General features: G+C 33.5%; 3 protein-coding genes and 1 pseudogene across 6 annotated transcripts; 2 read left to right on the top strand and 2 right to left on the bottom strand.

The window, feature by feature from the left end:
* Positions 1-1573: 1573 nt before the first annotated feature.
* LOC128162126 (uncharacterized) lies at positions 1574-5938 on the top strand. Its single transcript, XM_052825324.1, has 4 exons — positions 1574-1882; positions 2492-2579; positions 5205-5429; positions 5724-5938. The coding sequence occupies exons 1-4, from the start codon at positions 1574-1576 to the stop codon at positions 5936-5938; spliced, it is 837 nt and encodes a 278-aa protein (XP_052681284.1).
* Positions 5939-17814: 11876 nt separating this feature from the next.
* Positions 17815-18987, bottom strand: LOC128163903 (uncharacterized). Its single transcript, XM_052827587.1, has 3 exons — positions 18664-18987; positions 18188-18340; positions 17815-18004 (listed from the first exon to the last, which is right to left on the bottom strand). The coding sequence occupies exons 1-3, from the start codon at positions 18875-18877 to the stop codon at positions 17907-17909; spliced, it is 465 nt and encodes a 154-aa protein (XP_052683547.1). The 5' UTR covers positions 18878-18987; the 3' UTR covers positions 17815-17906.
* A 7928-nt stretch (positions 18988-26915) lies between these two features.
* On the bottom strand, positions 26916-28079 carry LOC128162801 (uncharacterized; annotated as a pseudogene).
* A 4004-nt stretch (positions 28080-32083) lies between these two features.
* Positions 32084-41849, top strand: LOC128164056 (uncharacterized). 4 transcript variants are annotated; one of them, XR_008240894.1, is made up of 12 exons: positions 32084-32299; positions 32537-32633; positions 33527-33648; positions 35550-35760; positions 37536-37625; positions 37988-38080; positions 39091-39157; positions 39657-39749; positions 39984-40058; positions 40792-40848; positions 41379-41513; positions 41765-41849. XR_008240894.1 is itself a non-coding variant. In XM_052827773.1 (6 exons), the coding sequence occupies exons 1-5, from the start codon at positions 36713-36715 to the stop codon at positions 39682-39684; spliced, it is 345 nt and encodes a 114-aa protein (XP_052683733.1). In that variant the 5' UTR covers positions 36514-36712; the 3' UTR covers positions 39685-39749; positions 39984-40076. The 4 variants fall into 4 exon arrangements, 1 of the variants encoding a protein (XP_052683733.1); XR_008240893.1 differs by having other exon boundaries at positions 39984-40076; XR_008240895.1 differs by lacking the exon at positions 35550-35760 and having other exon boundaries at positions 39984-40076.
* The last annotated feature ends 19099 nt before the right edge of the window (positions 41850-60948 follow it).

Here is a 60948-nt window from a genome sequence, read left to right as displayed (position 1 = left end):
GCTATTGAAATTTTTTATTAAACTTGAACGATCAATGCTAAAGTTAAGCATGTTGCTGGTACTGCTATAGTTGCTCCCAGCACTTTTTAGATTAAGCAATTAATTTTCTTTTAAGTGATATAAACAACAATTTAATATTTTATTCGTATATCGTCGAACTTTTGCAATAAATGAAGTCATATGTAGCTGCTCTATTTTTAGCGTATCACGTGATAAACAGCTGATGCGGTGGCTGTGTTCCGGTGAAAAATGTAGGGGAGATCGGTAGTTACATAATGATGTATAAACTTTATCATCGCCATATTTGGATGAGTTTGTATACTTTGTCTGGAATAAAGTCCGTTTTTAGTGTATTTATTTCATACGGTAATCCATGGGCGTCCTTAACCTAGCTGCGAATTTGGTCGTAAGTTATTTTGTAAAGCGCAGCCCTGAATTATAAAGTGAACTATTCGGTTTAAATATCGATATGTATACGTTATTAGCTGTACATCAAAACTTTTGATGAAGCTATGTTTTACTATATAGAATAATAATTACTTCAGGTAATTGGACTAGTACTTAGAATTTTAAGAAAAGGTTTTTGATGTGGAGGGGGGGGGGGGTAAATAATCGTATCATAAACTACCATTTCTTGCAAATCAATAAAATCAATAAAGATGCAGAAAACTACCATGAACAAACTTGAATTTAAATCAGAAAGTTATGTTCTCTGCTTACTGAAATATTACGATCAAGAATTAAAATTTCTCCAAAGGTTATTAATTCTTACTTCATCAAAACAATGATGGAAAACATTTAAAAGAAATGTTGACTGATGTATTATCATAAAGCAGATACATTAACAGGATGATTGACCATCTTTAATTCTCCTTACAGATAGCTTAAGATAATTAAAGGTAGCTTAAAGACAATCTGTAAGCCACCTTTAAGCTATATGTGCTGCTTAAAGGGGGCTAAGGAAAGCGTAAAGATGGCTTAAAGGTGCATAAAGGCAGTTTAAGCCACCTTTAAGGATAACTTATTGGTCCATGTTAGCAACCATCAAGCCATTTAAAAAAAAATAATACAAAAAACTGTTTTTAATATAGTTCTTAATTTACCACAAAATGTATTAAAATTTATGACAATTCAATTAGCTGTTATCAATGGAAAAATACATGTATATTCAAATTAATTGCAAAGTAATTGTTTTAAAAAAAGCAGTACTGTGTTAGTTCCGGGGTTTTTCTGAGGATTAACAAACAATAGATTTTAATAAGATATACAGAAAGAAATACAAGCATTTCTAGACACACAAAGCAGCGATTTTATTCAGAAAAATTGATTATACATGAACATGTGCTATACATAAGTAAAAATTGTATATTCTGTCGTAACGTTCAACAATTCTAAGAAAGAAAAGGTATTAAAAAAACGGCTTATATAGAATTAACTGCGCAAAAGCCACGAAGAAAGAAATCAATATCAGTTACCAGTTATAAGATAATACGCTGTTGGCATTTACTAAATTTACTAAATTGTCAGCAAAGCAAAGAAAACAGTTTTTTAAACTGTTTTTATTCTTTAGAACATGCACAGAATGGTTGGCTCTCTGATTAGTAAATCTTTGAATGAAGTGACATTTACAACAGTACTGCTTTGTTTGGTATCATTATACGAAAGAACGACAGCTGCCGTTGTTCATGGTGAGATGTATCGTGGTCCCTTTGTACGGGTGGTAGGAATCATTGGACAACAGCAGTGTGTCCGGGAATGTAGACACAGACCCAAGCTATGTCGGGGAGTCAACTACCAAAAACAGGAACTGCTGTGTGATCTCATGTCGGCCATCAACGAAACGGAATCAAAATATGACTATGTTAGAATTGAACTCGATCAGGTACATGCAATCGATTCTCTCTCTCTCATTCTCTCTCTCATTCTCTCTCTCTCTCTCTCTCTGAATCTTCTTTTTAAAGTGTCTTTTACACATTAAATGAACCTGGGTTTTATACCTTATTTGCTCAATTAAGCGGAAAAAGGTTGCTTTTATCCCTTATATAAATATGTCTAAGATTTAGTTTAGGAAATGTGAATTAATGTAATTATACAATTTCTAGTTTATGTCATTACCACAATGCAGGTTTATATGCTTTGACTAGTAGATTCCGATAGTTAAAATGTTACAAATTATAAATGTTTCATATGCTGATTAAAGAACACACAATACAATGGCGGACTCAAGAAGGGGAACGCATGCTATAAGCGAATTTCTTTACACAAAACACGTTCAGTAAATGTACATTAACAAAAACCATTTAAGAATGGTTTAAGAATTTACTATAGGAATATATAGGAAACTGTCATTTTCATCAGAAGAATGAGCCAGAAGAGCCAGAGTTCGAGAGCGATCGCATATCTTTTCGATAGATTTAGCGTACCTGATTATCTGAACAAAGTCCCTCTCTTATCTTGTCCCCCAAAACTCATCCATCCTTATTTCTTGTAGACTGACCACGTTCCAGATGAATGCCTGTCATGCTCTACTGACGATCTGTGTGTGACGCTCTCCAGTAAGAAAGTCCACTGTATTCGAGGTAGTCTAACTATTTTTATACCATTACATTATATTTATATCACAATTATATAGCCGTTTTAAGGTATTCAATGTATAATGAAGGGATATTGACCAATTTTGAATCATTTAAAACTAGTTAAATAGGTATTGCTAGATAACCGGGTGGAATGAACCAACCAAATTCACACGACTGACAACATATAAGAAGCCGGTCATTTTGCACCTTAACATTTTTAAAAGAATTATATCCCCTTTATGAACAAAAAGAAAATTTTAAATTCGTCAAAATATCTGCGGTAAATGATTCATTTCACCAATTCATGAGGAAAATTCCTAGTCAGGAGGAGTAAATTTTTCTACATAGTGTTTTTTTTTTTTGGGGGGGGGGGGGTTCGCATTTAATGTGTGATTCTCATGTACTTAGTATTAGGGGTCTACATATTGTATATCAATTTGAACAAGAGACATCCCTAACGAAGGTTAATTGCATGTATTAGTCAAAGTACTGAAGTATTGAAAGCCGGGCTCTTTTGGTGTGTCTTTATGCATATTGTGTAGTAAAGACTGAAAATCTCTCTCTCACTCTTTCTCTCTCTCTCTCATGCTTTTGATGTCGGCAACTTATCAGAGAGCGACAAAATTTTGTAAGCGGCTATAAACAAAAAATATGTCTGTCTAGTAGAAGTTTTGAAATTTTGCAACAAGCATTTGATATATTCAATCCCCATTTCTTCATCGCGCAGCAAAGTAGTTCATGGAAATTCATGCGCATTCTATGTGTCCAAAATGCATAGTAATGTTTCATAAACACGTTATTAATAAGTAAACTAAGAAAGATAGACAATTCATTCGGAATTTTAAAAAAATAAACAAAATACCAACACTTCTGTTAAAACGTGGCTCTTTGTGTAACTATTTGGTATAGCGGAAGCTTTACATTGACGCTCTTTGGTTTTTTGTTTACTTTTGAAGTTGCGCTATTTATAGTAACATTGGCGATTTGTCTGCCTATAGCCAGGACTCTGCTTTCAGCAGAGCCCGGCTAAAAATCAATTAATTAATTTTTGCAACACCCATAAGCCTCCCAGAACAGTAACTCTCAATTTTACAAAAATATTGACAGGTACTGAGTTAACTCTATTTGACACAGATTGAAAGATATGACGTAAAACATATTTAACATTAGCGGTCAATTTTTTGATACTACATACATCTACATAACTGCTTTTAAAAAAACCTCAGTATATTGCCTTATAAGATATTATATTATTATTATTATTATATCTTATTAAAGTACAAGGTGGCTATCTTGAATTTGATGCTTAGCATAAAATATTTAGGCTATGAATATCTACCTTGTGGCTAGGCTAGCTTATCGTTTATCTACGTAGCCCTACGTAGCAGCTACATGTACGATCTTGAACGCAACCCAGGCTATTTTCGCAGCTAGAATATTTCGAATTTTTCTTAAAATAGCATGCAAAATGCATTTGAGTGGTCATAAATAAAGCCATGCTATATATTTTTAATTGAACACTTTTTATCTGAATAAAAAAGAATCATATTACATAAAAATATAATTATAAAATTACCAAGAGGAAATCTTCATATTGTTGAGATAGAAAAAAATGGAAGATAGGTAGCGTCTGACCAACTAAGATAAGGAAACTTGGACAAAGTATATACAAAAATGAACAAAACTATTGTTCAACATATTAAGCATTATATGATAATAATATGTAAGGTGTTAATTCCCGCGCTTGCGCGGGGTATCATATAGTTATAATAATAAAACATAAATTTATTAAACCCATTTCCCGTTTGAAGGAGATTGTTTACATACAAATCAACACCACGTGCTATCGATAATGATCGACCAAACCAGCTGCATATTCATCTTTTCTTATTGCAATAAAATAACTAGATATCTTTATCTTACATTTTTTTTTGGAGATCGAGTCCGATAACAATAAATTTATATATTAAATTTCATTTTGATCGGGCCCGGTCTCCAATTAAAATGTAAGCGATAAATTTGAATTTTTATACTGTTTTCTACCGCCATTTTTTGATTTAGCAAAATTATTCTTATGCAATAAGTTATATATAATATATCCAGGGAGGCAAAATTGGTTTTTTGTACACAATTCAGCTGACTAAATGGAACAAAAATCTCGTAATACTTTTAAAACTTTAAAGAACTCATTTCTTATGCGCATTTAGAAGGCGATGAAGAAGAAAAATCTGACGAATGCCAATCCAGGTGATCGCGAGTAGACTGACGAGTATTAGTTCAACGCCTTAAATACTAAATACATAAATATGTAGACCAGGTAGAGCTCTATAAAATTTAAATATTTCATGTTCCTCCGGATATGGGTGTTGACTGTAATGTTGGGTCAAAATGGTCATCTATGTGGATGCATATAATGTTTAAAAAACATCTTCTATACTTCCAAGAACTTATTATTACTAAACTCTTGAAAATGTAGAACAGGAAGCTCGATCACTACAAAATTGTATATTTCATGTCTTAGGGGGTATGGGTTTCGACTTTGGGGGTGGGGTGGATGCATAGTGTTCATTCATATAATGTTTAAAAATCATCTGCACTACTCCCACACATCTGTAATATCGTTCACAGCTCTACTAGGCCTTGCGTTGGGTAAACATACGAAACAGTCGTCAACACATAGGGCCTATGGGGCTGAATATGCAGTAGACGGCAACAGAGGTACACACATCTCCCAAGACAAGTGTACACACACAGGGGTTGGCCACACAAATCCCTGGTGGAGGGTGGATCTACTGACTGTTTATGCCATCAAATCTGTCAGAATACTTAACAGAGGAATAGACAATTTAGGAGGTAAGTGTATAAACTGGATACAATGTGGTTTTATTGGTTTTGCTGTAATGGTCTATCATTTCCACATAGGTAATCGTTATCATTTAGTTTCTTGTTTTCTTTGCAGGAAGAATTTAAGTACTTATCAAGTTTAATTTATTTAAAATGGGTTCGTTGTGAAGTCCTTCATATTCTAATATAACATGCAAAAGAGTAATATAATGAGAAAATGAATCATTAAAATTTGAAAAAATGCATTTCTTGAAATGTTATATCTGGTTTTTTTATTTTTATGATGTTTTTTCACGATTCTAGATTTTTCAAACCGACTTCGGGATGTTACCGTCACTGTAGGGCTGACTGAATCAGACGTCAGCACTCCCTGTGGTTTCTTTGCTGGCCCCGGTACTGCGTCACAGCTGGTCGTCATCGACTGTCCAACATCACCACAGGGGAGATTTGTAAAGGTCTCCAAGACAACTGAGGTCCTCACTCTATGTGAAGTTGACGTGTTTGGTGTATCCGTATAAATATCATCACTATTTTTAAAGCTATCACACCTGTAATTGTTTCAACCATATAATACTATATAGGGAACACAAAAATTCTTAAAATTCAGTTTGTATTTCTCTTGACAGGATATTTGGAGGAAATATTATTTGTTAACTATCTCATCAGCTGACACAAAAAGGGCACACGATACAGTTATTTTTCTCAAAATAGCTAGCCCCAAACCTCAAAACGACGCGTTTTCCGTTTTTACATGAATGTAAACAGACACCACACTCCAAAGATGGCTGCTTTCTTGCATTGAAAGAAGTAGTCGCAATGAGGTACAACATTTTTTTAAACTGAGAAAACGAAGATCTAAAAAACCTGTCAAGTAAAAAAATAATTCTAAAGTATATATAAACATACTATCGACTAAATTCGTTTCGATTGGTCGACTACCGGTGTGATACCTTAAGCTTAATGTTTTTTTCTGTATTTTCCGTATCCTGAAGAATCTAACATCTCACCTCTAAAACTGAAAATAAAGAAGATCGTTTTTTATTCTCACCTTTTATTATTTCAAACCGAAAAGATAAGAAATAGTATCCTCGATCTCGTAAAAATGAAGGGACAGACGGACGGCGAAAGAGAAGTGATCAGAAAAGTTCACTAGAGCTTTCAGCTAAGGTGAGCTATTAAACTTCTACGGTGATGATCTTCTAAACAGACAGTAAAGATGACACGTTTAATAAGTACACAAAAGGGTGTTCATTCCTGATCATGACTCTTCGAGTTAACGCTTTTTACTATGGATGACTCTGTTACAGGAGTTTATTAGAATGATGTGTTTCCGTCTGTCGTCGTGCACAATGCGTTAACAACTTTGTATTGAAAATAATGTAATATTGGAATTGTGGGTTCTATGTATAACAATGTAGTGGAGCTGTAATACTATTTAAAGTTATCTCTCTTGGTTCTTGGACGAAGTGCGCGGTTGCCATTGATAACCGTTGCAATTTTAGCTAAATAGTAATCCACTACATTTCCCTTGCATTTCGTTGATTACTATTTCTTTTTGTTATCTGTTTTGATTCATTAAAAATATCAAAGTCATTTTTACATTTGAATAATTAATTGCTGTTGTTCTGTATTAAGTATGAACAAGCATCTTGTGATAATCCGGGAAAATTAAAATGGAAAATAACAGACTACCGTTACATTTAAAACACTTTTTTTAAAAACAGCTTGATTTGAATTACTGCATTTTGCCAGTGCTATCATAAAGTCATTTATAAAACCATTATGATCTATACTTAGGTTTATAAGGCTAACAATTTTTTTTTGTAAGTTTTACACCGAAACGACAAGCAAAAAACCGACCCATGACATTGATTTCTATAACTAAATAAGTGTCTTTTGTGAAGCAAGAGAGGACTAAAATGATCATGATATAGCGTCCTTTCTAAAATGATTTGTAATAGGTTCAAACATTGCCGACATTCATTACCATGGCAATAAAAGTGTTTACATTTCGTGTAAATATATCCAAATGAATCAAGAGACTGATATTTTGACTTAACAATTTGTCTGACTTATAAAACATTCATTTCAAAATGCACTATTCCTGTATATCAATTAAAATAAATTACCATGAAGCACGATAAGGGTTGTAATAAAAGAATCCATGGACTGCATTTTACAAAAGGTCTTACGACAAAGTCGTAAATATTTATAGACTCGTAAAATGATCGTTAAAGAACAAAATTAACATTAAACCATGTGTGAACAAATATTTCAAGTCCCAAAATTTTCTTTTTCAGCCATTAGAATAAATCATTGATTAGTTGGTGATTAACTACCATTCATAAGTTTGGCCGTACGTTATTTTGTTTAACGCAGCCCTGATTCGTAAACGGAACTAGTAGGTTTTAATATTGACTTGTAAACGTTATTAGCTGTACATCAAAACTTTGAAAAAGCTTTGTTTTACTATATAGAATAATAATTAGTTCAGGTAATTGCACTGATACTTAGAATTATAAGTAAAAGCTTTTTTGATGTGGAAGAGGAGGGCAATTAATTGTCTCATAAAGTACCAATTCTTGTAAATCATTAAAATCAATAAAGATGCAGAATACTGTTGTGTATATCTTGTATATCCTGTGTTAGTTCCAGGGTTTTTCTGAGGTTTAACAATTAATAGATTTTATTAAGATATAAGCAAAGAAATACAAGCATGTCTAGACGCAAAACGCAGCGATTTTAACAAGCACATGATTAATCTCTGCCATTCAGTCAATTTAAAGGTGACTGAAAGGTAACTGAAATGTGACTGAATGGCATAGCTGTGCCATTCAGTCACCTTTCCAGGCCATTCAGTTGACTGAATGGCAGAGCTTAATCCTGTGAAGTGAATTTGATTAAACATGAACATGTACTATAGATAAGTAAATAATGTATATTTTGTCGCAAGTTTCAATGATTTTAAGACAGAAAAGGTATTTAAAACAGTTTTTGCTCTAAAAAAAGTAGAAAAAAATTCAAAACGCCTAAGACGAGAATTGAAACCAGGGCCTTTGTGTACGACATCTCCTCACTTCCACTGCGCCACAGCGACTCATATCTAAACGAGGGTTTTTATTTCCTATAGATCATTGGCTTTTGAATCACATTTTTTTCTTGAAAAGCTTTTGACTTCTATTCAGCTTGTAACAATCAATTAAATTTAATTAAATCACGGTACTTGGTCTTCAGTGAAAAAAATATATTTTACCTGATTGGAAACTGTAAGGCTTACTAGTACTTAGTTTGTAAATTTAAAGCAGGTAGAAATACGTTCATCTATTTCATAACTATGAAATGCAAGAATGAAGATGACACTTTTTTAAATGCATTGAAACTATTAAGGGTAATAGTTCTACGCTATTCCCTGGTTTTCGTGATCACGGCGCCGTTCCTTGAGAATGTTTTTTTGTTGTTGCAAATATTAAGCAGGCACGTTGGCACTGTAGGATTACATATTGAATAAAAAGGGGGTTCAAATATACTGAAAAATATAAAAGAAACAGAGGACCATGAATAAAGTATCACATCTTGTTGACAACGTTGATCATTCTTAAAGAGAATTTCCGTCGTGTGCTTCCTCATCTAATATTCCGAACCGTTTAACGACAATTACAATGTATTATAGAAAACTTCCTCATATATCTATATATATATATAGAATTAACTGCGCAAAAGCCACAAAGAAAGAAATCAATATCTGTTACCAGTTATAAGATAATACGCTGTTGGTATTTACTAAAGAATAAAATTCGTTTAATATCACATTTGGCCCCATAAATTTAATAAAAATGAAGTACACATTGAATCAAAACTATACATTGAAAATAAAAGCTGAACATATGCTTTTTAAAAAAGCAAGCAAAATTTATATTGAACATCTTTTGAACGAGGTGGTAGGGCAGATGATGCCAATAAGGCAAAGGGTTACCACACATATGTCACCTCTTTCCGCTTCCTCAAAGTGTTGTATTTTCTATTAAACTTTTTGCCTATATTGGCAACGTTTTTCAAGAAGAGAAATATCTTATTTTTGAGATTTCTGAACAAGTTGATATTGTTTTGGCCCAGCTGGAACAATTGAAAAGGTCTGATGGCAAACATATGAAAGAGATTATTACAAAATTTGATTTGGAGAACAGAATGTTTGGTACAACTATCAAATTGCAGAGTAGGGGTTTCAAATCTGTAGATTTTAGGAAAGATAAACCCTGCACCAATTGTTAGATGATACAATCTCTTATGTCAAATCAAGGTTTAGCAACATGTATGAGAAGCCCCACTCACTCCTAAATATTTTCAACTTTCATCACTGGCCTTTAGGTAGGGGGTATGAATTAGCTGAGCATGGGATGGAAGAATTGCAGGAGCTAGTTTCACACCCCCAATTTTAGAATATATTGTCTGAAGATGAGAAATTGGAAATAAATGAGCAATTTACTGCTATGAAAATGTACATTAGTCATTTGAGAACAAATGGTCTGTTAGATGTTTATTTTCTCTTTTTAAGAAAAAATGGTTACAGAGAGAGCTGGTGATGGCAAACAAATGTCAGCCTTAGTAAAACTTGTGCTGTGGCTCTTTACAGTTTCTCCTTCTACTAGTAGCTGTGAGAGGGGATTCTCAACATGCAATGTTATTAAAAATAAGTTGAGAACTGTGTTAACAACTGAATCTTTGCAAAATCAATTATACATAATGACAAATGGTCCAACTATTGACCAATTCCATGCTGGAAAGTGCATAGATTACTGGTTTGAAAACTCTGTTGGCACACCTCACTCCAGTGGACATAAGTTAAAAAACAGAGAAGATGAATCTGAGACATTTCTTATTTCAGGAAAATAATGCATGTATTATATAGACTAACACTGATGATTAAACTGTAAACAGTCAACGAGTCATAGCTGTGACTTACAGCACAGTCTATTTATTGAAATAGATACCAGTCTATTCAGTAGTGATTATTTGTAAAAGTTATTATACCAATGATCTATCAGTCTGGTATTGTGTTGAAATACTCATGTATGACTATATATGCCAGTGTATGGAGGAAAAATAAAACATATATTCATTGATATAGTCTTTATTCATTCAATGCAACAAATGGAAATTAATTATAACATAAATTTAATGATGTTTAACTTTAGGTAAATATATTTTTATCTATCATGAAAATATGGACTTGGAAATTTCTTCCTCGGACTTGCCTAAAATTTACTCTTTAAGTCCTGGACTTGACCATGATAAAAAAAAAATTGAACCCCTGATACCTGAGTGGTATGAATATATTCGGCCTAGGTGAGTCGTAACTGTTAAAAAAAGTTATTGTAATGAACCTAGGTGGTTTACCGAAAAATATGTGTAAAGCTATTGCATGAAAGATAACTTTTTAGTGAAAGGGGTAGCATATATATAAGGAATAGCTTTGAGACACGTTTGCAGATTCTCGAGGCGGCAAGCTGCATGTGCGGTGTATAATTTTGTTAGCTAGACCAGATGTACACTGATGCATGATAAACGAATTGAAGTTTGAACTTGTTTGTCCATCATTAAGTTCGTATTAAGATTTTACGGGACTATATTTGAACATATGTTAGTATAATATATCTATCAAAAAACCGAGATAACTGAGTTATTAAGTTATATTAGAGTTATTCTGCTTGATGCGTACATGCGTGATATTTTATTTTTGTACATTAGTTATAGATGGTGCAGCCTACTATCTGACGGAAGCGACTTTCATTGAAAAGGTTGAAGCTCTTATGTCATAAAGAAGGTCAGAGGAGGAAGGCCAGAGGGTTTAAACGAATTTGCGCGTATTTCTAAGGAAAAGAAGACGGACGTCTTGGAGTTGGATGAGATAGAAAATATAGTCAATTCATTGACAGGGGAAAACATGATCTCATATCAGATGATGATAAGGAAGTTAGACTTATTGTTGCAGTCAACAGAACGACTGTGAAAGAAGAAACATGTAACTCTTTCAAGACCCGCATAGAACGATACTCCAACTGGATCAGACTAGTTCGTAGTATAGCTATATTGAGGCATGTTCTGCTCACCAAGGACTCCTGTGAACATTCGCCCAGACGATGGCATTACTGACCACAGTCCTTGAATTCAGACACCCTGAAATCAGCTGAGATTCATATTTTGAAAGAGATACAAAGATCTGAATTCAGTGAAGAGGTGGAATGTCTCATCAAAGAGAAACCCATTTCTAAAGGTAGTAGCATCATTTCCTTGGCACCATTTCTGGACTCGGATGGTTTACTACGCGTTGGTGGTAGAATTTCTGCTGCACAGAAGTTAGTTGGCTTGGATGTACATCCTATAATCAAAAAGTTGGACATGGATGCTTAAAGATATAGATTATCAATAATCACTAAGCATGTAGAAATTTTTGAAAAAAGTATGCATGGTCATGCTAAAGAACTCAAGAGAATCCTAGATACATGTAATTTTATGATTATTTCATTTTCAATTAATAACTTTACTTTCAACGACCAGCTCTCTCTCTCTCTCTCCCTCCCCTAAAAAAATGAAGAAAAAAAATGAATTGTACTGTACTGGCGTGCGGCCAGTTCTCGCCCAGTACCATTTCTCGCCAGTACATTGTGACGTCATTTTATCAACACCTAAAATTATAGACGAAAAATGGCGTCACATTGTACTGGCGAGAAATGGTACTCGGTGAGAACTTGTTGCACGCCAGTTCAGTACAAATCAATTTTTTTTCTTCATTTTTTTAGAAGAGAGAGAGAGAGAGATATTATCTAGGATTTTCTAAAGTTCTTTAGCATTCTCTGTTAATTTAGTAGGACCGGAGAGAGAGGGAGAGAGAGAAAGATGATGATAAAAAGTACTGGGTTTGTTAATTTTATTACATATCAAATAAAGCAAATGTCCATGAAATAAGGTGTGTACATGCACGTCTCTATGTGAGGGAGGATAATGTCCTTATATAATTAAACTTACCACGGGATGAGATGTGGAACTCATAAAAATGTAGCACAACATTTCAATCTTTGATGTGAAGGGATACCAATCTCCCTTGGTTTGTGAATCTGTTGATCTAGCATGTCCACTGTTGGTTGTTTCATTGTTTTCATGATTGCTAGGCCTATACTCATCGGACGGTAATTCAGTCTCGTCCTCTGACAGTAGAAGTTCTGCGGAAGTTTCTTGGCATTTTTCTGAAGATACGGTATCCTCTGTTATCAGAGAATGCAGCTCATTTTGAAGAAAATCATATTTTTATGCCTCTCAGATTGTATGTGCCGGTGAAAAAATGCTTTTTTATTTGTTTGAAAATTGCTTACATTGCAATTCAAGTCTTCTGCGGGATCCGCGCTCGCCATCATTGTTTACATTGGTTTTACTGAGAATTGTAGGGATGTATGGTAGCAATTTTCATTGACGCACTATTGCGTTTACCCAGTTACGCTTGAAAAGGAGACCTAACAGATATTGTAAACGTTATTAAATATAAAACACAACAAGTGATATATTTTATCGGAGAGAGTTTTAAATAATGTGCAAGTCGAAGATACAAGACTACAACATCCCTTACGGACCACTTTTGAAGCAGACGTCATAAGGGAAAATCCGAAGATGATCGGCCCATTTGTGGTGAGTTATAAATATGTCTAAAACAAATATCAGCTGTGTTTGACAGGTGTAAATGTGTTTGAAATTGACATTTACAAATGGTTGGTTTAAAGTTATGTATTTTTAAGTCAATGTAAACTCTTTCAATGCAGTGTATATATTTTTTAAAGTTAAAGTTGTTTACCCCCGGCCCCTACACATATGTAACGTTATGTATTCGTGTCATACCTTTTTACCAGGTACAGGCATATGTGTAGTTTTTTCGTTATCATTTTTTGGTATTATCTTAAAAGGATTCACAAGAGACTATTCCTGAGACTGCATCACCTGCAGAAGGTTCCCAGGATCTTTTCCTTAATAATCCGGCCAGTATCAGGAATGACAGAACAGATGAAATAAGTAAGATAGATATATATATATATATATATATATATATATATATATATATATATATATATACACACACACACACATTTCATGTTTTTGGGCTTAAAATACAAAACAATACTAAAAATCACATAAGCGTTACTTATATGTTTGTTGTATAGCTGAAATCTTGGACCAATATAAGAATTTTTTATTATCTTTTTTGAAATATGCAGTGTTCAGGTCTTTATAAATATATATATATATATATATATATATATATATATATATATATATATATATATATATATATATATATATATATATATAAACTGCTAAAAATTGAAGCTAAAACATGCCATGTTACTCAATAAAAATGCCATTTTTGTTCATTATATGTACATATATAGCATTTTATATTTGCAGTTAGAAAATTCGACAAGCTCACAGGTGATGTAGCCCTTTTGCGAAGAGAATTGGCAGAGCTGAGGGGCAAGTCACCTGCGTCTGCCACCAGTAAAGCATTCAAGATTAACACGGCTTCATGCAAGGTTCAAAGTTAATTTGTTGTCAATATCAAAACCATAAAATACATTTGCTGATATGCCATTATACAAGTTTTTTATATAATTTTTATGTAATATACACATGGATGTGTGTTTACATGCAATTGATTGACTTTGTATTTAGAGGAGGTTCAACCTATCTTTAAGAAGTAGGTTCTCATGTCGCCCATGACTGGAAGTCAAAAGCGATAACTTCAAGGTAAAAATTCTAGAGGTTGATTGTTTTCTGGGGCTTCTCGCTTAATGTAATCTGTGATTGATTTATGTATGTATAAATGTAAATATTTCAGAATGAAGTTCACACTTGCCTGGCCATGGACGACATGAGAACCAATCCTGCATTATTTCCGGAAATGGTCTCCCATGCATTACACAAGTTGGCTTGGGGTAAAATGCTGACGATGGACCCTCCACTTTGGAGGGTCCATAGTGGAGGGGGTGGAGCTTGGTGTGTCAATCTTAATTTAGAGTCTGTTTGATCTGTCATTCCAATTTCATCATGCACCTAATAGCTAAAACATATGGGTTGTTTATTAGAAATTGAAAAAAAGGAGACGGAGGTCCTAACATTTAATGAATTTAGCAACTTCAAATGAACTTTATTTAACTTTAATTACTCTATGTTTGTGTAACAATTTTTCTGAGTCCAGTGAGACTGTGAACAGGAAGTTAACTCACCTCAACGTTGGGAGAGATTTATCTTTTTTCCCCGAGTAACATTAATTGTAAAAAAAAATGCTATGGATGTGGACAATTACTTACAGAAAAATTTAGAAAACCACCCAATGATCCTGTTCTCAAACAGTATGATTATCGGAAAAATCTAAGTCCGAATTCCAAGTCACCAAGAGTGTCAGCTTCGTTGCAAAATATGTATTAACAATGCGGATTGTTGTCGGTGACAATGTCCGGTGTTTGAAATGTCTCGCCATGTCATAGTGCATTTAGAAATTTCAGCACAATTATCTTCAGGACATAGGGACATTTAAAGGAAATGTAATATAAAATAAATTAATTATTTTTACAAGACTTACACTTTTGTAGAAAATTTGACATTATCATATTGAATATTTTCATAAGCTGTTATAAATTTTAAAAATTTTGTCCATTTCAGCAATAATGCAACGGTAATATTTTTACTATATATACATCTTGTGTAGAACTAATAACAATGTGTACTTTTAAAAAAACCCAGCACCTAAATGAAAGTGCCATCATTCGTCATCGTCAATTAGGGGAGAGAAGTTTTATGTGCTTGTGTTTAAAAACAATGTGCCCCATTTTGTTTCTGATAACATAATTGGAATGACAGATCAAACGGACTCCGAATTAAGACTGACTCACCAAGCTCCACCCCCTCCACTATGGACCCTCCAAAGTGGAGGGTCCATCGTCAGCATTTTACCCCAAGCCACACAAGTTCACAGAGCTCAGGAATAAGTTTAGGAGAAAGATGTGTAATCATTTGATACAAAATTAGTGTATGACTGCTATCTGTTGTCCAAATTTTTCCTGTTCACTTTATGTTTATTTCACTTGAGTTGTTAACTTAAAAGTCTGTATGTGTAAAAATTTGTTCAGGATTTACAGTAGGTGAATGTATGTATAATTCTCTAGCATTAAAATTTAAAAAAAAAAAAACAGCTCTCCATTATACTTGTATGTGACAAATAGTTATACCGCCTACCAAGTTCTTTTTTATGGGAAGGGAGAGGGAGTGTGTATATAGGAACTACTTTGTCCGTCTGTTTGTCTATGGGTCACTCTGTCAGTGCAATTGTGTCCCATCCATAGACCTTTCTTATGATGGAATATCAAAATCAGTCACTTTACACAAAACAAAAATTGTGTATGCAGCTTACCTTAGAGTAAAATGTAAGTCTAAACCAAGTTCATTTTGGGCAAGTTCAAGGTCACTAGAAGGGAAAGTGCATAAATTCCATGTGTATTTGTTTGAAGAGGGGGGTAGATACAAACATATCAGATATGCTCTATTCCCAATTCCTTCTTTTTATGATCAACAGGTTAAATTACAACAAAAAGGTTAATATTAATTAGTTAACTCTTGATATATGAAAAGAAGTGCTAAAATATGTGACCAGCCATGACATTTTGGGTCCAAATGAGGACATTTTCAAAAATGAGATTTTTGCTTATTCTTACCCCTTATATGTCCAAATTTAATATTATGAAATTGTACTCTCATATACAAGCTAGCTTTTGAGATATGACGTCACAAAGATTGCTGGAGTATCTAGGGATTTGTGCTTATTGTGCATTTCTGTATATAATTTCTGCATCTGTTTGATTACATGTAACACACATTAAGTTACATGTGAAACACATTTTAAAATGCATTCATTGTTGTTTTGCAGTCTTTATGTTAGTTATATCATGCATTTACCCATCTAAACCAGTTGTAACCAGGTACATTCAGTACAGTGTCAAGTATATTAATATTATTGTTGGCATTCTATGAAACAACTGGTCATAGTAAAATGAATATCACTGGAAAAAAAATTCAAGTTTTAAAAATGCCAGGTTTTCACTTGAACCTCTTTTAAAAAATATATCAAGAAATAAAACTTTGTAACAATTATATATCATGTTTTAATCAATCAATCAATTAAACAATCATTCGTTCAATCAATCAATCATTCATTCCTTCATTCATCCTTCCATTCAATTATCCAATCATCAATCAATATTGTAAAACATATGAAAAGAAGTTGAACAAATACAATATTTAAGTGAAATTGAAATATCCCCACAATTTACATGGATTTACCCATGTAATTTATGCTTAATTTTATGTTCTACATGTTGTTTTGTTGTGTCCAGTCAGTTTACATTTGCTGCATTTCCTGGTCAGTGATGGTGAGTCTATCTTGAAGAGGGGTTTTGGCACAGTTGGCTTTGGACAGCTTTTCTTGTTGACGCAATAGGGAGCAACCTCATTGAATAGGTACCACTGTCTGTGTGCATCAAGCCCTGATGGAGGAATCACTAATGGGAGAACAGTAGGGTCAACTGCTGCACCAGCTTTGAGGATGTGGACTTCCACTTCCTGACTTGTTGCGTACTCCCTTACAAACACATACCAGCATGATCTTTGTCCATTCTGAAACATTCAAAGCAATTCCTACAATTACCCACAAATTAGGTGATAGAAAAAACCCACATTGGATACAAATCATTTAATGATATATATTATGTTTAACTTTAGATCAATCAATTTATAAAATTACCTAAAATGATGGTACGATTTCAAACCGGGTATTGGTTTAAAGATCCTCTTGAAGAAGGTTGCCCAGTCATAAAAGAAGAGAGGAGCAACAGGATCATCAACCAACTGCGGGACATTGTGGCCATTCCTGGAGGATTTCCAAACACTGGCAGCAACATTTCAACATTCGAGTGTCTCCATTTGACTTTCCATAACCCAAAATGCCAATATGGGTTAAACTTGGTGTGGCCAGCTTCCATCATAGAAAATGCCACTGACTCATGGAGACATGTCATCACTCTCCACATACCATATCTATTGCAAAAAATATCATAAGCATGTAAATCATTCTAGGTATAGAGGACACTTAATGCATTAATATAAACAAAAACTAAAAATTTTCTTTCCAAGTTAAAGGTTTCTGATCTATTCATTTGAACCTTAAAATTACCATTGAATGGGGGGGGGGGGGGGCTTATAATCTGTTTTATTGACATTATCAAATACAGTTCATATATATTAAATGGAAACTTAAACCAAACTTATATTTGACACAAAACTTAGCTAGTGTAAGTTTTTTTTAATTTACATTTCTCAATGAGATATTTACCCGATGACTGTGTTATTCTTGTTTTGCCCACTGCAATTATCCATGTGAAGCTTCACATCTGTTTAACCAAGACCATGGTACATGAAATGGTGATGCAGCATACTGGTCACAGTGTTTTTTGAGTGCTGAGCTTCATCCACAAGATAAAATATCTGGGTGCCTAAAAGTATAAACATTACATTCAATTTATAAAAAATAAAAGTAATTATTTCACTATGTAATTTGCAATAATTCTAATAAAAAAAGTAGACCTCGGCAGATATCTTTTATCTCATAGTACATAATTATGTATTCTCATAGTGTGTATTTTTAAAGATAATTGATAAGAATCTTAGTCATGTACCTGATCCCTCCCAGCAGATGCCAAAGCATTGACATTTCCTAGGTGTTTTAAAAAACAATGGCTTAACTTGTTGTGCATAGTGAGGATAATGCACTTGTTGTGCATAGTCAAAGCTATAATGAAACTCAGACTGCAATGTGCAGGGTGGCTGGCCTAAGAAAAAGAAACACAATATTAAAACTTATTTTTTTGCAGAACTAAACTCATTGGGCAATGTTTCAATAACAAATATAAAAAATTGAGTTAATTTATTTGTAGAGTTTAAATGAACATATTACACTTCAACATTAATCATTGTAATTATATATAGCTTATATTTTAGTTAAATATATTTTTAATTTAAATTATCATTATACATACATAGTGATATTGACTAATTCTTAATAATTCATGTGTATATTTTACAAATATGATTTAGGGATTTCACACATACATTTCATTATGCATGATCCTACTTTAGAATGAATATGCAATACCTCTTATTTTTTGCTCTGGAGCGAGTTGGGCAAATGTTGATTTGGCCTCAGCACACTGATCCCTGTAATGGTCACTCTGTTCTTTGACATGTCCAACGTGCTCTTGATAATTTGATAAAATATCCTCTTTTTCCTCTTCGTTCAAATTTCCGCTGCATAAAACAGTTGACGAAAAGGACTGGCAAGTGTGACAGAGGTCTGTGGCAGGCTTCATGATCAAAATATGGGGGCACTGCTCAAGCCATACTGTTTTGAATTGAGATAAACATTATAATCTTTCTAAATGACATCTCATCAGCAAGTGTCAAATATTCATGGTGAACTTCTGCTTTGGTTTTGTCAGAGGGCAGTAAAATAGTTTTCTCATTTCTGAAATTTGGTAGCCTGCCAGGTAGGGAAGTCCATATTTGTTGGCATAACTAAGAAGAAAATGAATTCTAGTACTAAAACCATCTTGATCAAGGGATCTAGCAATGGAATCAATTGTTTTCCTACTTATCCCATGGGCAAAAGCAAATGTCTCTCTACACACCTTGATTCCATGAAAATGATAAACTTTTCTCACCCTTTCCCTTTCCTTTGTCTTGTGTTTCTTGGCAGATGTTTCTGAAGAATTATTCCTATGATGGAAGAGCTGCACCTTTATCAGCATATCAAGTTCTGATTTGTCTGTCTCTAAACACATATATCTGTAATCATTCAGCACATTTCTGTCAACAACGGAGCTACATGGCTTATCATAGAGTCTACTGCATCCACACGTGTTTCCATAGAAATCATGCACACACTGTGCCTCTCTTTTGTCATGATCAGAAATTTCAAAGTGATTATTATCGTTGTTATTCAGATCATTACACACATCTTCACTATCACAGTCACTTTTATCAGAAACACTAGTTACAGGTGAGCACTCGGCGCCGACATTTAATTCCACATTTCAGAAAAACAAATCATTCACATGCCACAGTTCGTCGTTAAAATCGTCGTCCTGGTCTATAATTGATTGGGGGATCGTACTGGCACTCGAAAACACGCTGCTTTGACTCATGATGACATTACAAACACATTTCACGATGGGCAAAATAACGAGCTGAAGATAGTTTACATTGACAGCGGAAGTTACGTTTATGAAAAGGGAGATAACATTGACAGCTACTTTCGCTTTCATTTCATTGTATTTAAGCAATATAATGCGGTCTAAAAAGGCATTAATTACATCTGGATATGCAATGGTTTTATTTCGCATGGCTAAAATTTAGAAACAGCATACTATTTATAATTTTAACAATTTGTTTCTTTTCCGGCGAAAAAATTAATTTTTTTTTTTGGGGGGGGGGGGGGGGGTAAACAATCGGCGGCTTGTTAAAAACGTGCGATGTTTATGACGTCAATTCGTTGTTTTGCAAATGCCGCATTTGGACCCAAAGTCTCATTACGCGTCACATGTTACTATGATAAATTTCATACCAAAAGGTACAACCTCTGCATAAAAAAATTAAAGGAAACTATATACGATCTCGTTACGAGTAACGAGTAGGTCTTCCGTTCAATTTTTAAACGATAGCATTGAAATATCAATGAAATTTTAGAATTCCCCTAAACCACTCCCTTTCAGAAAATGTATACGATTGTCTTTATCCTTTAAAATGCTTAACAAAGAGTTTTGCTTTTTCTCATACAGCACATTAAAAATGTAAGATTTAAGACCCCTAAAATCCCTAATTACGTCATCAATGGGTTTTGAAATGAGTTTTACAAACTAATATTGTTACGATCAACAACTTTGCTTCTATAATGCAGTACAAAATCTTGATCGTTTTTAAGGTATTTGTAACAGACTTTACGAGTCTCTTGGCCCCTAATTTAAGGGGCCAGCCCCTTTCCCTAGAGTTCATTCAAAAGGTCCAGCGAATACTAACATTTTTTGTTCTTACAACCACCTAAAATTGTTCTTCATTTTTGAGATACAAATAATTGAATATTTTAGGGGCCAGCCCTCTAGATCCTTAATGGGGACAGACATTGGTGTTTTGATTAATGGAATCGATTAGAATCATCAATGCAAACATTTTCTCTTCTACAATGCTTAACAAAATTTGTCTCCTTTTCTAGATATATTGCGTGCAAATTTAAGTACTTTGGCCCCTAAAAATCCCTAATTACGTAATAAATGGGCGTGGCAATGATTTTTTCCGAGAGATATTGTTACGATCAATAACTTTGCTTCTAAAATGCATTATAAAATCTTTTTTTTATTTTTAAGTTATCTGTAATAGAGTTTACGAGTGTCTTGGCCCCTAATTTAAGGGGCCAGCCCCTTTTTCTTGAATTCAATCGAAAGGTCTTACAAATTCTAACATTTTTTGTTCTTACATCTATTTAAAATTGTTTATCATTTTTGAGATACAAATGTTTGAATATTTTAGGGGCCAGCCCTCTAGATCCTTAACGGGGACAGAGATTAATATTTTGATTGATGGAATCGATGACAATCGTCAATGCAAGCATTTTCTTTTCTACTATGCTTAGCAAAATATGTCTCCTTCTCTATATATATTGCGTCAAATTTTAAGTACTTTGGCCCCTAAAAATCCCTAATTACGTAATAAATGGGCGTATCAATGATTTTTCTTGATAGATATTGTTATGGTCAACAACTTTGCTTCTATAATGCATTACAAAATCTTTATTATTTTTACGTTATCTGTAATAGAGTTTACGAGTGTCTTGGCCCCTAATTTAAGGGGCCAGCCCCTTTTTCTCAATCGAAAGGTCTCACAAATTTTAACATTTTTTGTTTGTACATCTATTTAAAATTGTTTATCATTTTTGAGATACAAATGTTTGAATAGTTATGGGGCCAGCCCTCTAGATCCCTAATGGAGACAGAGATTGGTATTTTGATTGATGGAATCGATGCGAATCATCAATGCAAACATTTTCTCTTCTACAATGCTTTACAAAATATGTCTCCTTTTCTAGATATATTGCATCAAAGTTTAATTACTTTGGCCCCTAGAAAATCCTTAATTACGTAATAAATGGGCGTGGCAATGATTTTTTCTGATAGATATTGTTACGATCAACAACTTTGCTTCTATAATGCATAACAACATTTTTATTGTTTTTAAGTTATTTGTAATAGAGTTTACGAGTGTCTTGGCCCCAAAATAAAGGGGCCAGCCCCTTTGTTTTTATTTCGTTGGAAAGAACTTATGATTATCTACTACTTTTGTTATATATGTCTTAACAAAATATCAACTCATAAAAAGATACAGATCAAAACGTATGAAAATTTTGAATAGAAATTCGTACCCAATTTTCGTGCCCAGGCGAGCTCAAAGAAATGGCGCCACTGGCGTAAAACAATATAATAGTGCACAACTTCAAACTATAGACTACCTATCCTGAAAATTTCATAGTCATGTCTCTGATAGTTTCTGAGATCAGCTCTGCACAAAATAGGTCGTAAAAATGTACAAAATGGCCGATAAATCAGTACCGGAAGTGACGACAGAAAAAAACTTAAAAATGTATGAAGTTTACATCAAGTCTCATCTTCTGTGAAAAAATGGTTGAAATCGGTTGAACAGTTTTCGAGAAATCTCGTGCACAAAATTTGGAAAAAAAAAATAATAAGAAACAGTACGAAAACTATAAGGTCTTCCGTTGGAAACGGAAGACCTTAATTATTGGTGGGCAGACCGACCAACAGCAGTAACACAGTATACCCTCCCTTGTCTGAAAGGGGGGGGGGGGCATAATAACGAGTTAATGCTTTATATTAACATTTCTGTTAATTCTTGCCTTATCTGCATATGCGATATATCAAAACTCCTTTTTAATCCTTAAGGTAGGTTCAAATTAATAGAACAGTTAGAACAGTCACTGTATACAATCCAGCATATCAAACCCATTTAATGTCCATAAAAGTTAGAACTTCAATACATGTTCATGATTTTGAACAAGTACATGTGGACATATGCATGGCATAGACTCTCAAAAAAAATGCAGCGCATTTGATTGGACATACCCTTTTCATACCCCCGCTCCGAAGGAGAGGGGGTATACTGTTTTACCCTTGTGTCTGTCTGTCTGTCCGTCCGTCTGTCCGTCCGTAACAAAAATTTCTGTCGCATTTATCTCATCAACTATTTATCGCAGATGCTTGAAAATTTTACACAGTATTAGTACAGGCATGCTATATCCTGAGATATATTTTTGTACCAATCAGACGTCAACTTCCTGTTAAATGACGACTTTGCTTAGTGCTTAACCAAAATTTTCACACAAGTTTTCATCAAAGATTTCTTAGCAACTATTTCTTGCAGATGCTTGAAATTTTAACACTATATTTGTATAGGCATGCCATATTGTGGGATATATTTTTGTACCAATCAGACGTCAACTTCCTGTTAAATGACGCCTTTTTTTATTTTTAGCAAAAATGTTCAAACAAATTTTTGTCAAAGAAATCTTAGCAACTGTTTACTGCAGATGCTTGAAAATTTCAAACATAATTTGTATAGGCATGCTATATCGTGGGATATATTTTTGTACCAATCGGACGTTAACTTCCTGTTAAATAAGTACTTTGTTTTTTTTTAACCAAAATGTTCAAACAAATTTTTGTCAAAGAATTCTCAGCAACTATTTATCGCAGATGCTTGAAATTTTAACACACTATTTGTTTTGGCATGCCCTATTGTGGGATATATTTTTGTATCAATCGGACGTCAACTTCCTGTTAAATAATGACTTTGTTTATATTAAGCCAAAATTTTCAAACAAATTTTCGGCAAAGATTTTTCAGCAGCTATTTATTGCAGATGCTTGAAATTTTTAAACAGTGTTTGTTAAGGCATGCCATATATTGGGATATATTTTTGTAGAAATCGGACGTCAACTTCCTGTTAAATGACGACTGTGTTTATTTTAACCCAAATTTTCAAAAACAAAATTGTCAATGAATTCCCCAATTAAACGAGACTTACGTTGGTAGAGGTGAAGTTTGATTGGAATTTTATAAGTCACATTAAGACTGGAGGGATCAGATGAGATGCGTATTTCGAGCCCGATTCGTCAGTCTTGAAATGAAGGGATTGTGCATTTTCTAATATATCCAATTCTGCACAAATCTATACTAATTGAATTCCATTTATCTTAATTCAAAACATCCCTTCCTCAAGGGTGGGTACTATTGTATTATAGTCTACGTGGCGGGCATCTGATCCCTCCAGTGTTAATGTGACTAATAAAATTCCAATCAAACTTCACCTTTACCAAGGTAAGTCTCGTTTAATTGGGGAATTTAATTACGTCACAACACTTCCGGAATCATATGAGACTTTAAAGCAAATAATGCACAAGCCCGCTTATGAACAAACAATTTTTTATTATTTTTCACAAAAATAATCAGCACAGTACATATCAAGTCAATACTGCAGAATGAAACTGCGATTCTACAATTTCTTATCGTAAAACTTTCCAAATGTTCCAATATTACTCCACCCTGCAACCTTCAAAATATCATCAATAGGTACGGAAACATATTTTGCTTTTGACACAGCAGCACTTCTAGTACTATGACTTGAAAACCTATTTATATCTATACATGTACCTGCTTTACTCATTAAAGTTTTAAGCCACCCTGAACGAGTGTCCCTGCAAACTCTGTTATGAGGTTTCACAGAACTAAAAAAAAAAGATATTTACAATCTTTTCTAATAATACTTGTCCTCTTCAGATATTCTTTTAATACAGTAATCACACATAATCTTCTATCTGGTGGATAAGCTTTCAATTCTAAATACTTTGTATGACACCCAGGTCTATCCTGCTTCAAAAGACCTTCATACTGTAACTTATATACATTGCTACTTTTCTCAATTCCATTTATACACAATAAATGTAAGGATTGACATCTAGCAGCAGTAGTTAATGCAATCAACATACATAATTTTAAAGACAAATCTTTTACAAGGTGATAATTTTCTCAATACATTCAATACACAAGAAACATCCCATATCTTAGAATAACGTGGTTTACTGTGCCTTAAATTAAACACGCGCTTTAAAAATCTTATCAACAATGGCTGCTTTCCTATTACAAAACCATCACAAGAAATTCCAAGCGCACTCAAAGAAGATCTTGCAGTTTTACATGTAAGTGCACTGTATCCGAAGCCCAAGTCATACAGTTCAGTCATAAACTGAAGGACTTGGTCTACAGGAACTTTAATTGCACTAATTTTCCTTTTATTTGTGAACGAAATCCATTTTCGAATATAGCTTGAGTATTGTTGTTTTGTACATGGTCTCCAGGAAGCCATGATGATGTCTGAAGCTTTTCGCGAAATCTTTCGCATTTCCAGATTTTCCCTAATAAGCGACATGCTATTATAGTCAGTTTCTTGTGTAGTGGATGTTTCTCCCTCGAATGCGGTAGGGATAGAATTCCCCGCGGAAGAATCAACGGAATCCTTATCAACAAGTCCATTAGCACCGGATACTAGCACTGAGTTGGCCACAGAGGAACCACCATCAAACACTCTGCCTGGTCCGTCCTCAACTTCTGTAATGTTCTGCTTATTAGACTGAAAGGAGGAAAAGCATAATAATAACCTGTCCATTTAAAAGAAAAAGCATTTATAATTTTGCATCTGGATCAGGTTTTCATGAGCAATATAGATATATCTGTTTATTCAGTCTAGATGCAAATAAATCCAATTCTGGGATTCCAAATACATTAGAAAATCTCTCAAAAATTTACCATTCCACTGAATCATTAAATTCTCTAGAAAATTTATCTGCTACATTGTTCTTACCAGGAACATGATCGGCAGAAATCCAAATATTTCTATTCATACACCAAAACCAAATCTTTCTTGACAACATATTCATTTTTTCTGACTTTATACCACCCATGTTATTTATATATGCTTTAGCACATGTATTGTCTGTCATTATCTTCACGTGTATATCAGAAAATTCCATACAAAATGATTTTAATGCTAAAAATATTGCAAGAAGTTCTAAATAATTGATATGATTCTCTATTTCATCAAGACTCCATCTTCCTCCTGCACTACATTGATCACAAACAGCTCCCCGCCCTTCGGTGGAAGCATCTGTTGGTATCAATATATCTGAATTTCCATGGTCTACGATTCTCTTCTGAGAGTGAACATTATCTATCTACCAAAACAATTCACTTTTAGATTTTTTTGAGATACTTAACATAGCATCAAAATTTCAATTACTTTCTTTAAATGCCTTAATCTTGTCTATTTCTAAACTTCTATAAAATAATGGACCATATTCTACAGCAGAAAAACTTGCCACAATTAAACAATTACTCTAGCCAACATTCTAATTGTACATTTTCCTTTTTTCCATACTTTTGAACTTTCTTCCAAAATTGTGTCCTACTTTGAGTTAAGGTTACATTCTTTTTTCCAGAATCCATAACATTCCCCAGGAATGTAATACAATTAGACGGCGTACATACATATTTCTCTTCATTTATCACCAATCCTAATCTTTCTATCAAACATCTTGAATCTGATATATATTTTTTTACACATTCTTCAAATGTGTCACTTATCAGAAGAGAATCATCAATGTAACCAACACTTAAATGACCCATAACCCTTAGGGTAGAATATACGGGTTTCATTAATTTTGTAAACAGTCGGGGAGCACAGGCAATACCCATTGGCAAGCAGGAAAATTCCAAAAAATTTCCAAGCCAAATAAATCTTAGATATTTTCTTTGGCTTTCTGCAATTGGTACAGAATAATATGCATGTTTAAGATCTAATAATGCCATAAAGCAATCTTTTGTCACTAATTTTATAGCACTTTCAAAAAAATCCATCTTAAAATGATGGTAAGGAATGTACTTATTTAATTCTTTTAAATTTAGAATTACTCTCAAGTCTCCATTCTTTTTAGGTATAGTAAAAATTAAAAATTGATCTTTTACAAATTGGCATTCCGAAATGATGCCAAGTTCACAAAATTAATTGATTTGCTGGTTAATTTTTTTTCTATTTCAGACTTTGCAAACACAGAATGAGGCACCACGCTCTGAGATGGTAAACCTAAGTCTTCATCAAATTCAATATGACAATTATTAAAAATATCTAAAATGATCTTATCCTCTGTAATTTTTCGCCATTCAAAGGAAAATCTTTTTAATCTTCCTGCACAAAAAACATCACTGTTTAATGTTGTACTTACCTCAGCCTCTATTTGTTGGAGCCCCCCCCCCCCCCTTGAGTTTTTGTACTGTCTTTGGCATTCGAGTTGTTTGACCAACGACCCAAACTGCTGTTACTTCTTTGGGTTCTTGTTCTCATTGCCCCTCTACCATAGGGACGTCCTCGAGCTCTGAAAGATGATCCCGCTCGGAAATTTCCTCTGTGAAACTTTCCATGTACTTTATTACTTATTCTGTTCACATCTTGAATCTCTTTTACTGATTTTGCCACATCACCGTATAAAAAATCTGAGAAAGGCAAAGAAGGTGAACTTAAATGGTAATACTCTCTACCTAAATCCGGTCTATGAAGTTCTTTTTTCTTTTCTTTTAACATTTATCAATTTCTCTGTATGCCCCATTAAGGCTAAACTATAACTGTAGCTAAAGCTAACAGGCTTTGCAAACCTTCAACAATGTCAGTATCCATTTCATTGAGTTTGCTTGCTAACTTTGTCAAGTTCACTGATGCTTTGATTACAGCTGATTGAATAACCTGAAATTTTGCATCACAATTACGTGTATCTGGATTTAGAATACTCCACATAGCCTGGTTAACTCTAGTTTTTATCAATGATTTGCAATTTTCAGGCCTTTTTATACTCTTCAAAAGTTCATTAAAATGATCATCGTTCAACCTTTCCCTGAGAAGTTCATCACAATCTTCTGTGACTTTATATTTAACCCCGATTTGTCTAAATCTAGAGGTTTCACCATCCTCTCTACGTTTTTTACTCGGGGGTTCACACGAATTCCTCTCAACTTCAACATCAGAAGACTGGTTTAATATAGGAGGCATTAACAACTCCTCTTCTTCTAACTCATTCATGTCACCATAATACAGTTCATTCACACGACTGTTCATCTTTTCAATTTTTCTGTCTTGACGGTCTTGGTTTTCTTTTATTGACTTTAATAATGTCATTACCTCCCTAATTCCAGGAGTCGAGGAACGCGTGCTTGCCACGTTACTTTCACCAGTAACTGATCGGTCCTCGCTGTTATGAACATTATTTACGGCAGCATTAGCTATACCGCCTTCTTCACTACCCACGGTAGTAGTTTTCTTTTCTGTCTTTCTTGAGGCACGTTTGGAAGGTTCACACTTCGTTTTTTCCTTCTCCGAGGCCGAACGGTGTTCAACACCCGCCATTTTCTAACTCAAGTTAGCCTAAACCAAAACTATAAAAAAAAATACGCTACCTCGTAACGTATTAAATATGAAAAAGAAATAATAAACACTACGTGATTATAAACACTTAAATGATAACCACCACGTAGTTATCTATTAAAACGTTTTATGTCTGACGAGCAAGAGTGGACCACATCCACTCTCGAAGACAAATGAAAAATACTGAAAAAGAATTGCAAAAGAAAATTTTGGTCTGGGTCAAAAGTTTCTCTGAAGAACATGTACCAGGTATATTTAGTTTAATATGTGTTTTCAATTTTTTTTAATTTAAAAGATTATACAACCCAACAGCAAAGCAGTTTTACTGTAATTTTTAATCGGTTGCCAAAAACAAAACAATTGCAAGGTGTGTAAACATTTTACGAAAAAACACATACAAAGGATCTGGGTTATCATTCTTTGACTTTTGATTTTCCAGGGATCAGAAACGTACCTCTTCACACTCCCGAAATCTCCCAGATTTCGAAGAGGAATGGCTGCACAATGGTCATGACTTTTCAGTAATTTTTGATTCGGGGTTAGTGTGTCATCTTAAAATTAGTCGCTTGTTAAAAAATCAACCTTTTCAGAAATTGAAGAGACATTTTTCAAAGGATAACTGCTTACCAAGACTGATGAAAAATACACATTCATTATTTTGTCATGTACAATCTTTCATTTTCTTTACTATAAAGAGTATTCATAAAACATTCTCTTTAAATAGAAATTCCCGTGTTGACCAAAGTCAAGCTATCGATGGGTCAAAAAAGAGACAATTAAGCGAGGCGGAAGACTCGCTTATTATTTTGAGGAGGTAATCCTTTCTTACATAATAGAAAATACCTCTATCTCCCTCTCTCTCTCTTCAACAAACTTTTTTTTTTACTTTTAAACTTGGTTTTTTTTTAACGTCTTTTATTGTTGTATTCTAAAATGAGTTTAACATCAAATACAGAGTTTTATAAGATGTATAATTATTAATTGAAATTAAACTTGCTGTTTTTAAAAATCTTTAGGAGACTGGCGAGACAATCTGAAGAGTTTTCCCAACAGAGGAGTCAAGAAGACCCCCAGATAATGAAATTAAGTAAAGTGGTCTTAAATAGTGAAATAAACAATATGATTTAATTATTACTCACTCCAACTAAAATTCTAAAAATATATATAAATCTCTGCTAAACCAAAAGTAATGGGCTATTAATATTTGTTGAAAGATTAAGTCTAAGTTTACATGTTTAGATACTTTATCTTTACTTCTATTCTTGCAGACAGTAAAACCCTAACAAGTACGAGGCGCTTGAAAAACATACAATATCAACATCTACCCTGGTGACACCAAAAACAGCCCAGCGTCACCGGGGATACAGCCCAGCGTCAACAGGGTATATCCCGCCTTTTCCTTCTGAGTTTCTTCCGACACCCGATTGTAATTTACTTCCCTTATCAACGACATCTGAAAGCGCGCAATACCTTTTGAAGGAGCCGAGTGCGCTTGTGGAGTTAGTCAATTCTGTGCGCGTCGATCTTCTACAGACGTCAATGCTTGTAAACTACATTTCTGACTACCTAAAAACTGGAAGTAAAGACAATTCCCATGCGTGGTATATTTTATACCTAAAACTATTCATTTTCCTGGGGGCACCCTTTAATACAGGGGTATTTTATAGGGTGTATTGGAATTGGTTGAATCAGTGCTGGTCAATTATATGTCATTTTTCTTTGCGAAAATAATTTTTTTTTGTATATTCAACTTATTTATAATGTGTCTAGATTTATAATACTTATAAGATCATGTACATTTTAATTATTGATATTGAATAAAAAAAAATTATCAAGCAGTTTTTAAAATGTTCTTACTTTTTGTATCGAAAATTTATCACAATAGTATCAATTTGGTCACAAGAAATACTTCAGATAACTTACTAGAACAAGGTGGTGTGTTCTTGTGAATGCCGAGATTGAACTGAGAAAATGTGAGAAAACTTGGACTTTATATAGTTTTGGACATATAACCTTATAGTTGCAAACAATGATAATTAGAAAAGTTTTTATATGTCTAAACTCTTTTTTGACAAGTACAATTAACCCCTTCTCCTTAAACAAAAGTGCAAGGTGACCCCAACATTTTTATAAAAGTGGGGATGACTTAAAAATGGCTTCGAACTATAGTTTGTATTTCCAGGTGGTCTGATGGGGTGGATGACCTAGATGGGTGACCCCAGACGGTTTTATGGGATTGGTGACCCAAGACGGTTTTGTGGGATGGGTGACCCCAGACGGTTTTTAGGGGATGAGCCGTGACGTCATTGACCCCATACAGACCCCAGACTCTATACCTTACTACTCATATGAATGTCTCTCTATTATTTTATATTGATGTTAAAACCTTTGTTGTACATTTTTTGCAATATTTTGAATAAAAGTCCACGACAAGAGAATTGCCATATGAATGTCTCTCTATTATTTTATCTTGGCTGTATTTTATACATTATCGGAAACAATTTAGAATTAATTTAGACCGGTTTGAAATTGGTTTTTCAGACTATGTATAAAGTTAGTGTTCGAAGAATGGGTTCAACGTTCCATTAGACGCCGAACTTAATGATGGTGTGACAGAAATAATCGCTTACAGCAGGAAGGTTTTGAAAAAGAAATCAAGTATTTAATAAAATGTTGATATTCACTTTGAATTGAAATTTGGAATTTTTTTCAAGAAGGGTGAAAGGAATTTAGATACCAAGCTGCCATTTCAAATATCATATCCAATCCTTAGCTCATATAGTCAGCAGAGTTTCTTGGTTGTAAAAATAGGGTTTCAGTAGGTTGCAATTGCGGAAACCCTTTATAAACCATATGTATCCAAACAATTTATGGATGTTAAAACTATACAAAAACTTCAAGTTTCAGTAAGTTTCCGTTGCGGCAACCATTTTTATTGGTGGACAGCCCATGTTTTTATACTGCAGAACTAAATGAAACTTGAATACACTACACCATGCCAAAAAGATGCAAAAGTAATAGACAAAAAACTATATCACTTCATTGGTCTATAAAATTAAAAAATTAGAGGAATGGCGTCTAATACATAAATATTAAAAATGCAGTGTGTGATGAGTTAAATGATGTGACAACACAGAAAAAGATCATGAGGGAGTTTTTAAACCATCAGATGGGTCTAAAGTAACCCAGATATTTTAATGAAGCTCTAAAGAAAGCCAATCAGAAAAAATTATAAGGTAATTTACAGGACAATTTTTAATCAAATTGTTATAAATTTATCCAGTTTGTCTTTGTCATTGTAACGTGTTTATTATGACTAAAATGTGAATATATATATATATATATATATATATATATATATATATATATATATATATATATATATATGGACGTGCAAATCGTTTGGTTTTGTTCCGTATCGATCTGAAACGTGGTTAGCTTTGAATTTGAACAATTGGACAAACATTGTCAAGGACATTTGTGTATTGTTGTCTGTCTGTCTGAGAGAGAGTGTGTTCGGTTTATTCCGTATCGAAATCTAACGCAATATATTTTGAAATATGAAGAAAAAAAACCAAGAAATGTACATATACATATATATATATATATATATATATATATATATATATATATATATATATATATATATACCTGACTTATGCATTTGGTAGACCGATTGTATTATTTTATCTTTATTAGGGAGACCGGTAGATTAGGGAGACATATTTTGGTCTCCGTATTATTTTGACCTTGTCTAAAATGTAATTGGCTTATATTTAAATGAATGAACGGTGTGTCTTTGCCTAAAATGCATCAATGTGTCTATTATTTGACATCCAATAGTTGCCTTTTGTCTACATTTTTTCGTAAAAAGGAATTCAATCTGCCTCCATCGTATAATTAGCAATGACTATTTTTCTGCATTTAGGAGACCAACGAAAACTTGCAATATTGCAAAAAATCTAACATATATAATTTATTTAGCCTTTAATTATTCTAAATGAACTTGTTTTCAAAATACTTTTTCACTTTTTATGTATAAAGCCTAACTAGAAAAAAAGTCGTTAATTTCTTGACCATGTTTGAACATTTGGCAAGTGCTCTCCGCCATTTGTTCCGAGTACTCTCGGAACGTCTCGGGTTAAAACAATGGACCTTTTAACGCCAGCGTGTTGCCTTTTAGGAATCAAAGCCATTTTATGGTAAGTACTTTTGATAATCCTACTACAATTGAACAAAGTAATGTTTTTATGAAGTTTTTTTTTAAATATTCAAATAAAATAGGGCGATAATGTGTGTAACTTGACTATTTTACACCAAATGTTGATTAATCTTTCGGAGGACATTCGAAACGAAGTTAACAATAAAAGCATGATTTTCATTTCCACTGTACGTTTGATGTAATATGTAATTCAAGGATTTATCAATACCTTCTCCAGAGCAAAAGTCGTCCCCATTCCCAATTGGAAATAAGTTCACTTCAGCAGCTGTCCAAATTATGATCCCAATTAGTATAGCAGTATTTTTCCCCAACTGGTAAATAGTTCGTATGTTTATTTCTTATCAAAAAATACTTCGTAAAATAACCAGAATGTCCATAAATGTTCAGTATTAACAAATGATTAAGCCCATTTAGCAAAACTGCAGTCATAAAAGTTTCCAAACACGCTGTAAACATCGCCAACTTTTAATCCGATTTTCCTCTGTTTTTCTAAAACATCGTTATTTTGTGGTATACAGTACAGTACTGTAAATGGTACATCGTTTTTTTTACACACACTAGACTGATATAAAAGTAAAAGGTAAATGTTATGAAATATTTCAAACAGAAAAATACATTCTCAATTTAAAAGGGGATGTTGATAAATTCTTAATAATGTAATACTTTTAAGACCAGTGTTGAAGGTGTTTATTTCAGGGAAAAAGACTTGTTCTAATAACTAAATATAGGAATATTATACATATATCTATATTGTGAAGTTAATTAGATTCTATTCAATTAAAGTCTAGCTCTTTGATTTTCCATTATGATAATAAATTCAGAAATCATGATGTATGCAACATATGATTTCTCCCAACTGCATGAAATTGTCGATACAATTTTCCCAATTTCAAAAAAATTGGCATTTTCAAAATAAAAAAAGGCTGAAAAATCCCTGTAATTATATAGCTAGTTTATTGAAAATGGACAGAAAAGTTAACCGAAGAATGTCGCTTTATGTAAAAAGATCGACATGAAGAATTTTCTATATTACAGTTATATGTACCAGTAATATTGTTTTAAATTAATTATGTACGTAATGTAGATATATGTACATGTACCCCTTGTTACCTAAATGAATTAAAAGCAAATTAAGATCAGTTGCTCTTTTTCACTTGTATAGTGGAAAGATAGCCGACTATTCTATGTACGAATTGACTTATTATAGGTAAGATAGTCAGGCCTCCATGTTTACAACCGGGATGCTCACCCCACATTTACAATTGTGACCCACATTTACAAATGTGACATCATAGTATCACTCTCGTTTGGCTTTTCGGATATTATCAGGTTTGTAAAATTTTTGGCTTTTGATGATTATTAATAATGTAAACAATGTGTCTGCAGATTCCCGTTGGGCTGAGTGTGATCTGTTGACCAGGCAAAACATGTATGTCTTGATTACACAGCGTTGTGCACAATGGTGGCAGGGGATAGTTTTTTTGGTCGAGGAAATGTGAGGCAGATAGTGCTTATATATGTGATTTAATTTTTCAGTGGATTTTTAAATTTGCTAAAATTGGTTTGCATGCAGGGGACACATGGTCCCGACTCTTGAGAATTTTTAAACATTTCAGAATAAAACAAGTACAACTTACATATAGCACTATAAAGAATAGCCAGGGACGGTCTCAAAATTTTCTGAAAAATTGCCCTTTTTTCACATTTTCACGGGTCCATAACCACGCTCCAGTCCCGAGCAACTGCCATAAACTACCATAGGATTGGTAGCTTAATGTATACCCATGCAAATAATCACCAATTGATGGGGGGTCAATCACCTTCTTTCCGAGTGACATTTCGTGTTCTGAACCCACCCTATTTTTCAAGCACAAAACCGAAAGTGAAAATTTTGGCCACAGTTTCGCATTTTCATTCCATATCTGATGAAAAGTGCTACCAGTATTAAAGTGTCATATATCAATGAAATTGGCATGAGCTCCTCTATCCACAAAATGAATGCAATAAATATTCTACCGATTAATACCCCTCAAATAACCAGCCAAACCCCAGGTTCTCCCTTTATTTCAAAATTTTGACCGGGTCTTTCCTTCGAAACTATCCCCTGCCACCTAATGTGCTCTCAAGAACATTCAATCCAGAAGCATGACCAATGTAGCAACACTTTTAAAACTACTTTTTGATACTTGTATTAATTTTAATGTTTATGCGCACCCGGGGCGCCCTTCCCCCTGTAATTGTTGATTTATTAGAATAACATGACATGTTTCATACATGATAGCATTAGAAATGGTCGATGGTTGTAAATATTTTGTTGTTTACCAATTTGATGTATGTTCTCACTAGAACATGCACATATGATATATGGTAGACTATTATCACATTCAACTCTCTCTCTCTCTCTCTCTCTCTCTCTCTCTCTCTCTCTCTCTCTCTCTACAGCAGCGATTCATCTTATGACCTTTAAAAATCATGCACCTGCACTCTTGCGAGTATACAAAATGTTGTAAAATGTTCGTACTATATATTGTTCGTGCATTGCACTGCGATGATTTGGATCGCATTCAGTCGCGTCTGAATAATGTGCATGTCCACAATTTTTAAGAAGACTTGATGCAAGCACTAAAACACATGCAACAAATGCGAGACCTCATGCAATATATGAGAGAGCTCGTGCGAAACTAAAACATACCGATCGCAAAGAGTTGTAAAGTGCTCGTACGCCAATTGTGAATGGGGCTTAATGTAGATGTTTATGAATCCAAAAGTTTTCTTTGCATATAAACAATGCTTTCACACAGGTGCTGGTGGTTTTAATGTAGGTTTTGGAGTTATTAGCACAACCAGTCATGTCAGTGGAGATTTTCTCCTGCAGGAGAAACATTAAAAGAACAGGATGGGGAGGAGAGACTGAAGACAAGCACAGAAAACAAAATATTTATCTATAAATATAATGGAAAAGAACTTTGGTAATACGATTTATACATATTTACATGAAGCTGGAGGTATGTAGCTCCTGATGTAAAAAAAATAATTGAAGCAACGTTTATCCAAATTTTTTTTTCAGACCAGGAGATACAGACCTGCAGCTAAATGTAATATTTTAACATTTATGTATGGCAGTAATGTTTCTAGAAATAACTATAAACAATTCTAATTAAGTCAAGCAAAAATACCAGTAATTATATGCTTCTTATTTAAGGTTTGATTTCTTTTTATGTACACTGTAGTATTGATGCTGTCAGGAGTGAACAACCATATATGTATCTGCCAGTTTGTAAATGATGGCAAGGACGATGCAAACTCCACCATAAACTCAGAGTGTTTAATGGAAGGGAATACCTATGATTGTTTGCTAAGAGAGACATTGTGGTTGGGGAAGAGATACTTCATGTATATGACTATGGTTGTGATGGGAAAAGCTTGCGGTGGCGCAGCAAGGTAGGAAAATGGTTGGATTAATTATACACAAAAAATAATTATTAAGAGAGAGTTTAGTGATTTACTATCAGGCTTTGGATATCTTGTTATCTGGCTTTGGTTTTGTTTTTGCATTTTTTCGTACATTGATTTGTTTTAAACTAATCTAAAAAATAGGTTTTTCTCAAGAATTTAAAAAGTATCAGAATAGATAATTTATATGTTTTTATTGAAAAACAAGCCTAAAACTTCTGTTAGTGTTGTTAAATAGGTTAAAAATCGTGATCAATTAATCAGCAGAATTGGTTTTCTCTTGCCATCTGATGATCGGTCAATAATCGAATCGGTAACAAATTATATTAAATTCAATAATATGGGCCACTAAATTTTATGCTATGTATAATCTAAAATATATAAGTGCTATTTTCACTTCCTTTTAAAAGCTTATAAGACTTTTGCTGTATTTTTATTAGGTAGAATGTTCAGGCACGTAGCATCAGGGGGGGCCAGGGGGGGCGTGGCCCCCCCACTTTTTCTCGCAGCAACCAACTTTTTAAAATTTACATATAAAAAAATTAATTATAACGGAGTTGCCCCCCCCCCCCCCCCCCCCGGATTAGGATTTTGAAGATTCTTGGAAACTTTAAATTTCCTTTTTTTTTTTTTTTTTTTTTTTGGCTTGTCAAGATTTTTTTTGGGGGGGGGGGGGGGTCTGCCCCCCCCACTTTCAAAAACGATGCTACGTGCCTGATGTTGCACATCTTTTGAGATTGAAGAAAACCCCCAGCTCACAACAGTTTTCATTTCATTCAATACAGATTAGAAAACAAAATGATAGGTATAATATTAATGTAATAAACCCAGACTGAGTATAATTGATTATAAAATCTAAAATCGATTATGATAAATCGACAACCTTTTCAACTGATCATTGATTGAAATTCAATCATCGTGACAACACTAGCCCCTGTTCATGTACATGTTTTTACCGGTACTAGTTTTGATTGATTTCAGAAAAGGCTGTGATCCTTTTGATTTTGGTAATGGTTTTGTTAGGTTTTATTTCACTTTATTTTGTTTATAGTTGTTTGATTTTCTTTCAATTTTAACATTATATACGGTTCTTGTGCTGACCTGAATAGATTTATTTTGTTTTCATTATCAAGCACTATTAAATTAAAAGCTTGAAAGAGGTGTCCAGTTGTGCAGTGGACAATGCACATGCTTATCACCACTGCGACCCAAGTTTAATCCCCATGATCGACAGTTGTTGTATATGATAGGGTACATTGGTCGCCTGCTTGGACACGTGGGTTTTCTCCAGTCACCCCAACTTCTTCCCACATCATGACCCACTCGCGCTAACATCCATGCCAACAAAAAGCTATTAATATAAGTCAGTGTGCATTGTGAATCTGTCACTAATGTGGAGGGTCTCCTTTGCAGAACAAAATTGTTTTTTGTTAGATAAATTACAAAATCTGTTTCTGTAGTAAATATGTATATTTTGCAAATTGTTTACAGAATGTACTTCTTGAAAAATATACATTTACATAGAATTATCAGATTTGGTAGGTTAGTTAATTTAAACATCAATCTGAATTGGAATTCATTTTTCACTGAATATTGGTACAGTCTTGTTTTTGTACCATGGCTGAAAAGTTTGATTTAGTCAGTGGTCTGTTGTCAGATTTATAAAAAAGAGACATCAATTACCAAATGTGGTAAACTAATAATTGATGAATGTTTATGAAAGAAAATTTCATAATTTATAATATTGTTTTAATTTCTTTCAGTTCCCTCTGATGTGGATTCTGACCCATTTAGTGTATCAAACTACTCGCCAAGTTCTGATTCTGAATCAGATGAAAATAAGAAGGTTTTGGGTAATGTTATTATTTAAAGAATAATTTTGCATCTGCAGTCCATTTTCAGTTTGCAAAAAATACCTGAAAGAACAAGAGGCTGAGAGCCCAGTCATTTTAATTCAGACTAAAGTAAATCCATTTATTTTAACTAGATATACTTTGAAATGTAGTTGTGTATAACAATCTACATGTTGATCTGGTCTCCCTAATGCTGTGATAATGCATTAGATTTACATGATATGAGTGAAATGTACTGGATGTAATATATTTGTAACAGTTATATTTATTTTGTTTAATCATTAGGAATAAAATTTGCAATGATTTAAAAAAGTAAACGTAGAAGCTTGTATTTACAATACAATATATTGGTATTTTTACAGAGTCCACCCCAAATTCATTGAGAGCTAGCCGCAACACAATGGAAAAACAGGGCATCTTGACCCTCAGAGAAAACAGTGAGCATTTTGAAGCAGGTAAATGAATTAAATTCAATGTTGCAATGTTATTATGTTTTTAAGCAAGAAATATTAATACAGTCAGTTGGGTAGCTAGACCTGAAACGAAGTGCATGCTTAAAATGGCAGGGGGTGTGGGGGCCACCATGAGGCCCCCAGTGGGTCCAGGACAAAGCCCAGGGGGCGAAAGCCCCTGGAAGCTCATGGATTCTGACGATTTTTAACACCAAAAATTAAAGCAGAAATTGAAAGGAATGCTTACTATTTAAGCCTATTTTTAGGCAGTTAGAATTGTTTTGGCTATAGTTTAGGCATGAAATAAAATCACAAAACTTGTTAAAAGTTAAAAGAAGAATTTTTTTTGACATTTGCCTTTGACCCACTCAAAGCTTTTATTCTTAAGTTCATTTTCACATAGTTTATGGTAATGAATATCTCAATAAAGCTGTGATATTCTATCGGGGAAATTTAAAATGTGTAAAACTAAGTTCAACTGCAAAATAAATAGCTGCCTTTTTAGGTACATGCATTGTGTACTGTTTCTTTAATATGGTACTTTAAGACCATATTGTGTGGCTATATTTGGTGCTTAATACGTCTTTGTTTAGCATTGATTTCGGATAAAGTAGGACCGAGTGACGGAAACGGGCTGATGGAATAACTAAGTATGGACCTTAATACTTGAATTCTTTTTATATATTTTTTTTTTTCTTTATTTATTTTTTTACTGATTTTTCCCCCAAATGATGTGCATGCTCAGGCATATAAGCATACATGGTAGCTACGCCACTGGGAGTGTACAATTTACTACTCAAGTCTAAGATTGCTCGTGATATTGGGGCTTGGTCTCCCTAATGCTGTGATAATGCATTTGATTTCCATGATATGAGTGGAATGTAATGGATGTAATATATTTGTTATACTTATAAGTACATGTATAAGTCATTAGGAATAAGTTTTGCAAAGAGATAAAGAAGTAAACTTAGAAGCATGTATTTATGATACAATATATTGGTACTTTTTTACAGAGCCCACCCCAGTTTCATTGAGATCTAGCTGCAACACAATGGAAAAACAGGACAGCTTGACCCTAAGGTAAAGCAGTGAGCGGAGGTTGACAATGGTTTTCGAGGGGTGTCAATTTCAATAGATACCCTCCCAAACAGGCACTATTCATTTTATTTTACTGAATGTCTTATTTCTAAAGAAAATTTTACTGCTTTTATTTAGAAATGAAGTAAATTCTACGACAAACCGTACGCTCATAATTTAAGCGCATGTAACAGTTCGTTGTGTTACCAATTGCCAAGTGTGTTGCTAACGCTGAGGGTAATAGAACGGATTACCAACTGCGTCTAAACCAATCAGATTTCAGTATTTAACATTTAACATGAAAGTATAATAAAATTGTTTGTCTGGTCTCCCTAATGCTGTGATAATGCATTAGATTTCCATGATATTAGTGGAATGTAATGGATGTAATATATTTGTTATATTTATTTTTATTAATCATTAGGAATAAACTTAGCAATGATATAAAGAAGTAAACTTAGAGACTTGAAATTGCAATACAATATATTGGTACTTTTTACAGAGTCCACCCCAAATTCATTGAGATCTAGCCGCAACACAATGGGAAAACGGGACATCTTGACCCACAGAGAAAACACTGAGTATTTTGAACAAGGTAAATGAATTAAACTTAATGTTGCAATGTTATTATGTGATCCTGGGGCTTGGTCTCCTTAATGCTGGGATAATGTATTTGATTTCCATGATATGAGTGGAATGTAATGGATGTACCGGTAATATATTTGTAATATTTATTGTAATTAGTCATAAGGAATAAAATTTGCAATGTTTTAAAAAGTAAATGTTGAAGCTTGTATTTACAATACAATATATTAGTACTTTTATACAGAGTCCACCACAGATTTATTGAGAGCTAGCCGCAACGCAATGGAAAAACAGGACATCTTGAACCTCAGAGAAAACAGTGAGCATTTTGAACAAAGTAAATGAATTAGAATCAAAGTTGCAACGTTATTATGTATAACAATTAACATGTTTGTCTGGTCTCCCTAATGCTGTGATAATGCATTTGATTTCCATGATATGAGTGGAATGTAATGGATGTAATAAATTCTCCTATATGTAATAATATTCCTAAATATAAATACACTGTGTTCGATTAAAATCCCAAGAGATCCGAATATCAACATGGTGTGTAATTTTGAAGCGAGCAAAAAAGTGTTGATTCCTTCAATAATATGAATTAAATATTTAGATGAAAAGTATTTACAGCCTCAGAATGGTTTGTTATGAATAATTTGACTGTTATTTTCAATACAACTTCATTATTTTTCTCAAAAATCGATTCGGAGCGATTCTGCAATTTTCTGCTACATTACGGGTATATGGGAGGCATTCCTGTCAGATTATTATAACTAAGCAGAGTGTAGTGAAATTAATAGCATTATTGTAGGCTTAAAGCTTGGTTCTGTAATTGTAAACAATACGGTGCGTCGATGTAGTGAATGTCCGATATCATATGCAATGTCAACCCGTGCACGCACGGGTCAAAGTCTAGTAAGAATAATTAATTTTGACTTGTGAAAGAAAGTAATCATTTTAAGATTGATAAAGCCACAAAAGGGGCAACTGTTTCTTTAAAAGATTTCTTGTTTTAAACTTTATTTATGCAATAACGATTCTTTGATCTTTTGCAGTTCCATACCATTGTTTCCCTCTCTCAGTTCCTGTGATGAAAGAAGTCAACTTGATAGGTTTGTTTCAATCTATTTTGTGAATGTTTTTCTTGTTTGATAATAGGATAGTCATACATATGTAGCTGCAACAATGTAGCCCTCTCCGATTTTTTATAACTAATGTTTACTCCCCCCCCCCTCCCCCCCAAAAAAAACAACAAAAAAAAACAGGAGAGGGCTACATTATTGCAGCTAGGTGTTAAACTTCTGGCTTTTGAATGACAATGTATAGATGGAGTTATTTCCTTGTGACTTAGGACAGAGGCTGTATTGCACAATTCCATTTGACTTTCAAGAAATGTTCAGATAGAAATGAAAATGTAAAGTGTTTAATAACATTTGCTGAGTACCACTTTCAATACTGTAAAAGGGATTATTTACATGTAAGGGAAAATTTACACTTAAGCTTAAAACTGGGTAAAATACCCCCACATTTGCATATGGACAGTGCTTTAGTGTGGTAAATCACTGTGTATGTATTTCTTTTTCTTTTTTCTTCATTAAATAATTTTTGTATTTGTATACATTTTTGAAATTTTATCTAAAAGGGTGAGTGTCGGAGTTACATGTGCACAATCCTAAAGTTCCAAGTACAGCACCTGAATCACATGTGACTGAAGAAGATTTGATGTCCAAACCCTGCGAGAGTGGAAATGCAAATGCATCGGATGTTACACCACAAGGTGATCAGTCTTTTTTTTTATTTGTGTGAATCTGTGTGTGGGGGGGGGGGGGGGTAATAGAAGTCATATTATTGAAATGATAAAAACTTTTCTCAATAATTTTCTTTCTTTCTTTAAGATGACAATGGTACATTGATTTGCATCGTTTAATAATTAAAACCCATCCATAATGTTTGCTCTTTTCATTACGTTTTATGCATGCCTGTCCTTAGTATTTGAAAAGTAAGATATTCATGATATTGTTATTACAGAGTGCTTCTTTGAGATCGAAGATGATAATGGAACTAAAGTTCTTGCAAGCCCAGTTGCAGCCAAGAAAACTAAAAGCAGCTTAGGTGATATATCTTTGTTGCTTGGTCTATCTATCCACAATTTGATGAATTAGCAATTTTTAGGTCACCTGAGTTTATTGCAATCCGTTTTCTTCCATTATCGTGCATCGTGCCTTAACAATTTTACATTTTTAACTTCTTCTTAAAAACTACAGGGCTGATTATTACCATTTTTGATGTGAGGCATCTCTATGGTGAGAGGAATCTAAATTGTAAAATTCATGGCTCTACTACCCCCGGGGCGTCACATGTGGGGCCAAATTTGCAAAAAAAGAGCCAAATTTTAAAAAATATTCTTCTCTATTCCCACACATGTTAGGAAAAAACTGGTTGCATTGTTATAATGTCCATGAAGCCCTCTACATAAATTGTGAAATTCATGGCCCCTGGGTCAGGGGTTCAGGCTCTAGAATGGGGCCAGTATGGCCATATAGTATATATGTATTTAATCTTAGAAAATCTTCTTCTCTACCCCATATATATTTGTTAAAACTAAATGCATGATTATGATGTCCATATTGTGAAATTCATGACCCCTGGGGCAGTGGTTCAGGCTCTAGGGTGGGGCCAATATGGCCATATAGTAAAAATGTATTAAATCTTAGAAAATCTTCTTTTCTACTCCCATATAAATATATATATATCTGGTTATAAAGTCCATGAAGCCCTCTACCAAAATTGTGAAATTTATGACCCCCGGGTCAGGGGTTCAGGCTCTAGGGTGGGGCCAATATGGCCATATAGTAAAATGTTTTAAATCTTAAAAAAATCTTCTTCTCTACTCCCACACATGTGGGCAAAAAACTGAATACATGGTTACGATGTCCACTAACTCCTCTACCTAAATTGTAAAATTCATGGCCCCTGGGTCAGGGGTTCAGGACATGAGGGGGGAGGCAATATAGTGTTAATGCATATAATGTTATAACATTTTCTTCTCTATTCTCACACATCTGTATAAAAAACTGACCTATAATTATGTTTACCAGGAAGTCCTCTACTGAAATTTTAATTTTCATGTCCCCTGGAATATGGGTTTTAACTCTAGGGCAGGGCCAAAATGGATGTATAGGTGTTATTGCATATAATGTTAAAAAATTATCCTTTTTACTCCCACACACCTGAAAGGAAACTGAATTCATGATTTTGTAGACCCGATCTTTTAAGTTTTTTGCCAAAATTGTAGGTTTCACAGTTCTTTTTGAAAGATTTCAGGCAGGGAGGTGGCCGTCATTACTAATTCATAATTTTTCTACTCCAGAATAAAACCTAATTAATTAAATGCATATATGAGACTCCTCGACAAGTTTGTGTATGGGTTATATGCTACTCAGGTGACCGTTACAGGAATAGAAACAAATTTCTCATGGAGATTTATAATGTGAAATGTTTACATCTTTTCACCATTCGGAACCCACTTGAAATACCTCATACAATTTTTCAATTATGTCATCCAGGCTATTTCATGGCCGATGCAATGCAAAATCCCTATAGGCTTTCTATTTTGGGTTGTGTATTGAAGCCTAAAGCGGTAGAGGGGGCATTTCAAAACAGATAATCTTGACATATAAGTGGATGAATGTAGTTCGAGCATGAATGTATTTATGAAAATCAAAATATTCAGCAAGAAGTAGTGGAAGCAAAAACCATACAGAGTATGGTATGCCTTGAATCTATACATAGGTATTATCCTTTTTACATGAATATGTAACAATATAATAATTCTGATTGTTCATATTATTTTTAAAATCTTTTCAAGGTAAAAGAGAAATCCAGGAGTTTTTGGAAAAACATGAAATGTATTCATTGGAACGGCTTGATGAGAGGACCAAATTTTTGAAGATTAGATCTAAAATCTTCAACGAGAGAAAAACAACAAGACTTAGGACATTTAAAAAATTAAATGAAATGAAATCAATGAAAAAGCAAACATGAATCTCATCATTTTACATATAATGTAACTGTAATGTAACAACAAGACGTAGGGCATGTATGATAATTTATTTTTAGCTCACCGAGACGAAGTTCGGGGGAACTTATGCTATACTGCTGGCGTTGGCGTCCGGACCTGGTAAAAGTTTTTGTTGCAGGTCCTTTATCTTAGTTATTTCTTGTCCTATCTTCACCAAACTTGCATGGATGATGCATCTGGACCATTTTATGAACTTGAAAAACTTGGATGCTGAATCTGGGCAATGAATTTTAGATGCTGGAGGTTAAGGTTTTTGGAACAGGTTAAAGTTTTTGGTGCAGGTGGCCTTTGATAGCAATTTCTAAATTACTACTGATCCAAACTTGCATGGATGATGCATCTTAAGATACTGATGCACCTGAAAGGCTTGTATGCTGAATCTTAGCCATAGGTTTCGGATGCTGGATGAGGTTATGTTTTTTGGAACAGGTCATATATTAAATTTATTTAGTACTATTTCAAACTTGCATAGTTGATTTAACTATAATATTAATGAATTGCAAAGGTAGCTTCAGATGCAGAGCCTGATCTTCATAATCAAGGATGCTAAAAATATATCTTAGTAATGACTGGTCCTAACTTAACCAAACTTGAATTGATGATGCGTCTTATGATACTGATGCATCTGGCAGGCTTGAATGCCGAATCTGAGTCATAGGTTTTGGATGCTGGATGAGGTTTAGTTATTTAGGAACAGGTGACATGATTTATAGACAATAGCTTGCATAGTTAATTTAACTATAATATAAATGAATCATAGAGGTTGCTTCAGTTTCAGATCCTGATCTCTATTATCAAGGATGTTTAAAAAGAATATCCTACCTCACTCTAACCTGATTGATAGATGTGTTTGTTGTTAAATGATATAACATGATTCATATGATATAGTATTGTCAGATTTGATACACTCTTGTTTTATATGATACAATGTTATATCATATATTATATTATAAAAAGTTAGTAGGGTATTTTATCAATATTTTTGTGCATAATGATATGATATTGTATCATTATATTGTAATGTAAAGTATTTTTTATTATGATGCAATGTTGTATAAAATGATAATGTATTATATACTATTTTATCACATGCTATTGTTTCATATTATATTGCCATATTTAATATGGTATAATATGATACAATATTGTATTGTAATATATAATATCTTATCACATGATATGATATTGTATAAAATGATATTGGTTTATATAATATATTATTTTATCACATGAAATAGTATTATTTGATATTAAAATATATAATATTGTAACATATGATACGATATTGTATAAAGTGATATTGTATTATATAATATATTACTGTATCACATGATATTGTATCATATGATTTGATACAATGTTGAATCAAGTTATATTGTATCTTATGATACAATATCATATTATGTATCAAATATGATATAATATCATACAATATCATACTTAAGTATACAATATAATATAATGTGTTACAAAATTGTGATGTATTATGTGATATGACATTGTATCATATATTATGATATTGTATTATGTGATCAAATGCAATAATGTATTTAACATGACACTATGTCATATCATATGTTACAATATCATATTGCATCATTATTTATTACAGTATTTTATTTTTATTATTATATGTGTGTATCTTATATTAATATATGAAATGAACATATGATTATTATCCAATTTTTTAACATATGATATAGTAATATGATATTGTTTCGAAACAGTATCCATAGATATCCAAGATCATTAACTATGATTTTCAGGTAATATGATAAAGGTGGTCTCATAAAGGTGATGCTTTATAAAGGTGATGCCTCGTCTCGGTGCTTTGTAATCTGTGATTACCTTTGTTTCTTATAAGGCAAGAAAGTGGCCCCCTTAACGTGATATGTATTGCAGACGACATCCTAATGTCTTTATGTTTGAAAGTTTTGAATTTTTTTTAGCTGCATAATCCTGTTCGTCCTTTAATATTTTTTTTGCCATGCATTTGATCAGTCATTTTTGCCCCCAGAGTAACTTTTAAACTTTGTCAATTTCTTACATGTGTACTTATTATCAATGTTATTCATTAACATTTATTAATGAATGGTTCATTCAATACGTGATCTTTGATCACCTTTTTTTATTGTTATATATGAATTATGAAGAATATTAAGTAAATCAATTTTAAAAGCTTTATTTTCTTGAAATGTATGAAATTTGAAATATGAAGGTTGAAAATAGATTATGAATATTTTGATTTCATAAATTTACAGATCCTTACATACATGATTTTGTTGCACAGAAAAAAATGAAACTGTTGTAATTGAACTGCAAGTTCACCAAAATAATGGACATGTTATGTACACTGAATTTTGAATGGAAATGATTGCTCTATTAATAAATTTGAAATGATTAATTGTTTAAACTTTCAAAATTGAACTAATGTTTACACCCTGGTCCATAAATTATAAATGAAATCTATTTGAAATTAGTTTTGATGATTAGTAAAGTTTGTTCATGAACTTGAAATTTTTTTTTTTTCATTTATTAATGTGAAATTCTAAAACACATTAGGATACATGTAGAATGGATTGAATTGAGAAGATAATCTTCAGTAGGGACGCAAATATAAAATGCTACATATTTTCCCCATTTTCGCAAATTTCGTGACATGCGAAAAAAAACCGGACAGTGAAAATTAAAGGGCTTGCAAATCACGAATGTTATGGTTAAAAAAAAAGAATGGTCTACCTAAACCCTAATTAAGTAATATTTATAAAAATGTATTATCGGTATCCCATAGCCGCATAAGACAGTAGCAAAATATTAGAGGGACAATATAGTATATTTTTTAGGGCTAATAGTAATGAAAAATTAAAACAGATGTGAGATTATTGCCATTCCATAGACCTCTAAATGACCATCTATGAATATTAAAAGTCCACACCATCAACTATGTGAGATATTAACAAAGCTTACATATACATGCACATGTACACAGTGACCTTGCATTATATCTTAATTCTATGTTGCGTGGCGATAAAAAATGATAGAGCACTTGCAAATCATGAAAATTATGGGAAAAAAGAATGGTCTACTTAAGCCATAAAAAATATATATGAAAATATATGCACGGTCTCCTTAAGCCTTATGAGAGAGTAACAAAATATAAAGGAGACCATTTTTGCTGTATTTTTTTAAGGACAAGATATATTGAAAAATTAAAACACATGTAAAGTTATTTGAATCTTGAAGACCTCTAAATGACTATTTGCAATAAAAAATATGCACACATAAAAATTTTGTATATTGTCTCCCTAAACTACATTTTAAGGTATGGTCTCCTCAATGCCTAAATCAGATTTATATATATATATATATATATATGTATATATATATATACCGTATATATTTTTGTCTTGTAATGGATATTTATATACCGGTAAAAGAACTTGTTAAAATATATAGAAAGGATGCTACATATTTGTTTCTTTATATCCATGTATATCACAAATGAAGTATCACAATTTTACTTATAAGGAGAAGAAATATGGCTTCAAGTACATGTAAGTATAACACTCACAGAGTCTGAATTTTTATCCATGAATATTTGGGACACTTTTCTCATTACTTCTTCCCAGTATACATTCAGAAAGCTACCAACAATTATGAAGTATTAAAATTATGAATAAAAATGAAGTCTAGCTATGTTTCAAACTTTTATGTTGCTAAAAATAAAACCTCAAAACCATTGATGCATACAAAACATTATCTCATGTTTCTACACTGTCCGTCACGGCGTCACGAAATTAACTGATTAACGTGAACTGGCGGGACATCCAGGACATTATAGGCCCAGAGTGCAATGGCCATATAAAATGCACCGCTTGTTTTGACGCAAATTTAAAGAATTTTGATCTGTACATTTTGCTTTGTCAATGGATTAAATCCTTTAGTTTTTTTACGAATGTGGCGAGCTTATGAACTTGGCACGGGACGCGGCGGCATGGAGACCCTTCTATTGTCTGTTTAGGTAGGTGTTTATGATCATACGGCGGCATGGAGACCCTTCCATTGTCTGTTTAGGTAGGTGTTTATGGTCATATTTAATACAATAGAAGTATCCTTATAGGAAGATTCATATATAAAGAATTACATTATATACCTTACAGATTGTTTGAGTCTAAGAGGAACTACTCTCTGTATGCGTGGAACGTGTTTACCAAGCGATGTGAATATCTGAATGGCAGTGTGGCACCGCAAGACACCTGAGATGAAGTTAATATATATTGTAAATGGAAAGATGTATGATGAAATAATTAAATATGAACGCATTCCGCTATTCGTGTACTTTGTGTTTTTGGAAGAGCTGTGCATTATTTTTTGCCGAGTGTACTCGGCGAAATTATCGAAGCGGAATGGCCGTTTTCTCATTATTTTCTTCATTATTTTCCAGAATACTATTGGTCGATTTTGACAAGCTAACACTGCAGATTAGTTTTTAGCGGGAAAATTATTATTGAAGGGGGGATGTTTTGCAAACGTTTGCATATTTTCTAGAAACAGCATTGGTCACTTTGATTTGGTTTATTTTTCCTCCGACGAATCGATCGCCGATGATATCGTGGCGGGAAAATATTGTCAAATAAGGGTGTTTTGCATACGTTGGCATGTTTTGGGAAAAGCATCCAATTTGTCAATTCAGTTATTCTGATGATGTAGCCTCGCACCCCTGTCCATAGAAGTAGAAATTTGTGTCGTGTGCCGTTTTGAAGAGCAAGTAAGTGAAGATCCCCTTGATGTCAGCCTCGTCAAATACCTCGGATCGGGAGGGCCGTAGAAGCGGGGGGAATTTTAGAGAGAGGAAACTGGACGTATCATCAATAACCTTTAGAGACTTTGCCAATCCGAGAAATTTTTTCCATCTATTTTCACAAGATGATAGCGTTGTACATGAATGGTGCAGGCAGAAAGGGCTTCTTCCAACAGGTTTTCCGTGTCCAGTTGACGGCTGCAGTGGAAACATGGACCTCCGCTCCCTCTCCCGTGGCCATGGTGGGGTTGTCTTCAAATGCTCGATCAACAGAAATCACACCAGAGTGTCAAGAATGTATTCATTCTTTGAGAAGAGCAGATATTCTGCTATTTATAAAGTCCTACCTCGAGAAGAACAGCCTCGCCCAGTGTTTAAGGTTCTCTGAGTTCTCCTGCACAACAACTGTAGTAAACTAGAGCAGAGCTCGTGGCAAAGCCACGAGTAGGTCTTCCGTTGTTGCTGCGAGTTGAAAATGTATGTGATATGGTGTCAATAATTTATAATGACTAAACTTTCAGTTCTGCTTTTGTTATAAAAATGTGTTGTGATTGAAAGCCTGTATATAAAACGTGTTTTGAAAAAGAAAGAAAGAAAATGTTTTAGGAAAACTATCTGTCGAACACAGTTTATGTAATCGTTTCAAACATTTTTTTAAAAAATGAGATGTTTAATGGCGAGTTAAATTTTCAGAGGGTAGCAAGCATTGTTACATGTACTCATGATTCATGTGAGGAATTGTGTTTTTTGGGAGTTGATTTTAATCAACTTTCCTATGCAGTTACTCTAGCATACCGAAACTGAAACTGTGTTTGCACCGAAGCACAAATCATCGCCGCCGACAAGACTTAGTTCGTGAAAATAATGAAGCATTTTTTTAAAGGAAACTTTTTTATAAATACCTTGGAAATAATCAGATTTTAAATGATACGAACAATTTGAAGTTTTTTTTCGTCGTGTGTATTCCTACGCCAGAGTTCAATATATAGTCTCGTTCAACCATCGGCTGTCTCCTTACATCTCCGGCAAGTAGAGAGTCTATATTTAGAGGTCGCATCATCAAGCTATCACGTGACCTGGTATCTCTTACTTGTCGGAGATTAACGAAGACAGCCAAGCATCTGGTTCAACGAGACTAGAGTTCATTATTGGTTGGATCCATACAATTTTTGAAATATTTGGAATACCAAAACATAGTTTGATGAAATCAATTCTATTTTGAAATATTACACAACATGATTCATCAGAGGTTTTTTCGAAATTCTAGTCGGAAAAGTCAGAGAATTCATGTTATAAAAATCTGCATAATTCAAATGCAGATTATAAACTACTTGCCAAGCAAACTAGCATATCGTTGATTTTAAAATAAATAATATTCGAAAAAATCAACTCTCGTCAGTACATCAGTACTTTGATTTAAAAACCGAAGCCGCCTACAAAACACGTAACCTTTTCTCTAAGATAACTTCTTTAGTTAAAAATATTTCTAAATTTTTGAAAACTATGTGCAAGTTTAGAATTGTTGCGTGATGACAAAATTTACAGACCGTGCAACGTACTACTACACCAAAAAACGTGCGACTTACGTGCGAGAAACGTTTCGTGTAAACCGTTTAGCATTTCGTGTGATTGTGAAGCGTTTCGTGTAAACCGTTTAGCGTTTCGGGCAAAGCGTGTAAATCGTTTCGGGCAAAGCGTGCGAGAACCGCGTGAAACATTCATCAGATTTCATTCGGAACTCACTGATACTTCAATTCATTTTCAATTGATGAAAGGGAATATATCCAAGATATCTTCATTGAACAATTTTCACTCATAAAATTTCACAGGAACGAAAACAATTTTCTTACGGAGATTTATAATGGGAAATGTTTACATCTTTTCTCCATTCGGAAGTACTCGGGATACCTCGCGCAATTTTTAAACGTTATCATCCGGGCTTATTAATGGCTGATGCAATGCAAAATCCCCGTAGACTTTCAACATTGGGATGTGTATTGAAACCCCGAAGCGGTAGAGGGGGCGTTTCAACACATATAATCTGGACATTTTTCATATAAGTGGATGAACGTAGTTTGAGCACAAAGGTATTTACTATTATTGAAATATCAAGCAAAAAGTGGTGGAAGAAAAAACTCGGGACATAGTATATCTTATAAATTTATGAAACTTTGAAGTGTTTTGAAATTCTTTAACCAGGGAACAACGATGTCTATATAAAGATCAGTAATAGGATAAGGTAATTTCAATCATAGAAGACTGTACGAATATTTAAGAAACTGTTTTTATTACAAGTGTTACCGTTAATAATTAAATAAATCAAAGTTTGCCGAATCTTCCTGGAATTAAACATAGTTTGTAAATTTACTTTGTATCAAAACTTTCTTCATGGTTACTCAGTGTGAAACATTCTTTACCTTAGACATTTTACTTTTCCACTAAGCATCCGCCTTCGTTGCCTTTCCTTTACACTACATATAAATTCATCATGTTCATAAGTGATTATTCGTTCGCATTTTAAAATATTTAATGTCCGTATTCTCGGACTCCATGCTAGGAAATTTAGTTGAATATAAGCTACGTCATTCTAACCATGTGCATGTTGTCGACGGCGCGCGGCCAAAGAAATTTTCACAATCGTTCTTTAAAAAGCTTTAAAGTTATACAATATAGGATATACATGTAATTTTTATATACAGACCTTAATTAATTTGTTTGCAAGTTTATAACTAATGATTATTCCTTTATCGGCACCACTTATAATTTACTCAACTCTCTCTCTCTCTCTCTCTCTCTCTCTCTCTCTCTCTCTCTCTCTCTCTCTCTCTCTCTCTTTTCTTTCTCCCATTCAAGTCACGAGCGGCAATGTCTTAACTCCGCCCAGCTACGCTCTGATTGGACAAAGGTCAGTGAAAACATTAGGTAGAAACTTTTCTGGAGTAAACCCCTATTAAACGCTTCAATGTACTTAGCTGTAACATAAACGATCATGTTTTGATAAGCATATATATTTTTTTATTTATTTACATCGATAACTCTTACTGAGACCATTCGACTTTGTACAAGCAGCACACATAACCTCGGACATCGGGTGTCTCCTGCACCTGGCTGAACCTGTCAATCAACCTATCTGTATTTGTTTTCATTGGATGGTCAAGCGTCTCTTTTTTTGTCAATAGCCAATGGAAAATTAATGACTTCAAGGTAATCGGAATCAGTATTTGATGAAAATAACAAAATTTTTATTAATTATCTGAAAATTATTTAAACCACTGTTAATGGAAAACAAAGAGTCTTAGAAGGAATTAACACACAGGGATTTGCTTACAATGTACACAGTCATGCAATTAATTATTATGGGAATCTTCACGTATGGTACTTAATTCAAATAGATCATGATAATCTATTCACTGTACGCCGTTATACATGTACATGTAAGGAGCGCCGGTAATATATACGAAGATTGGGTCAAAAAATTAAATCATTTTTATTTCTTGTTCTTTTCAATACAATGTTAAATTACTTTGAAAAAAAAAATCCGAAATAGTAATTACAACTTTCTTTTTTGTTTAATCATTTGAATTTTTTCTGAGGTGCATGGATATGTACAGAACATATTTATTTACGCGAATGATACGACATAGGAAAAAAATTAACGGATGTTTGTATAACATTGTTTTCTAACGAATGTGACTAATTTGATTTTAAATATTTTTCAACATTATCAACGTAAATAATATCAGATTTATTTACTGTTTGTATTTTTACATCGTATTCTCTGAAACCAATAAAAATACAAATGTTAGAAGAAAAATCAAATCCCGCCGAATACTGAAAACCCGATTTCAGTTTGTAATCATGCGGATTTTATTTTTGGTATTGACTATTGAGTTACGGTAACATTTTTTCTGGATGATTTTTTTTAATTTTATGTAGTAAAAGCACCATTCCAATTGTTACTCAATAAACATAACAATTGATGACCAGGGGCTATATATGTTCTGAGCTGTGTGCGCTGAAGCGACACAAGATTCTCGGTCGCACGTGGCGGTTGAATTAACACAGACTGACCGAATAAACAAACGGGTGGGAAAGTGAAACAAAATGTTACACATAAGAAGAAGCCACCAAAAACGATTTTCGACAGATCTTGATATCGTTTCGCGAATCAAAAAAAAAAAAAAAAAATACAGCGCGAGCTCCTGTCAGCGGGGCGGGAGGAGGGGGGGGGCAGCAATGAGTTCGCTTCCACAATGAAACGAACATGTAGAAAAACTACAGAAGTGATTAATATGTGACCGATAGAATCTAATTTTAAGTGTTTAAAACTCATGTGAATATTCTTTTAAATAATCATCGGATGCCTCAACTCAGGACATTCTTTTATCGTGCTAGCACCTACCGCAAACATGTAACATGGAACTTTGATTATATATATAATTTAATTTGATTTTTAAACTACCTTGTACGCTATCGTATACATCAATGCTTAATCAACTGTACAAGTAAAATAAATTTATCTTTTCAACTTAAACCAATATAATAGTTGAAAACATAATAAAATATAGTTGTGTCCGTGCAAAATATGAAACATGAACCCGTGATAAGGTACATGTAGAAGATCACGAACCGACCGCGGATCACTTGTCCACTTGCGCCGGATCTCCTCAGCCATGTGCAATGGATGATCATCATTTAAATGTTTAATATTTAGGGGTTGTTGTTGTTGATTTAAAGCATTATTTGTACAGTTTATAAAATATTTTACATAAACAAACCAACCATTAATTTATGTCTGACGGTGTTTCCGATTTGGAGTAATATCGTTCATTAATATTCATTTACGCTCAAATTTAATTAAATAAATACAAAATGGACAAACTTAGATAACATAAAATTAAAACAGTTCTTGTATTTACGGCTATATTAACTCAAACACGTTCATATGCATGGAAGTGTGCGTCTCGGTGTGCGAATCTTGTGTATTAAATAACCGCTATGTAGTGCAGCCGTGGCTGAGATCCTCGGCCGTGGGCGAACGATAGATTACGTAAAGGTACAACGCACAAACCCGCACAGCTAAGAACCCAGAAAGCTTTGAAAAGATTGCAGTGTAATGACCTTACTCTATCAAATAGAAGTTATTTATTTTAAGCTTAAAAACCCATAATTGATCTATGTATATTATTGCTTTAGATTGAAAATGACATTCCTTTATTAATTAACTGAACGATTTCTTAATTGACACACAATCGTTTAATCCATAAAAAAATATGTGTAATCAAAACGAAAACAATTCTTGAGTTTGCGGATAAATAAACTCATATATGAGAGACGCAACTCTCGTGTATTAGATCACCGCTGACCGCTAGGTAGTCCAGCCGCGACCATGGTGACCGATTTTCTCGGCCGCAGGCGAGGGAGAGCTTACGTAATGCTCTGATTCAAAGTAGATTTTAAATGCATGGAGTTAATAACTAAAATGTAATGCATATATTTTTTTTTAATTCCATATTTTGTGGTTTACTAGAAAAGAAAAACAATGAATTGTTTCCCAAATCCAGTTTTTAAGCATTGTGCATTAAAGGACCTTAACAACAATGACTTAAACTCCTAAAATAAAGCACGTATTCTAAAAAAAAAAAATTCTTATGAATTAATGCCGTTTGTATAAACCAGCATACTTTCTGCGGTAACTTTATGCCAGTTGTACGCGCAAAGACTTTCGTTAACTTGTCAAATGAAAACAGGTACATGTTAACATGTAAAGCATTTTACACTCATACTACACAAATCTCATACAAAATAACATTGTAACGACCTTTATGAGATCCCAACAAACAACTTTTCCAGCGACAGCCATATCAAAATCCTAACCCTTTTTGAGTTATTAAGCAAAAACTTTTAGGAGCTATTGGCCCTTAATTTAAGGGGCCAGCCCCTTTTTATTGGTGTCAAATGAAAGCCCTTGATATTTTGCACAACTTTTATTCTACATGTCTTAACAAAATGTTTTTCGTTTAAAAGATATAAAGGAAAACATGTCTAAATTTTTGCACATTTTTGAATCCTGTTTTTTGACCCCCTTTCTTTTCCTAAATAAAAAACGTAATCTAAAAACAAAAACAGATGTGCACAACTACAATGTCTCTGTTATTCAAATTCGTTGGATTCCCATTCCCTGCTATCATAGTCTCGGAGCCTTTGTCTGGAAACAAAAGGCCCTAAAAAAATTTAAAAGGGGAATAACTCTTTAACAGAAAGGGAATTCTACATTTTATGAATTGCTTAAGATAGGGTTTTGTAAAGTACATTAGCCCTGAAAATTTGAGCAAAAACTGTTCAGAAATGAGCAAGATATGAAGCCTCAAAGTTCGCGTCTAGGAAACAAAAAAAAAAAAGAAAAATAAGAATAATCTTAATTTTTTTCCCGCACAATAATAGAAAGGTCTTCCGTTGGAAACGGAAGACCTTAACTAGGCATCTTACATCCGTGAAGTGTTCAAGGAACATTTTTACACAAATCTGCGCCTCTACAAAATGCTTACTCGGTCATTTTTGTAAGGTAAACAGCTTTGAAGTAAACAATATATTTTTAGTTCGATCATAACTTGAACCTACACCTACAATGCTGCTTTTCTTACATCGACAATGGGACAAATGACATCACCGAACACTCATATCAACACACCCAGAGTAGATTAAGTTAACCTCAACTTGAATTCGTGAGAACAGATTTAATAACATTATGTGATTTTTTTTTAACATAATCTAGTGTAAATACATTGAGATCGATAACAAATATTTGTTTTGCATCCCCCCCCCCCCCCATCCCCCCTTTTTTAAATATATGAATTCTATATATGAAGTCTTCTGTCATATTTTGAAAACTTCATTCAGAAAAGTTTTACAGAATTTTACTTCACTAGGGTATTAGTACAGCATATTGCTGTAAACAACTCTGCTAATATTTTACCGAACCTTTTTCTTTATTATCAATATTAAAATGTTGGCATCATGACAATAAAAGACATTTTCAACGTTAAATTTTCAGTATACCCCTTTTTATAAGCAATGAAATACAGACAGTTTTCATGTACAATAAAATTATCATCAATTTTCAAAGACTTATACTATTTTTTTGAATCGAAAATATTAAGGTCTACTTAATATTTTATATCAGGTTATACATCGGGTTCGACATCTGATTATTTATTCGCGCGCTTACCTGGTAATCGTCATCATGCTTTTCTTGTTTGCGTTATTAAATATTTTAACGTTATTTTTTGGTAAAAAAAAAGATGTGCTTTTATATGAGGAATGTGATAACGAAAGCTGCAATTGGTATAAAAACAGCAGATTTGTTGGATGTATTGACAAACATGTGTTATGTTTCTCGTATTTCGACACCACCTCCAGCATTGACCTGACATCCGTGCGACAGATTTTCATTCAAAGTGAATTTGACTGTAATGATGTACCATCCATTATTGAATATGCCAAAAATGTACCAATTGTGTTTGTAGGAGATGATGAGACTCAATGTGTGAGTTGAACCTTTCATTATGAATCATGGCTCTCATATTATATTACAAGTTCACAACCTCTCCATGACCTGTATGAACTGTTTGTGCAAATTTAAAAACATGGTCAACAACCGTATGTGCTTTGCAATCATTTTCATTTAAGAAATTCTAGAATTTATTTAAATGATTTTACTGAATGATTATGTATCAACTTTGAACAGTAAGAATGCTAATCAAAAGTTACCTAATGAGACAAGTTATATAGCAGATTGATTTTTCGTCCAGGATGTCAAAAATTCGGGGGATGTAATAAAATTTGAACTCATTTTACTCTTTATATTGTTAATATAGGAATTTTAGAATTTAATGTAAATTTCATTAGAATGTAGATTATTTCACCATCATCTCACGTGCTGACCAAGGAGAACGTCCCCGGTCAGACCATGGGACACATCACGAGCAGTCCAGATCACGTTATGGGACACGTCACGAGCAGTCCAGTTCACGCTATGGGACACGTCACGAGCAGTCCTGCTCGGGCCATGGGACACGTTATGAGTCGTCCAGATCAGGCCATGGGACATGTCAAAAGCAATCAAGATCACGCTGTGGGGTACATCGCAAGAAGCTCTGGTGACGGCATGGTGCACATGAGCAGTCAACATGTGAATATAGGTTCCAGGCAGTGCTCGCTACTCTCAATAAGTGATGAAATAGCATACATGTACAATAATACAATTGTAACAATCTTCCACAGTCGGATGAAGTGAGAACTGACCACGAGACGAGTACCACTGGATCCACCCAAAGTTCCTCACATAATGACGGAAATGGTGTTCCAACGCTAACCATCCTCATAAGTTCATACTTATCCATTTCTTCAATATGTTTATCTCTATTTACAACAATTTTAATATCGATTCTTTTAAGATTGTGGTTAATTAAAAAGAATCAAAAGCAATCTTTAAGAAATCCAATATATACTAGATCAAACTCAAACATTTCACTTGATTCTTTTGACTCTGAAGGTTTTTTAAGACCTAATACAGATACTTTTTTCCAGTTAACACAACAGTTTTGGCTGCCGCTTTTATTCTTTTATCACAGTGTAAAAAAAGAGACAGTCTAATGTGCTCTATCCTAAGTATTATGAGCAGTTTGAGTTACAGTCAAGAGATATTTAAATTATAAAATGTAATGTAGGTATGCAACATATATTATGCTTAGACAGACTTTATTAAAGCAAAACCTATAAATTAATATATTGCATCCTTTCAGTCCTTTCTGCATGTTCTACTGCTATATCGATGTGCTGCTGCTTACTTTTGATGTGTCGTGTGCTATTGCAACGCTTAGCGAGAAATATAATTCGTAGAGAACATCTAAATGACATTTCTATGTATTCTATTAAGAAATGAAGATATTAATTTTTCTATTGATCGACGTATCAAAGAAAAAAATTGACCGGAAAACTTCATCAATGCGCTACGCAATTATTATCTTCATTTCTTATTTAATAAAACATTTTCAAATAAAAAAATGTGAAGTGTCATTGATCAAACATGTAAATAATGTAAATGAAGCGGCGCGTATGAATACAAAACAACAACAGCAACAATATTCAAAATGGATGCGCCTTCAGCTGATGCAGAGCTATTGAGCTGAATTTAATGGATTAAACACAAATAGTGAGTTAAAATCTGAACCGGCTGAATTGAAAACGAAAGGAAAATACATGCGATAGCTTGTGATATTATTCAATGTGCAGAAAAACTCGTATTAAAACTAGTTTTCATGTGAGATCGCTGGAGAATGCAACTGGACATAACCATTCAAGGAAAGGCGATCGTGTACGAAAATAGCTGATACATTGTATGTCGATGTATAAGCGACTTTTGGAAACGTTGTGGTAACTAGATAGCCAGTGATGTACTTAAATGGCATACCTGCCGCTTGGAATGCGCTGAAGGGAGTTGATTCATTACTCATAGCTTTTCTTTACGACGCTATTTCTGATGACCAATCATGTACGTGTGTAAATTTGAAACTTATGATTATCGTTACCAAATTTGAACAGCAGTGCAGTGTTACCGTGAAAGTTTGTAGGCCTATATGTTCGTTAAAATGTTCCTGGAAAAGGAACAGCCAGCCTCGCTGTAAATGTTGATTGATCTCAAGCAGACGAAATCGTGAGAAGACGCTTAATTTTCTATTTCGTGAATCAAATAATGTGTTTCGTTCAGTTTTGAAGGTTAAACTTTCAAGTTTTTATATTCACAAGATTGCATTTTCTTTGCTGACAATAAAACAGACACAACTTTACATTTTGTTGACAATGTTTATCTTGGAAATACCCGTTCTATAAATAGTGTTAGACCAGAACAGTTGAGAAAAGTAGATCCGGGAAATTTTTTTTATTGATGCAGGTATCAAAGAAATTTTTCAACCAATCAGAAGCGCCGATATCTCATCAAACGAATAAATAATAAATGATTCAGTGATGAAGAAAGTGGAAATCTTTGAGGTCGCTAAATTTATCATTTTATTGGAATCATTACCAATATCGGGCAGCAAATTAGAATCATTAAAAGGAAAATATTAGAAATCTTCCATGTGTTACCGAATATTGGACAGTCAGTTAAAATCGTTAGAAGGAAATTAGTAGATATAGCTTGTGCATTACAAAATATTTACACCAAGAGTGCTGATGTATTAAACTTGTTAAAGCGAAAAGAGAAAAAAATGTCAGCTATTTCAAGAGGATAAGAATTTAATTACATCTCCAAGATATCCTGTTAGAAATAGAAAAACTATTTTTTATGGTGTCAATGAATAGATTACTCCTCATATGGTACATATATTTCCTGTTGGTTGATATTTTTCAAACTTAAAAGATTTCTTGACAAGCTTTATAATGCATAATGTCCATGACTAAACTTTTGATTTGGGGTCCTTAAAGATGTTTATCATGCAAAGTTTGTTTTTTCAGCTACCACTTTAGTGTTTGTCATTTTCATCATTCTCATGTATTGCTATCAACAAAAATATAAGCGCCAACACATGAATCTGGGATTTGATTATTTAAATTACTACATTGAGGATCCAATAGCACTTACAACATTATAGAGAAAGACATAATTTAGGATTTGGTGAGGAAATCAATACTTGTGACACATACCAGTAGAGAGATTTATCATAACATACCAACCATGGTTAAAATATTGTTTTGATTAGAGATTATTTCATCAATCATTAGCCAATTATCTGTCTGCTATGCTCAGGTTTGCTTTATTTAAGCTTATGATGTTTCCTGCTTAATGCTTTAAGCTTGATAATGCTTTTTGATGAGTGTTCTTTTTTGAAATGTTAAGAATTGGAACTTATGCCAATATATATGACATATTGTGTGTTATTTTCCTTTTAAATTAACGGATTCAATCCGTCATCAAAAGTATAAACGTCAGCAAATGAATATGCGATTTGATTACTTTTGTAACTATATTGAGGATCCAATAGCATTGTGCCATTACAGAGAAAGAAATAATTTTGGATTTGACGAAGAAATCAATACTTCTAGTATATAAAAAACATATCATATCCATACAGTAGAGTGAAATTTCATACTAAATACAACATTGATTGTTTTATGTCCCTTATCCTCTTAACAAAAACAGATTGACAGTTTTTAATGCATCAAATTTTAAACTTTATTGTTTAGAATGAAAAAGCTATCTTTAAGTGTGTACTACTCAGCTTTGCTTTATTTTAACATACGCTTTTCTTGTATATTGCAGTGTGCGAAATTAACTTTTTTGTACAATATACACTCGATCTACAACATTTTCAAAATATATAGACCTGACTGATTTCCTATAAACCACAAACAAATAGTATTCTTTATTTGTATTGTAATTTTATTCAGGGTGAACATGCTGAAATAACTTGGTACTTCACAACACAATACGAACTCTTACTATAGGACATGGTGAAGGGTCCCGGCTCTAAACCCACACACAGTGACATTGCCTTGCAATGATTAGTAAAGTAAAGGAAAATAGATATATAAATACCCTTTTTTCCCTTGAATACTGTAGATAACACGATACAAAAGAAAACAAAAGCGCAGAATCTAAGACAACGAATTCCAGGTGTGCAGTGTGGGTTCACGAATGCAAAAACTAGAATGGTGTATGACTATCCGGGTTTTTTCTCCCATGTCTAGCACCTTGCGAATACTTCAGTTTAATTGTCAAACAAGTATTCCTTTTAATTCCGAATACGCTACTTAAAATCCTGTAGAGTAGAAAAAGGCAAGTTAAACAAAACTGGTAAAGCCAAGGGCCCACCACCTCACAACATCAGTGTGGTAAACGGGAGTGCATACGGAACATTGTTAATAATGATATATGGATAGCTAGGAGCATTCAACATGATCAGTTTGATGTAAAATAATGAAAAAAGTACTGTATTTTTACAAAATATAGATCATTATAAACCGTCAACAGATTTAATTTTGAAATAAATTTGGGGAAAGCCGTTCGTAAACTCCTTGTCTAGTTTTATTCTTTAACGTAATCAAATATTAAATGTTAATGTATCTTCTTCTTCTTCATAATACTGAGTAGGGCTCCTCAAGAGCATTAACACGTATACAAAGAATGAGTTGTATTAAAACTAGAAAACTGACCAGTCAGGAAGGGCCCCGCTATGACAATTAATATAGAGAAGTGAAAAAAAACTTTGAATTCCATCCTCTTTATATTAACAATGATGAAAAATAAATGCCCGGCAGAAGATGTAAAGA

The sequence above is a fragment of the Crassostrea angulata genome, chromosome 9 (genome assembly GCF_025612915.1).
Source record: "Crassostrea angulata isolate pt1a10 chromosome 9, ASM2561291v2, whole genome shotgun sequence".
NCBI classification, from domain to species: Eukaryota; Metazoa; Mollusca; class Bivalvia; order Ostreida; family Ostreidae; genus Magallana; species Magallana angulata.
Note: the sequence above shows the minus strand (reverse complement) of the source record. Positions and strands in the feature narration are given on the sequence as shown.

Bases quoted from the DNA above. Each gene is read 5' to 3' on its own strand.
- LOC128162126 (XM_052825324.1), top strand. From the start codon at position 1,574: ATGCACAGAATGGTTGGCTCTCTGATTAGTAAATCTTTGAATGAAGTG. The intron at 2,580-5,204 runs GTAGTCTAACTA...TATCGTTCACAG, and splicing joins GAAAGTCCACTGTATTCGAG to CTCTACTAGGCCTTGCGTTG. The intron at 5,430-5,723 runs GTAAGTGTATAA...TCACGATTCTAG, and splicing joins AGGAATAGACAATTTAGGAG to ATTTTTCAAACCGACTTCGG.
- LOC128164056 (XM_052827773.1), top strand. From the start codon at position 36,713: ATGTACATGTTTTTACCGGTACTAGTTTTGATTGATTTCAGAAAAGGC. The intron at 36,780-37,535 runs GTAATGGTTTTG...AATTTCTTTCAG, and splicing joins CTGTGATCCTTTTGATTTTG to TTCCCTCTGATGTGGATTCT. The intron at 39,158-39,656 runs GTAAAGCAGTGA...TACTTTTTACAG, and splicing joins CAGGACAGCTTGACCCTAAG to AGTCCACCCCAAATTCATTG.
- LOC128163903 (XM_052827587.1), bottom strand. From the start codon at position 18,877: ATGAAGCCTGCCACAGACCTCTGTCACACTTGCCAGTCCTTTTCGTCA. The intron at 18,341-18,663 runs GTATTGCATATT...TCTTTTTCTTAG, and splicing joins TCCAGAGCAAAAAATAAGAG to GCCAGCCACCCTGCACATTG. The intron at 18,005-18,187 runs GTACATGACTAA...TTATACTTTTAG, and splicing joins CATCTGCTGGGAGGGATCAG to GCACCCAGATATTTTATCTT.